The 59,801-nt window shown below is 38.0% G+C and overlaps 1 protein-coding gene, 1 long non-coding RNA gene and 5 other non-coding genes across 7 annotated transcripts; 3 read left to right on the top strand and 4 right to left on the bottom strand.

Moving 5' to 3' along the window:
- Window positions 1-16,182: 16,182 nt before the first annotated feature.
- On the top strand, window positions 16,183-34,859 carry LOC129776447 (uncharacterized). The gene is made up of 4 exons (XM_055782101.1): window positions 16,183-16,769; window positions 33,624-33,749; window positions 33,815-34,325; window positions 34,386-34,859. Exons 1-4 carry the CDS (start codon window positions 16,237-16,239, stop codon window positions 34,827-34,829), a joined length of 1,614 nt encoding a protein of 537 aa, XP_055638076.1. The 5' UTR covers window positions 16,183-16,236; the 3' UTR covers window positions 34,830-34,859.
- On the bottom strand, window positions 21,180-21,849 carry LOC129776448 (uncharacterized). The gene is made up of 3 exons (XR_008743107.1): window positions 21,773-21,849; window positions 21,478-21,716; window positions 21,180-21,424 (listed from the first exon to the last, which is right to left on the bottom strand). It is a non-coding gene; the product is annotated as an uncharacterized LOC129776448 (long non-coding RNA).
- Window positions 30,726-30,851, top strand: Trnal-caa (transfer RNA leucine (anticodon CAA)). The gene is made up of 2 exons: window positions 30,726-30,763; window positions 30,807-30,851. It is a non-coding gene; the product is annotated as a tRNA-Leu (tRNA).
- On the bottom strand, window positions 31,345-31,417 carry Trnak-uuu (transfer RNA lysine (anticodon UUU)). The gene has a single exon. It is a non-coding gene; the product is annotated as a tRNA-Lys (tRNA).
- Trnak-uuu (transfer RNA lysine (anticodon UUU)) lies at window positions 31,714-31,786 on the top strand. Its single transcript has one exon. It is a non-coding gene; the product is annotated as a tRNA-Lys (tRNA).
- Window positions 33,036-33,160, bottom strand: Trnal-caa (transfer RNA leucine (anticodon CAA)). The gene is made up of 2 exons: window positions 33,123-33,160; window positions 33,036-33,080 (listed from the first exon to the last, which is right to left on the bottom strand). It is a non-coding gene; the product is annotated as a tRNA-Leu (tRNA).
- An 18,956-nt stretch (window positions 34,860-53,815) lies between the features above and the next one.
- Window positions 53,816-53,887, bottom strand: Trnad-guc (transfer RNA aspartic acid (anticodon GUC)). The gene has a single exon. It is a non-coding gene; the product is annotated as a tRNA-Asp (tRNA).
- Window positions 53,888-59,801: the final 5,914 nt, after the last annotated feature.

Below are 59,801 nucleotides of genomic sequence, written 5' to 3'. Positions count from 1 at the left end.
AAAACTCGTGAAAATCGATTTTTTCTTTCCGATCTCTCCTATCTTTTTGATCCTAGAATATATTTTGTAAATTTGTTTTTCAGCAAACATTGATTTTGATCTCTCCCAACCACCTGACAAATTTCTTAACATTGGATCCCTTTCAAGGTTGTCAAATTAGTGGTCGTAAATTTAACAGAAGCCGATTTCTAAATTTGGTCATTACAAAACAAGTGGTCGTAAGTTATATTAACACCATCACATTCACATTTACACTCTGACAGTGAAAATTGTGACGAAATTGGATGGTGACAAGGGAGTTCAACGTTCTTTTCTAGAATTGGGACTACCACCAAGATTTCGACTAAATGGCAATACTAAATGCATGGTTGGATTTCATGAGATTATTGTTAGTGGAGTTCTAGATTAATATAAGCTGTTGAATTTTTGATAATAATTTTCAATTATTTTATTTTATTAAATAATTCCATGACAGTACAAGATGAATGTCCTACAAAATACTGTTTTTCTGAGCTTCCTAGTTTTTTGTGACCTTCATTCTGAGAATCAAGATCAAATTTCTTTGATGTTTGAATATACAATACAATTTTAAAGGAAAAGACAACAGTTATATTGAACAAGTAGATAAAAAGGAAGAATGCATTCGGTTTTTCAAAGATCGATTAAGCAAAGATCGTTTTATGGTACCGATTTAATCAGTGAATCGATTCTTAAGCCGTTTAGAAAATCGATCTTTTTCTAAAGATCGCCCAATCCTAGTCGCGAAGAGGGAAAAATGTTATTCAATTTATTATAGACCAACAGATTTTATCTCCAGCTGGACGAGTCTACATTACCCAGCAATGAAAAAAAAATAGTTATGTATGTGTTGTTATATGAAAATGAAAATATGTACCAAGAAATGGTTTTTGCTACATATAACAGTTCGGCTGAAAAGTTCATAAGGTTGACGTCTAGATGACGCCTTCTGCAAAAATGTACTTGACTATCACAAAGCACTATCTTTCAATGGATACGTGTCAAAGTTTGACAGCAATCGGTAGATTGGTTCGTGAGTTACAGCATTGAGAGTGAAGCAACTTTTGTTATTGTGGAACTCCTTAAAGTGTCACAAATCAATGAAAACGATGGCAAAATTGCATAAATTGGGCTTCGAATTGCTTCCGCATCCACCGTATTCTCCAGATTGGGTCCCCAGCGACTATTTTCTGTTTGCAGACCTGAAGAGAATGCTTGCTGGTAAGAAATTGAGGACCGATGATGAAGTAATTACCGAAACTGAGGCCTGTTTCGAGGAACAACCGAAAGAAAACTATAAAAATGGTATCGAAAAGTTGCAAGAACACTATAATCGCTGAATCGCCCTCGAAGGCAATTATGTTGAATAATAAAATTGCATCTTGCAAAAAAAATAGTTTTACTGTGTAACCTTATAAAATTTTTGTGTTTTGTGTTACAAAGGAACACATTCTTTGCAATGCATACAAATGAAACTAAAATTTCTGTATTACTCGAGAATTAATCAAGCAAATGGAACCAAATTTAGCATGTGGAAGTTTTAGGGTGCACTAAATGATTCTATGGTGATTGGATACTTCTCCCCCCTCTCTTAGTTGGGGCTGCCATACAAATAAAACACTAATTTCCACATTACTCGTGAATTCATCAAGCAAATGAAACCAAATTAGGCATCTGGAAGTTTTAGGGTGCAATAAATGTTTCTATGGCGGTTAAATACTCCACCCCCCTCTCAAAGGAGGGAGGGGTTTGCCATACAAATGAAACACTAATTTCTACATTACTCGAGAATTAATCAAGCAAATGAAACAAAAACAGACACTCCACCCCCCTCTCTAAGAGGGAGCTGCCATACAAATGAAAGACAAATTTCTTCATTACTCAAAAATTAATCAAGAAAATGATACCAAATTTGGCATGTGGAGGTTTTAGGGTGCAATAAATGTTTTCACGGTGGTTAGATACTCCTCCCCCTCATTTAGGGGGGGGTCTGCCATACAAATGAAACACAAATTTCTGCATTACACGAGAATTTATCAAGCAAATAAAACCACATTAGGCATATTGAGGTTTTGGGGTGCAATAAATGTTTCTATGACTCTTCACCCCCCTCTCTAAGGGGGGTCTGCCATACAATAATGGTGCAATAATGGTTTTTACGGTGGTAAGACACTCCACCCCCCTCTCTAAGGGGGAGCTGCCATACAAATAAAAGACAAATTTCTTCATTACTCGAAAATTAATCAAGAAAATGAAACCAAATTAGGCATATTGAGGTTTGAGGGTGCAATAAATGTTTCTATGATGGTTAGACTCTCCACCCCCCTCTGTAAGGGGGGGGGGGTCTGCCATAAAAATGAAACACAAATTTCTGCATAACTCGAGAATTAATAAAGCAAATGAAACCAAGTTTCGCATGTGGAGGTTTTAGGGTGCAATAAATGTTTTCACGGTGGTTAGATACTCCTCCCCATCACTTAGGGGGGGGGGGGGTTTGCCATACAAATGAAACACAAATTTCTGCATTACACGAGAATTTATCAAGCAAATGAAACCACATTAGGCATATTGAGGTTTCAGGGTGCAATCAATGTTTCTATGATTCTTGGCTCAAAATGCACCGGATAAAATTAGAAAACTTGAAACCCCATCTGATACAATTAAGGTATGATTTTGATGATTTGATGGAGTTGTTGAAATGTTTTCCTCCTATTAAACACGAGTGTTATAAAGCTTTAAGGACAAATCGACAAGATGGGAACTCAAATACAGCTGCCTTCACTCGCGATTATCTTGTCACGAAAAAATTTTAGTAATCATAACAATTACTCCAAGTATGTTCCATGTTATACTTTCTAAATGTCGTCAGATCAAATATGCGTTTGCAATAATACATTTTACATCGTATTTTTGAATTTGTAATTTCAACAGAATTTTCAAAAACAACTTATAATATTTTATAATCTTCTTCTTTCTAAACTTCTTGTTTTATGCAGTTAATCGATTTGGCAATTAAATCCAAATATATATTTTTCCAAAAATAATTACTCGAAAACTTTCAATTGAAAAGTACGATGCCTGAGAAGTTCTAGAGAATCGATAATACCTGTATCATAACACCGTTGGTTAAATTCTAAACCTAAGTTATATATGAGGTCCATGCCAATAAAATTTTAATTAATATGGATCGATCTAACTCGTTGGCTCATTTGCCAAAGGTTATGCTCTTATGACACAAATCACTATCAACTTCAGTTGAAATGCGCTGTTTGATACTTCTTATTCACTCAGAACACAACTGAAATGCAGCACCTTTCCAACAAATGCAATATCGAAATAATCTTTGAAATTGGCTAGTCATTTTTACTTATTTATTATTAAATTCATCCCTCATGCTTCTGCCTTTGATGTACCACGCTGTAGGGTCTTTTTTATTGCATTCTACTGGATACTGGATAGGTACAATTAACATTTAAATACCGTGCCGTAAAATGGAACTGAGCTGAGCGCGGGGATTCCTCAAGATGAAGTATGAATGTCTTGAGTGAAGGTATTTGCGCTACGCTGTTGTGATTTCGCATCGCGATTTTCGATCTGTTTACAGAATGAATTTGCAATTGAAGATAACACGTGGCTCACCGTCCCACCGAGAACATCGCACTAAAACGATTTCCAATGTTTACCCAAATACATCTCAACCACCCACTCACCCCCACCGACTCTCACCCGACGACGGACAACGGAAGGCATTCCGATTCCGACACAAACCACGTCATCGAATAGTGTTGTTACGTTGTGTCAACAGTGGAAAGCCAGATGCGCCATCCGGTGACGTTGTTTATGACACCGATGACGGTAACATGGCTTAATTCTTGTTTGTTTATCTGCAGTTGCTGCGGAATCCGGAGATCATTGTCCCTGCGGGACGCCTCCTATGTGTATGTAGTAGCTTCAACGTGAAACTAATTTGAGCTGTCATCTGTTAGTGCTGATTAAAATTCTAATAACGTGGCGAAGAGAGCTTCCATTGGCATCCATCGGCACGTTTCGGAGATTTCTTTGGCAAACGTACGTTGTTGAGAATGATGGCTGTTCATTCCGAATGTCGAGTTCTCTGTGCGACGGAAGTGTTTATTATCGTATCCAAATTGCGGGCCAAATAAACGGCAATAACATAAGATTATCGCATTTGGTGATTAGCCGCAATGCATTCCAAAGGAACAATTCAGAATGTCAAGCACCCCAAGTTCTCCAAACACGTAAATAAATCTTATCTAACGACGCATATTGCATTCCTGCTGAGTACATGGTGCTGTATTCGAGTTACACCCTTACATCACCTACCTGTCGATCTCAAGTGTCCCTCATGACACGGCACAAGTATACACATATAGTATACAATCCCCCGAGACCGGTACAAATTGGGCACAATAGCACCAAAATGTTATTATAAATATTTATACGAGCTGAATGGTGATGAATAATTGTTTATAACGCGGTTGTGAGAACGATTCACAAAATGCGCATCGGATGAATTCTAGTCAAAATCGTACGAAAAAATATCAGGTTCTAACAAGTACATGGGTCGTGTCCAAGACACGACCGCAAACCGTACAAACAATTTAAAAATTAATACTAAAACTCTTTGATGCAAGTATTTGATAGTAGGGACAAGGGCCGATGAATGGATGCTTTCACTTAGTGAGGAACGCGAACGTTTCGCGAAGCTATTTGAGTAGATTGTCATATTAATTCTAAGCAATCACATAAACTGTTGATTGCTCGCTGTCTAAAGCACTGAAACAGAAATGCTGAACTGGAAAAACTATATCTCCAACGTATAACGAAACATCGAAAGACGAAGAACAACAAACAGCGATTTCGAACTGACATATTGTGTGATGGCGGCAGAAAAATATCATCGAAACAAAGTTTCAACACAACTCTCAACGCTTAAAAATACCTGAGAACGTCACTTTCAACCCGGAAACAATAATTGAAATCACAAAAATCGAATGATCGGATGAGAAAAATGACAAATAAATCATTCATGATTAATCAGTCGGCTAGCTAGCGACCGGAAGGGTTTCCAAATGATTTTTCTCAAGGCCGAGTTGTTTAGTTTTTCAAATTCGACTTTTTCAAGGCTAGAGGCGAATGAACTGAGAAAACTTAAAGCACAAAAGCTCCTTTCAGTCAAATCTAAACATAAATATTTTGTAATGCACCGAAATTTCTAATATAGCTCTTTAGTCAAAAGGTTTAATAGCCCTGAAAAGGTCCGACACATCGCGACACTTCGCACCCCAAACGCAACGCTCTCATTTTAGAAATTTTAAGCTTACACCTCAGCAAAAATTCAAATATGATGTGACGCAACAATACAGAGTTTCATAAGGACGAAATTCTTTAAATGGATCGTCTGAGAGGAATCGCGTCGGACGGCGCGACGTATGTTTTTCCCCAGATCAATAGATTGAATCGTTTGTTTCAGGTAGAAAAACCTGAACTCACGATGCTACATGAAGAGCTGAAAGATTTTAATTAGATCATTCTCACTAATATCTGCGAGGAATCTTACGTTGTTTCAATGCCCTATGCTATTAAATATGAAGATCATTTAAAAAGCGACAAGAATTTTAGGTTGGAATAGCAGCAGAAGAAATTATCAAAACAATGGACAGCGAAGGGCAGATCATTTCAAAGGATATTTGTCGCAGGTTTTTTCGTGGAACTGATCAAACAAATAAGCAAAAGATTCGATTTTGATGATTCGACGCTCAAGTCTACAGCAATGTTAAATCCCAGAAACTAATCCGACGTGCCCCACGATTTTATTTTATTCTCATCAATGCCCTAGATTAATGCAGGAAGGGATGTGATAACTACTAACTGCTACTTACATAATTATTTTCTAACTTTTAGTACATTAAACCGTTTAACTCAAAAAGTTTTTTTTTTAATTTTTTTTAATTTATAGTTTTTAGTACATTATCTGTATTATCTGTTTAGTATACTTCTCTGCAATAAAACCATTCAACTTTTTTTTATTCTTTACCTAATTTTCTTCGTTAAATTTTGATGATGTACTCTATTCTATTAGTCAAATCTTTTCATTCGATGCCGATACTGAGGGGATTACAAAAAATACATTTTGAATTTATGTTGTTCATAATGTAGTGTATTCTCCAAGTCAATCCATTCAGTCATTTTTTACCGACTGCCAAATTGGATTTTTCAAGATAATGGAATACACATTGTTATAATCACAGCAGAGATAAAGGTTTGTACCAAATTTCATATCAATAAGTCAAAAGGAACGGGGCCAAATTTTTTATTAACGTGGGACAACCCTATTGACATATGTGCTCCCGTGGCCGAGTGGTTAGCGTCATAACTAACATGCCGGGTGTTCGGGTTCGATTCCCGTTCTGGTCGGGGGAATTTTTCGTCAAAGAAATTTCCTCCGACTTGCACTGTGATCACGCGTATTCTAGAGCTTGCCACTCAGAATGCATTCAAGGCGTGTTATTTGGCATAGAAATCTCAACTAAGTACTAATAAAAATGACGCAAGTAATACTACGTTGAGACGGCGAAGTTCCTCTAGGAACGTTAGTGCCATTGAAGAAGAAGAACCCTATTGACATACAAACAGATAAAATTGAATGAAACTTTAAAAAAAGTAACTGGCTATTTTGTTACAGCGGCCAACTTGGATTTGAATTTTTCCATAAATAGCTGTGATCTACTGGTCAAGCCCCTTAACTTTATACCCATTTTGATAGGGTTTGTTTTGAGAAAATATGTAATCCGCCATTTTGTGGCGGCGGCCATTTTGGATTTGCATTTTTTTATATAACTGTGTTCTACTAGTCAATCCTTTTTATTTGACACCCATATTGATGGGGTTTGGAAATGTATGTAACCCGCCATTTTGGATTTGCATCTACCCATGTTGATGGGGTGGGGTTTTGGAAAAACTCATATTGATGGAGTTTTGAGAAAATATGTAATCCGCCATTTTGTGGCGGCTGCCATCTTGGTTTTTTAAAATCATGAAATAGCAATCGTTTCGAGTCCTCGAACCGCAGTGCTTGTATCCGTTCTTCTATCAAAATGCATTTCATCCTATTCCCAGATGATCTTTTCAAGTCATCTTGGTGGTGCTGAATCATAACTTTGATGCTGTGGATTTTGGTTGAATTCTGGTGAGTTTTTGTTAACACGTTCGTCGCCCAACGCGACGTTTTAGAGTTTCTTGAAGAGCCCAACTTGCGATTAAATTATTAAATGAAGATCAATCTTAGTTTTTAGATAACTTTTACACGGTTAATGGTAATGGGTTTGTTTTCTGTTTGTTTGTTTGTTTTTTTTATTCAATTGTAATTGTATATTCGAACCGTTATAATTACTTGTATGTGTCATTTGAGTTGCTAGTGGAGCTGCTGTTAATGGTAATGGGGCGTATAAAACATTAGCTATACATTGTGCAACAAACCTCATCCGAAACAATTTTAACTCCTATTGAAACATATGAGTTAAAGTTAACTTTTCCATCAGAAATGCATTCTATACAATAGGATAACACGATCTTTTAGAGTTGGTGAATTAATCTCCTTACATTTTACTTTTATTTACATTACATATTATATACATCATACACTGCGTTTCACAACTATAGAACCATTCATTTTTCCTAAGTTTACAGGGATAAAGGGTGTGTCACATCAAATTGCATCACGGAAAAAACGCTGTAGAAATTCGCCCAGTAGTCCGATCCTTTTGAAAATTTTAGACAGTAAAATAAAAACTATTAAACAACTTTTGGCATTTTCTTTTTATTCATACTTCGAGCCCAAGCCCGTATGCTCGCACCTTCCTCTTTACCCCGTCCATAAGGTTCTGTACAACGTCAGGTTGTAGTTTTTTTTGAACAGAGATCCATTTTCTCTTGTAGTCCGCCTCCGATTTGACAACTTTTGGGTTCTTCCGGAGGGCCTGCTTCATAATCGCCCAATATTTTTCTATTGAGCGAAGCTCCGGCGCGTTGGCCGGGTTCATTTCCTTTGGCACGAAGGTGACCCCGTTGGCTTCGTACCACTCCAACACGTCCTTTGAATAGTGTCACGAAGCGAGATCCGGCCAGAAGATGGACGGGCCCTCGTGCTGCTTCAATAGTGGTAGTAAGCGCTTCTGTAGGCACTCCTTAAGGTAAACCTGCCCGTTTACCGTGCCGGTCATCACGAAGGGGGCGCTCCGCTTTCCGCAAGAGCAGATCGCTTGCCACACCATGTACTTTTTGGCAAACTTGGATAGTTTCTGCTTGCGAATTTCCTCCGGAACGCTGAATTTGTCCTCTGCGGAGAAGAACAACAGGCCCGGCAGCTGACGAAAGTCCGCTTTGACGTAGGTTTCGTCGTCCATTACCAGGCAATGCGGCTTCGTCAACATTTCGGTGTACAGCTTCCGGGCTCGCGTCTTTCCCACCATGTTTTGCCTTTCGTCGCGGTTAGGAGCCTTCTGAACCTTGTATGCACGCAGGCCCTCCCGCTGCTTGGTCCGCTGGACGAATGAACTTCACAAATTCAGCTTATTGGCGACATCCCGGACCGAACTTCTCGGATCACGTCTAAACTGCTTAACTACGCGCTTGTGATCTTTTTCACTGACGGAGCATCCATTTTTGCCGATCTTCACCTTCCGGTCGATGGTTAGGTTCTCGAAGTATCGTTTTAGTACTCTGACCGTGGATTGGACGATTCCCAGCATCTTACCGATGTCCCGATGTGACAACTCCGGATTCTCGAAATGAGTGCACAGGATTAATTCACGACGCTCTTTTTCGTTCGACGACATTTTTCCAAATTTATGAAAAATTGACAGTGAAGCATGGCCAACGTGATCTATACACTCTTATCTGGTTATAAGCGAAAGCTGAAGATATAATTCCTAAAAAATAAATTTCTACAGCGTTTTTTCCGTGATGCAATTTGATGTGACACACCCTTTATGTAAGAATTCGGCTGAATTGAAGTATATGGTGTAGGATATAATAACTATCTTCATTTATAAGACTGCCCATTCGAACTTTATTGTTGTGTCCAGGCGCGAAACATTCTAAAAACTAAAATTCCAGTGTTTCATAACCTTGGAACCAGATTCAAAAACTCTCACTCCTTCACAAAATTGACGTCAATTTCACATGAATTACAATAAGTTTCTAATTCGTAGGCCACCGTTAGTTCTCAATTAGTCCAAAGAACCCATTCGGGGAGGTTTCGACCAAGCAGCATCATGTTACAGTGTGTATGTTGTTCTACACAAACGATACCGCTCGTTTAGGCTCTTCAAATCACTCATACTGCTTGAAAGGTGCATCTACTATTCATACTACCACTCCAAGCTGACCAGTCCAGAATCTGAAGCCTCTATTCATTAAACCATGCCATGACCTTCCTGATTTCATGAATTGATGCCAAATTACCCAATTATCTCATTGTTTTTGATGCAAAAACAACAGTAAACGATTCTGCAGTGCATCGTTGCACTTCTAACTGTTCATTCGTGTTGATGGTGAGCTGTCTAAACCAGGCCAATTTTCCACAAACCATAAAAATCCCATCTCCAAAGCTGCGGTTCAAAAAACTAATGTGGAAGCTAGTTCCACGGTTTTCAGGAGAACCTCTCCGATAAAAAGAATTTAAACTTGAACAGAATTTCTTCATATTGGAAGGACTCACAGAACGTGTTATGTATTTTCTCAACTCGTAACCAGTTTGGTGGTTTGAACAATCGAAAAACAGGAAGTGGGTTATATCTATGGTATAACCGCAAGGGTGACGTAGGACTATCGTTGATTTAGAGATCATTTGTTTGAAGTTGAATCTAAATCCATCCTGATTGAATGAATAAATAAGTATTTGGGTGACTTCAAAAACGAGAGTGTTACGTTGGAGACTCAAGGTTTTATGCATCCAATATTGGATACAAAAAACCTTGTTCTGAAGAATAATCTTCAGAAGCTTTCCTGCTAACTGCACTTGATTGACAAATCACAAAACCAAATGTATGTGGTCGCAGTATTATATGGATAGAAAACATTAAAATAAACTCGCTTGAATGTAATTTTCAATTCCAAGGGGAACTGGCAGATTATTTTTCAGCAACGATCATTTTTTTCCAGGTTTCCTCTCGATAACCAGCAAACGAAAAGAGTGGCGCGCGTGTATGTGTGTGTGTGGCGGCTGCTTCTATGTCTTCCCGAGGAACCGTATTTCGATGCTGATACTCTATTGGTCACGAGAGTATCAGCATCGGCTTTTCTGCGCTCCCTCACAGTTAAAACAAACTGATTGCATTTCAGGTCAGATCAGGCCAGGTAATGAATCCCTCGTTCCCTCGCCGTTCAGCTCGTTCAGTAACGATGTTGTCTTGTCGATGTCCTCAGGCGTCGTGCACAAATTACGTAACGCTAAAAATCCGAATTTTGAACCACCTCCCCCCCCCCCCTTCGTAACGCAATTTCCTATCTCTAATAAACAGAAAGTAACGCAACATCTACCCCCTCCCCCCTTATCGCGTTACGTAATTTGTGCACGACGCCTCACGAAAAATGAATCGGTTTCACCACCAGAATATCATTTCAGTATGCTTTTCGTGTGTGATTGAATCGAGAGAAGGTGTGGTTTACGATGGCAATTTGGAAGGCAAACTAGAGGAGAATGAACTCTCTGAGTATGAAAATTTTCGGCGACTGAGCAATAATCGATTGAAAATTATATAATTTTCGCGATACGAAACATTTTCCGTTTTTCATGTTATGCATCCAATATTGGATACGAAAATATCCTACTGATGGGAAATAATAATCTTCAGAAGCTTTTCAGCTAATTACACTTGATTGAAAAATTACGAAATCAAATGTATTTGGTCGCTGTGTTCGCCATATAATTAGAAAACATTAAAATAAACTCTTTCGCATGGATGTATTCTTCAATTCCCAGGGAACTGGCAGATTATTTTTCAGCAACGATTAGATCTTTCCGGAATTTTCTCGATGCTGTATGGCATCCAAACGAAAATTCTCGTTTCAGTTTGGCCTGCAAAAAACTTTTCTAAACTCTAATCCATCAAATTTGGAGCCCTGAAAAGGGCCGATGATTATATGCTAAGCTAATATAGCACCCTCTCCTTGGATTCGATGGGCCAGCTGAATGTCCTTGGGTATGATGTGACGCGTTTTGCGTGGATAGCACACAAATTTGTATCTTCGAATAAGTCTCCTGCAGCGTCATAACCGCGGAACTTTGGAAGCGCAAGTCGGTTTTGAAGTCCTGAGCAATTCCACGATCCAAAAGCTGCAAAGGTAGCTTGCGGATCAGCAATTCGGTCGACTTCCGATAGCGATGAATTTCACGCAAAGTTCCCGGTCGATAGCGATGTGGCTTCTTCACCTATCCTGCGGCTGGTGCGCTTATCCGAGCTGCTTTCGTGTGCCTTACCACTGAAAGACTAACTATCTATCTGCTTGGTCCCAAACAAACGAGTCGTCACGGTGCGAGAGTAGAGTAAGAAATGAACGAAAGCAAAGGAAGCGTCATTTTATAAACCATAAAAGTATAGAATCTAAACCCCACCCTTATTATATTCGTTGCTTACCCTGAGAGAGAAACGAATAACATCGAAGTAAGTATACAGTAATGTATTTGAATCCGGACACTTTGCGTTACATTTAATACCATACCGCAGCCACAACATTTTCTGCATGTTGAATTAATGCGATTGATAAGTAACTATCAAGAAACTATCAGTAACTATATTAGCAACTATTAATCGCATAAATTCAACATGAAAAAAATGTTATGGCTGTGGTATGATATTGAATGTAATGCAAAGTGTCCGGATTCAAAAGCATTACTGTAAAAAAGAGTTAACTCGACTGAAATTTGTTCGGTTCGGCCTGCAAAAACGAAATTAAGAGCCCCCGCCTACTGCAGACTGACTTGTCGACCGATAGTTCGGTCGGCTTCTTAATCAGTACGGAGAAAAAAAGTCTGTAGTGTACAGCATAATGCATAGACGTAAGTATGAGCTTCCCCATCTCACATTCCAATAAGATTAATGGGTTTCCAAGTGGGCGCGCTACATACGGATACGAATGATTTCAATAACCTGTTTTCGAAGCTATCATTAAGCTATTGAAACAATTTTTCGACTCAATAAATAGCAATCATATAACTCTTGGACATTTTATCTTTTGTATGAAATGATTATCATACTGTTCCGTTGATCCGAAGCAGAATGAATCACGCTTAAAGAAGGAATGGATTTTTTCTTGGAATTTAGTCAGCAGAAATAATGCCCTTTCCCAACAATTAAAAAGGACAAACGGTAAACAGTTTCATCAAAGTGATTTCTTCGATATGGGGATATATTCACTACATCATGTCATATATTTCATGTTTTTCATTATAAAATACATATCCATGGCACCTATCGGTATCGAATTATCATCGACACCACGATTTTCGCTAAATGCTTCTTTCAGTTCGGCCTGTAAAAAACTTTTCTGAACTCTAATCCATCAAATTTGGAGCCCTGAAAAGTGCTGTTGATTATATGCTAAGCTAATATAGCACGCTCTCCTCGGATACGATGGGCCAGCTGGATGTCCTTGGGCATGATGTGACGCGTTTTGCATGGATAGCACGAAAATTGGTATCTTCTAATAAGCCTCCTGCAGCGTCATAACCGCGGAACTTTGGAAGCGCAAGTCGGTTTTGAAGTCCTGAGCAATTCCACGAACCAAATGCTGCAAAGGTAGCTTGCGGATCAGCAATTCGGTCGACTTCTGATAGCGACGAATTGCATGCGAAGTTCCCGGTCGATAGCGATGTGGCTTCTTCACGCTTCCTGCGGCTGATGCGCTTATCCGAGCTGCTTTTGTGGTGCCTTACCACCGAAAGACTAACGAGCTGTCTGCTTAGTCCCGATGAAACGAGTCCTCACGGTGCGAGAGTAGAGTAAGAAATGAACGAAAGCAAGGGAAGTGTCATTTTATAAAACATAAAAGAATCGAATGTAAACCCCACCCTCTTTATTGTATAAGCTTACTGTATACTCACGAATATAATAAGGGTGGGATTTAGATTCTATACTTTTATGGTTTATAAAATGACGCTTCCTTTGCTTTCGTTCATTTCTTACTCTACTCTCGCACCGTGAGGACTCGAGCTCGTTAGTCTTTCGCAGACAGCTCGTTAGTCTTTCGGTGGTAAGGCACATGAAAGCAGCTCGGATAAGCGCACCAGCAGCAGGATAGGTTAAGAAGCCACATCGCTATCGACCGGGAACTTTGCGTGAAATTCGTCGCTATCAGAAGTGGACCGAATTGCTGATCCGCAGCTACCTTTGCAGCATTTGGATCGTGGAATTGCTCAGGCCTTCAAAACCGACTTGCGCTTCCAAAGTTCCGCAGTTATGACGCTGCAGGAGGCTTATTCGAAGATACCAATTTGTGTGCTATCCATGCAAAACGCGTCACATCATGCCCAAGGACATCCAGCTGGCCCATCGTATCCGAGGAGAGCGTGTTAAATTAACTTAGCATATAATCAACGGCCCTTTTCAGGGCTCCCAATTTGATGGATTAGAGTTCAGAAAAGTTTTTTACAGGCCGAACTGAAAGGAGCATTTAGCGAAAATCGTGGTGTCGATGATAATTCGATACCGATAGGTGCCATGGATATGGATATCATAATGAAGAATATTAAATATATGACATGATGTAGTGAATATATCCGAAGAAATCACTTTGGCGAAACTGCATTATAAAATTATTTGTGTACGAATGCCGCAATCGATAGTCGACTCTATTTTGCGCTGGGTAATTTTCTCGGAGGACTCAATTCCTCCTTTGAGCATTAAGAAACTCTTTCTGGTAAAACGAAGTGGTATGAATCACATTATTTGAATGATAGAATGAAGAAGTTTTCTGCCAATTTCCTTAAACCTCCAAACATATCTTTCTCCCGTTTGTCGTTTTCGCGTTCGCTAATCTTTTCTCACAACACCCATTTCTCGTTTGAGAAATTGTTGAGTAAACATTGTTTGCCAGTGCGCGTAGAGCGGGAATTCCTAAAGATTCATTGCACCTCTAATAAATTGCAGAAAGACGTGGTCTTACGTTGATCGTACTTGATTGAAAAAATCCAAAACGAAATGTATTTGGTCGCAGCATTATATGAGTAGAAAGCAAATAATCGCTCGAAAATGACTTGATTTTCGCGATGATGTTTCACGTTTTTCATGTTATGCATCCAATATTGGATACGAAAGTTTTCCACTGATGGGAAAAAAAAGCTTTCCTATTAATTGCGATTGATTGAAAAATCACAAAACCAAATGTATTTGGTTGCAGTGTGATATGGATAGAAAACATTAAAATAAACTCTTTCGCATGAATATATTTTTCAATTCCCAGGGGAACTGGCAGATTATTTTTCAGCAACGATGATAGCAACGAGAATTCCGCGCGTGTATATGTGTGTGTGGCGGCCGATGTTTCAAGCGGAACCGTGGCATCACTCTCCTCCTGATGGATTCCCTTCTGGCCTTAGGTGCACATACAGGCTCTTGGTGACACCGTTCATGATAAACGAAAATAGCTTCACAACACAGCGACAACATGCTCCAATCGCTGTTCAATCATAACTGAGGGGGTTTACGAGCGGCGCTCGCTTATATACCGATTGGTGATTTCAATAGCCTGTTTTGAAAGCAATTTTAAGACTATTGAAACAATTTTTTGGATGAAAAAGTAACAAGTATATGACGCGTAGACCTTTTATCTTTCGAATGAAGTGTTTATCATATCATTTCGTTCAGTTGTTTAAGAGCTATTAACGCTCAAAATCTCGGTCTCCGGCGTAACGCTTTCATTTTCGAAACTTTGGTTTTACACCCCGGTATAGAAATGAAAGACGTAGTCCTACGTCAAAAATGAGATATCATAAAACGGCAATGCAACGCTTTAAATAGTTCATTTGAACATGCCGATGAAAAATTGCAGCCGAATCGATCGCGTAGATCCCGAGATCCTGTCAACACAAAAACCCACTAACAAAAGACATGCAGACCATGGTGTTGGGAGAATGTTTGTTGCAATCAAAATGCGATGCGATGCGATGCGATGCGATGCGATGCGATGCGATGCGATGCGATGCGATGCGATGCGATGCGATGCGATGCGATGCGATGCGATGCGATGCGATGCGATGCGATGCGATGCGATGCGATGCGATGCGATGCGATGCGATGCGATGCGATGCGATGCGATGCGATGCGATGCGATGCGATGCGATGCGATGTGATGCGATGCGATGCGATGCGATGCGATGCGGTGCGATGCGATGCGATTTGCAAAATTGCAAAATTACTAAATATAAAAGATGTGGTATAAGTTCTTAAAATGACTCTTTTTATTGTTGTCAATACGACGTATTTGCAATCCGAAAGCTATGCACATTTTATCCACAGATGGTAACATTAAACTTGCAAATGAGATATGTTCACCGCTGGTACCCGATACAAATTGAACGAAATTCCTCACTTTTGGCGTACGATAATAATGGCTCAACATTTCAACTCATTTCGCCAAGGTCACTGCGCATTACTCGAGTCGTGTCATCATTTATTTTTACTTACAGTTCACCCAGCATTGAATCGATTACTATCTCTTTGAATTAGTCAACAGTCGGAGTTTTGAAGTTTTTTGTTTCTTACCACGGTGCATTATACCGGCCGAAACAAGAAGCTGTTATCAGCTGCACAAGGGTGGGCGTTTCCGCTCATCCGACTGATAACGATAAGAAAAGATGTTCACAGCCGGTGTCAATCCGAACCATTCGCAGTCATTCCAAATTCCCCCCACATTCATCGAGCGAATGTAAATCACCCATTCTTGGACCTTTTATCACCTGTCTGTTAAACAATGGGGGCTCGCGTCACGCAACGGTGATATACGTGTACTGATAGCCTCCGGCAATGCTTCGCCGTTTCAGCGCAGCACTTCGCCATAAACAGAGCGGCCTGTCAACGCGCGCGTTTGGTGCTGTATGTATATAAACAAAAACCAATACATCAAACCATTCAAAGCCGACCGCAGCCGTCGAACGCCTTTTCTCGTTGACGAGCGACTTGGCGGCCAGTCTTCATCATGGCTTCGTACGATCGTGATCGACGCGTTTGGAGCGGTCCGCGGCAACCTTGCGTTTTCAACCCGGAGTGCAACTTCGGACAAATAGTTCTGAATCTGCTCGAGCGGTCGCCCGAGAAAGTGATCCAAATCGATGGTGACACCGGCCGGACAATGACCCGCGCCGAAATGCGACTGCGGATAGTGCGGGTGGCGCAAAATCTGCAGAAGCTCGGCTATGGCGTCGGTGATATCGCCTCGGTGGTGGCGGCGAACAGCGAAAACCTTGCGCCCCTCGTGCTTGGGCTGCAGGTGATAGGCGTCGGGTTTAACGCGCTCGCCCCTAGCTTCGACGAGGATGAAATGGCGCATATGATGCGTCAGACGCAGTCCAAGTTGGTGTTCTGTGACGCCGCTAACTACGACACGGTCAAGGCCGCGGCAGCCAAGGCCATTACAGAACAATTTCGGATATATGTGATGGAGGACGCCACCGATGAAGCCCTTGGAGTGACACAGCTGTTTCAGCCAACGGGCTCGGAGCAATCGTTCTAGTGAGTAGGCATGGGGCTAGACTAGTTTATTTAAAGCATGGGGCGCAATGTTTGGCGCTTACTTGGCAGTGATTGAGCAGGGTGCTAGTGAGTGACGATGCGAGATGCGAGAGGTAAACAAGGGAAAGTTGATCAACTTGACAACATGAAAACAGTGAATTGCTCATTGGTTTATTTCGCATGAATTTTCATTGCCCGATCTTCCAGGGTGTGTTAATTTTGGATCGATTTATCTAATGTGGAACACACTCTTGTGTCGTTTAAAAATGCAGTGACAGTGAGATGGATTGCAACATTAAATGATGAATAGATACACGATCGATTCGTTTTGTTCCGGGTAAGACAAGCATTAAGATGGATGAAACCGAAATTGTCTCCAATTACTTTTTTTTCTGTTGAGATACAACGAAGGTGGGATTGTGAATGGTCTTAACAGGATCCCCCATCGAAAACGAATTCGAACCAATTTATTTTAATTTAAGAAAAACTATTCTCATGCCACTGATGGGTCAATACATTCCCAACAGATCTCAATTTCGACAGCACAGCTGTCGAATGTGTCGCTATTAAATTCATCTAGCTTCGCTTATAACAGAAACATAAACTAATTTAGTTGTGATATACTCTCTACGCCCGTAGAATTGGTTATAATAATGTTATTCCTCAATAAGAACGTGTGTGGTCTTATTGAATCGTGTGAATGGAATAGTCTTCGATACATTCGTAGTCCAAGAGAGGAGGAAAGAAACTAATTTTCTAGTTCGGACAAGAAGTATATCGTAGTATATTTCTCAAGCTTCACAGTTATGTATCACTTCTAAATATTTTCAATAATAGCACTTTATCGAAGTGTTGCATACCAATAAAATCGGAAATTACCTAGTTTTTTTTATTTAAATTGCCAAAATTTGGGAATATTTTAATTTTTCTATACATTTGTTCTGTTCATTTCTGTACTTGTCTACCCGTGTTGTCAGTAACGAGCAACTGGTGCAGCCGGGATAGTAGAAACAACAAAAGTGAATAGCGAAAAGGGAATGTTTACGACTTAGCTCCACCCTTGCGCAATTATTTCGCTATCTCTAGGGTATGACAAAAACATCTTCGCCGAGGCAAATTGTCAGTCTCTTTCTATGCTCAACGCAGTGGACATGGCTGGTTTTGCGTCATCATTACTGTCTCCCCCAATGATGACATCTTCGTTTCGAGCTCTGAACAAATAAAACAAAGCATATTTTTACTATTCATATTTTTTTTTTTTAGAAAATAGCGGCAGTTTGAAAAAAGAAAATTATGATATTCGTGACAATTTCAATTTTCTGAAATAGTGAAAATAAAAAAAAATAATTTTGCGATGCAAAACGCTTCCTATTTTTGGAGGCTTCGACCGAGATATCGAGGAACCTTTTCTTATGAACGGTCATTTTTGCAATGTTTCATATTGCATCAGTGTGTGGTTCTGTGTGTGTGGTTTTGTTTGACACTTGTTTGTTACTAGTTGGTTTGCGTTGTACAAACGTATTCTAGTGGTGCAATTGCACTGATGCCATACTAAACAACATATAGCATGGTACTTGATACTATTGACATTGTGGTTGTTTTCGATCGTTGCCAAAGATCGTTAAGAGATGTGGAATAATGGTTTGTGTAGAACAAATATATTAATGCCTATAGCTTAGTGTCTGTCAAATGCGAAACGAATTGTGATATATGGCCATTTCTCGCGTAGGCAAGAATGATACATCAATCAATCATCTGTAACTGCTTCTACAAAACAAAGCAAACTATCGGCCCTTCTCATCTTCTCACCTAAATTTTATACAGAAGAGCAATTTAGAAGATAAAAGAACATACGATGTAGTAAATAAGCGAATAGATATGAATAATTACATAGTACCACGTCAACAATGTGGTCGTGTCTTGTACACAACGCCCCTTATTTTTCAACTCTTGTCAGATCAAGTTTGTCAGAAAACCTGTATTTAATTTATGGGTCCGATTCCCATTCATATTCCCATTCCCATTCACAGGGCGGTCCTAATAACATACAGTAGCGCGCCATTGAAAATGGTCATCTCGAATTATCAAACAGGACTTTTCTAAAAATGTTGATTCCCACGAAAAACTACCCTATACAAAATACAAGCTCAATCGGACTTCATTAACCAGTGTCGCACAGCCGTCAATGTTTGAGTTTTTTGAAACCCGGAAAATCACCCGAGGGGAAGGGGCATGAGGTCGCGGTCTTCAAAAAAATGGTTGATGCCAAATGTCTTAAAATTGCATGAAATATCAAGATTTACTGTTATCTCAAAAAACTTTTTTCGTCAAAAATATTTTCTGATGAAAAAATGATAATGCCAAAAAGCGAATTTTCGACGAAAAATAAATTTTCAAGATAACAGTAAATTTCGAATTTTCATACGATTCTAAGACATTTGACGTCGAAATTGTTTTTTTGGAAAACCCCGATTTCATGTACTCTCTCCCCTTGGGTAATGTCTCGGTTTTCAAAAAACTCACATTTTGACATTTACGCCACTAGAAAATAAAGTCCGATTGAGCAAATATTTCGGATAGCCTATTCTATCGTGCAAATCAACATTACGCAGGAATTCCAGTACGAAAAATCTTGATGTTTGTGGCACCCTAAACCATACGTTTTGCCTCGTATTCCGAAAAAATCAACCAAGTCCCAGAGAGTTGATTACTGAGCAATTCCAAATGAAATCGACAAATGGCAAAACATGAGTATTTTTGATTCGAATGAAAGTATGTATTCCGTTCGGGTTGGAGGAAATATGAGTATTCCACATCAATTGACTCACGTGTAACTTTTGAAAAGGGCGTATCGATTTTAGTAAGAGAAATCTTTGATAATTAATATTTCATAAACTATGAGTCGTATCGAAATCGTGTCTTAGAAAGAGTATTGATGTTAAAACGTGAAAAAATATAAATTGAGAAAAAAATAGTACTCTTTTTTTATTTACAAAAAAACTTCAATTTGCAATATCTAAAATATTAATTTTTTTGTTTTTTTTTAATTTTTCATATGAAATAGAAGTTATGCAGAAAATTTTGAAAATGAGTACAAGATAAAACTATTTTTGACCAACTTTGTGGAACATCGATTTTTTCTGAATTTTCGAAACCTAGAATTTTTATATGTTAACAATCATTTTAGTCGCAAATTATGAATCCTACTGTGATTCAAAACAACAAAGCTCTCTATCAATCTCCTTCTAAATGCAGCCATTCTCGAGATATTTAAAAAAATATTACTAATTTATAATAAAAAATATTACTTTCTAAAGACACTATTTCGGTACGACTCATAGTTCTTGAGATACCCAACCCAAACGGAATACAAGCTTTCATTCGAATAAAAAATACCATGTTTTTATAATCTGCATTTTTAAGACGGTTTCATCTGGAATTATACTATTGACAAAAAAATCGGGATGACAGTAGATCTCAAAGTTTCATACCCCGATTTCATCTACTTCCCCTTCCCCTATTGAAAAATTCTGAGAATTTACTCATAATCCTTGAATTGGCCAAACACAACAAAAAAAATTCATAATAAGAGTAACAATGTTCAGAATGAGGATTTTTGACAAATAATTTAATGGTAATTGTTACGACCCAGACAGGCAGACAAATTAACAACACACATTTTCTTTCATTCATAAACACTTTATTCAACACATCAATAAAAACTATAAAATACTTAATACTAAACACACTAGAAACACTCATCCTGAGTCCACACCTGGAAAACGAGAATAATTAGCACAGTTGTATAGTTGTATATTTATTGTCACTTACCTTTTATCGTCGTCCACGGATGTGCAGAACAATCACCTGAAAGGATATTTATTGATTGAACATAATTGTACAACACAGAATACTTACCACTAGCGGTGAACGACAACACAAAACAAACAATCACAGCAAACAAAAACATAACAAACAAATTGTCAAACGATTGGAACGGATGGAAACGAACCCGCTATACAAAGTGTAATTGTTTATGGCGAATATTCTAGACGCAACCCATACAACAATTGCGCTATACAAATGACTGTCGGACCAATGGTATAAATAGGGCAAGAAATGTTCAGAACACCCACATTCCGTTTTGCCTGCCAAGATCGGGTCGATGAAATGTCAACAATCGACCTCAAATGCTGCCACCTTGCAATCGAGTTATCGACCTTTCATATGCATTCATCGAATAACTTGACGCCACTTTTTCGCCAACATGTGCAAGGCGTCGACCTGCTTGCAGAGCTGCTTTCAGCACTGCTCGCCTCTTGTTTGTATTGGTTTGTTATTGAAATGAAATAAGAAAAAAATACATAATTATTTTTCATCATTTTATTACAGATAAAAATAAGCCATTCTGCTCAGCTATTTAGTTTTGCAACTCATTTGCAAATATGTATAAATATTTTAGGTGGAGATGGTTTGCTTATGGCAAATCTCAAAATCTGAACGAGGACAAGACTCCAATAGCTTTTCATATTTCCGTTCCCCCCGGCGATCCCATTCTTCAATGGCTTGGGGGTCACCAGCATTAGAATCCTGCACTGGAGGATACTCGTTGCGTTTTTTCTTCGTTTTAGTATTGGTGTCGATGTCTCCAGGGTCTGAAAAGACAAATTCATTACGGCATTATTCTCATAAAAAAAATGGAACTTACATAATTGCTGATAACGATTAAAGTCTTGGATCTCATCCTCTCATCCTCATAAAGTTTTTCGAAACACCATCGATGGTCAGGTCCTGTTGTTGCTGTTCTTCGGCACGGTCACCAGGGCTTGGATGATACTGCTGCAGAAATTGTTGATGCTGTTGGCTGCTATCACAGTGGCAATCCACACTGTGGTGATGGCGGAAATAATCTCGCTCACAGGAACCAAAATAGCCTTGTGTTTATAGCTGAAACAAAATAAAATAATTAGTAAATGAAAAATAGAAATAGAATCCCAACTCACCAGTTGTATGATTCGATTGTTTTGTTATGAGATGACAGTTTGGCGGAGAAAAAAAACAGTGATGCCGATTTGTTTTGTAAATCATTCCGTATTTTCGATCAACGAAGTTGATCGTTCTATGTTAGGTCGATAATTTGTTCGTCGACTGGATTGTGGGCAGGTAGAGAAGAATGAACTGCAAAGTTTGAAGCCTCTTAAAAACAAAGAAATTCCAAATTCAGAACAGAGTCAGTTGCAAATAAACCACCGATCAGTATAGATCAAGCGTCTTGACTATATTCGATCTCATCATTCAACGGGTAGCCAGTCTACCTCATCTCAACACTCTGAAACTCCGCTTAGAACCTATCTGGGCGGAGACAGTAATAATAGTCAGAAAAAAAACAAAAAAAAACATGATCAGAACAAGAAAATTGTCGAGACTAGAAATTTTACAAATGTAACAATGTAAAATCTAACGAAAGAAAGATGAAGCATTAAAAAAGATTTTGATTTGCGGCTGTTATCTACAGAAAAACAATAGCTACGAGCTGAATATTGTGTCGGTGCGGGAATCACAATTCTTCTTAGTGGTTTCGATAACTCATGTGTCATTATTATTTGACACATTCCTATGCTTTATTTATTTTGTTTTATCGAGGCTACATGTTTTAGAATTTCTTTTCGACTGTTTCTTTGTTTTTTTGCTAAGATCAAAGTCTCATTTACCACCATTCGCTATAGACTGCACGCGTAGTATATCTCGATAACTAGACAATTGAGACGATAACTATTGACTATTATATACGATTTGTAGTCTATCAAAAAATCTGGCATACTCGGCAATTGTTTCATCTCGAATACGTGGTGAGCGAGATAACGACCGTAATTCAATCATTCATGTAAATAGATTCTATTTCTGTTCTTTTGGAAGGTTTGTCCGCAAACTTCCTTCTTTTGAATAACTTTTTTTTTTGGATTATAAACCTGTTCATTCAATTGTGTTTCGTTGTCAAAAGATGTGCTCATCTCATCTGAATGCTCATCTGAATTATTGTGTATGTCTAATTTCTCTTAAGCATTGACATCAAATGAACAAAATGTGACATCAACATTTCTGGATAATTGCAAGACCCATTACCTTTGTGGTATATCATATCATATTTTCAAACTACATGTTTCTAGTTTTGAAATATAATACGTGTATAATTAAAACATTATGTGTATTCGCAATGATTATATGAAAGCCGGGAGAAAAAAAAACTTTATTCTGATTTTCTATAATTAATATAAAATTTCATAAATCTACCAATATATTAGGTTGGGGAAAAAGTAATTCATTATTTTGCGCGAAACTCAAAACATTTTTGGTATGCTTCGAATTGTCCGATTTGGGTCAAATATGCACCGTTTTGTTGTAAAGTTTGTTGCCATTCTGAAGATAGTTTCATAATGCCTCTCTCATAGGAGTCTTGGTCCTAAATGGCGAAAAACTCAAGCAATAGATTTTTACAAATTGTTTGGGACACGACATAACTACTGTATGTCACCCTGCATTATATACTGCATATGCCGATGTGTAGTAAGAGATTGCACACAGCTCCGCAGTGAGAGTCTAACAGTCAAACTGGTAAGACAAGTGATAGGATTCCAGACAGTGAATGGCGTAATGGGGGATTTCCTGATGGAGTTTGATGTCACACATTTGGCGACCGTGGTAGGTATTGCTGCTGATAATTTGCAGCATTTAAATTAACCACATATATTGGATATTCAGGAAGAAAGGAAATCCTCCATTGCGGAGGACAGCATAGAAAAAGGCAAAAAAAATGTGTGCATGAGAAAAGCCCACAAAGCGTGTTGAGAGGACCGCATAAAACAATTGCCTTACATTTCTGTGAATGCGCGTTGAGAGTACCGCATAACAAAGATTAGAGAGATGTGTGCTTGAGAAGAACACAAAGCGTGTTGGGAGAACCGCAAAGATAAAAAATTTGGCCTAAATTTTGTAAATGCGCGTTGAGAGAACCGCATAACAAAAGGTTAGAAAAATTTGTGCGCAAGCATAGCCCACAAAGCGCGTTGTGAGAACCGCATACCAAAGTATTGGAAAAAGAACTGTGTGCATGAGAGGAGTCCAACGTAAACACATAGCGAGTTGAGAGTACCGCTGAAGTGATGTATTATCTGCAGCCGAAAGAAAAGAACAGCAAGCACGGAGTTATTAGACGATCCATTTGGTTCATTTATTAGTATTTGTATAACGTAATGTACATGAGGGCATGTTGCACATTATAAGAAGGAATATGGAACTGATACAAACGAACTATGGCCGTATGTAATGGTGTTGAATAAAATATACATATACGTATGACGGTTGCCTTATAACAGTTTGTGTAATGGTTTAATGATACAAGTATAATGTGTGAATTATTTTCTGCGAGCCACCATTACACAGTGTCCATGAACAGGAATAGGTGGAGCAGATGGAAAAGTTTGCGAGTGTTGGGTGCGTGATAGCACGCGCTGCCATAGCTACTTTTCATATCGTGACGTCTATTATTATTTTTCTTGTTAGCTCATGGTTAAGTTAATTCGGCGTAATATCATATTGAACAGTAGGAAGTAGACACTCATTGAGAAACAAACGATTTATTTTCTATTACTCGAACGCCACATTCGAACGAAAAAATCAACATGTGGAAAAGTATGCCCAAAACCAGTGGAAAGCTTTGAACACAGTGTGGGCAGAATGACCATCATTTTCAATAAATCGCGTAAAGAGCCGAAACAAGCATTGACAAGAGCCGCTGAATGGGCTCTACGCCTTAGCCCGTACAACTATGACATTGAGTACATTGTGAAGTCAACAAAATTTGAGCACATGAGAGCAGTATAGGATTCTATTTTTGACAGGGAGGGTTTCCCAAGGGCGATGAAGTCAGATTACGAACTGCCATTCAATGACGAAGATTACGTTAAATATTGCTCGGAGCGTGGCATTCAAACCATATTCTCGACACCTTTCTAGCTCCAGCAGAATGGGCTGGTAGAAAGCTTTATGAAAGTTGTAAACAAAGCCATGTATACTGCATTTCCAACAGAAACAAGCTACCAGAAAGAATTGCATGTTGCAGTCTTATAACGCGGCAGATCACAGTGTAACCAAAATATCTCCGGAAGAAGTGTTAAATGGTCGCAAAATTAAGCGTTGGTTGTCACTTTTAAGTTATGGTAAATCGGAACACGATGAACGGCTACTGGATGCAAGAGATCGTGAGACTAAACTCCTCCTCAAACAACGAGAGGATATTCGCCGTGGTGCAAAGGCGAGTAAGGTTAAACCGGGAGACATAGTTATCGTTGAACTCCCTTTCCGATATAGAGGTGAATGTAGGTTCAGCGCGATGCGTTTTACTGTGATGCATGAACGAAACGGCAGCTTGATCCTTTGTAATTCTGGGGGGTCATCATGTGAGGCGTCATGCTACGCAGACCAAGAAGGTCCAGGTCCAGAATTATCTAATCCCATAGGTTCGGCCAGGGATGGTTTCCTTGAGCGACAAAATTTTTCATCAGGGCGGAAACTATCGGTTTGTGTCGTCAGCATAAATTTTCAATGCAGACTTTGATTTCTCCTAATGATTTTACTTTGTAATGTATAATGTATAGCTTTTTTTCAAATTGTTTTATTTTCTCTAGAGAAAAAGGGGGATGTGTGGGACACGACATAACTACTGTATGTCACCCTGCATTATATACTGCATATGTCGATGTGTAGTAAGAGATTGCACACAGCTCCGCAGTGAGAGTCTAACAGTCAAACTGGTAAGACAAGTGATAGGATTCCAGACAGTGAATGGCGTAATGGGGGATTTCCTGATGGAGTTTGATGTCACACACAAATTACTCTTAATACCAATTTCTTATCACTCTAGAAGTGTTGCGATACGAGATAAAGGTGGTGATCGCTTGGTGCCAGGTCCGGACTATATGGTGGATGCATTAAAACATCCTAATCAATCTCTCGGAGTTGTGTAGCCTTGCGTTATCCTGATGGAACATAACTTCTCCTCTGGTTCTGAACATTTCTGGTTTCTGGTAAATTTTTTTTTTTTAATAAAAAAATTAAAAAAAAGTAATTACATTGCAGGACATTTTCCATGTGACCTCCCCTTTTTACCATACGCGTTTTAAACGGTGAACAAAATTCTTCATGCTAAACTCTAACATTACGACTTCGATGCTGTCGAAAATCCAAGTAATTTCTTCTATAAGTTCCTCCAAATGTTGTGACTTATTAATATCTTATTAATATTATTATTATTAATATCGCAACGGTCCTTCACGAACCCCCAGAAGAAGGAATAGATGACGAGAAATGTTGAAATTCTTACCATAGGAGGACAAGGTTCCATTAAGGCTTCGGTTGCTTGTGTTCTACGATTTCACTAAAAATACACGTTCTTGAAAATTGTACATCTTGACACTAAAAACCATCCGATCAGACTCAACGAGTAGCCGAATATTATCGTACCGAAGTGGGGAATGCAGTGTTACCGTCGACGAAGCGAAAAAAAAATTTATAAGGAGCTATTCATTTTCTTTGCGTGAGCGTTTAATCTGAAAGACCCTGTATTATAGAATAACATGTAGAAGGTGTTCTCATTAACAGAAAACCAAAATTCAAAATGGAACTATACAAATCAATCACCTGTCCATATTACCCCCACTGTCTATATAGAATATTTCTACTGTCCCACTGTGGAATAGAATATTTCTACGATTCCATTCCTGCTACTATTGCTAGTACTATGAATAGCGAAGTTCCTTGATTACTTGAAACATACATTCGAAAGAAGACAACAATAAATTTAAACCATCATTCATCACTCATGAACAGTAAAGCTTCCGCTGATGATCCGCATGTCTTTCAACATCGCCGATTTCTGATTGTATTCAGTTAAGATTTTTTTTTCTTAAATTTTCTAACTATCTGCGTCTATGCCTGAAATGCTCCTCCGTCGGTAACGCGAAATGAAATCCAAATGACGGGCCGAAAATAAACTGTATGATGCAACATTGGAAAATATTACCGAATATAGGCGTAACTGGAAAAAAAAGTTTCGAATGTGATTAAATAGCCATATCGTGAACATTTAGACATGAAGAAAATGAAAACTTTTGATGTGTAGATGTAAAAAAAAAACTGAAAAAAATGTGTGGAAAAATTAAGCACAATAAACGAGCTTCCAATAACGTCCATCTTCGTCTCGCGGATGATTGCTCTGAGCTATCACAAAACCTTATGGCGGGTTTACATTAGGGAGATATATAGCTATAGATGGATTTATTCACGTGAAAATAGGTGTAAACGGGTGAGAATAAATATGATACACTTATTCGAGGTATACATAACTTGAAAAAATTAGGCATATGTAAACGCTTATGAATTTCTCACTGGTGAGAAATCACTAAAGTTAGATGCAGTTCTACTTTAGGTGAATAAATTCACCGAAAATTTGAATATATTCATTATAAAAGTTCACGCTAGTGTAAACGGTTGATGCGGTTTCTATAAATCTCATCATATTTCTTCACATGAATATATTACTAGTCTAAACCCACCCTTATGCCTATTTTCGGAGCTGCCATCTACATGGTGACCAAAATGGGATGGCAACTCTGATCGTGTTAGAAAGTCCAAAGTTTAAATGTCGTTTCAAGTCAAGAACAGACAAATACTATACCCAATTGTTGTGTTTGATTGAATACACTTTTTCGAAATGAACATCAGCCGCACTCAAAAGTACGTAGCGTAAACATAAACGCATGTTTCATTTGGAAGTTGTTTAGCTAGTCACATTTCTCCCATGAATGATTAGTAAGGTCGTAGCAAAACAACTCAAATTAAGGCAGTATTCTAGTCTAGAAATTTGATATAAATAAAAAAAAAATCCTTCATATTTCTGTGGTTTAGCCATTCAAGAATATACCCTAGAAAGGACTTATCAAAAATCCTATTACAGTCAACTCTCCCTAACTCGATATCCAAGGGACCTTCGAGTTAGGGAGGTATCGAGATACAGAACTTTTTTTCATATTTTTTTTATGCCACAAATTGCAAATATATGATGTTAGGGTAAGTGTCCCAATATTAGGGCTTAAAACATATGACCCAATTAGGAATAAACCAATTATGGTACATGGGGTTTACTATAATTGGTACCATTGCGTATACAGGATATTACTATAATTGATTTGTTTTTGTGCATTAGTACATTTACCCTATATGTACTAATGCGCATGTACTACTATACATTCTTTTCTCAAATTTTAATATAAATTTAAAATACATAGGATGTTTGTTTAGTAGGCCAATTTTATTGTAAAATGGAATTGGAAATGGAAAAGGAACTAGGTTAACAAAGAAAATATTAATTATGTATGTAATTCAAACTAAATTGTAACGATCACGCAGGAACTGTTCAATCGCAAAGAAATGTTCAAATAGTTTCACGGGAACATTTTCAGTTGATTGCAATATTTCGGACATATTCTTTAGGTTCGATTTAACGTTCGAAGGTGTAATTTCAAAACAATCAGCTGAAACTTCCTGAACCTCCTCTAACTCCATAGGACTACTATTTTCAACGTTTTTTTCAGCTTCTTCAACACTTTCCAGTATATCGGTATCAGTTATTAGATCACAGCAAATCACGTTTTTATCCATTTCGCAATATTCATCAAATGACGATGAACAATCGAATGGTACTGCACTGTCGACAGCAGCAAGCTCACGACGCATTAATTCTGCCAGCGGAATATCATCATAATCATTTATGGAAAATCCGTCTTTCCTGAAGCAATGTTGAACAGTCTCAGATTTAACCTTGTTTATCCAAGAGCGTGAAAGTAATTCAATTGCATTCAATACCGATATATCCGAAGGGTCCTAGAGTATATTTGAATACAGTATGAGTGCTGAATAACATGAATGTAAAAAGGAAAAAAATACCGTTGTATCCTCCATTTCTAGCAGTCTTCGTTTTACTAATTCATGGCGATAGTACTGTTTCAGGTTCTTGATTATGCCCAAGTCCAGCGGCTGAACTACTGAAGTAGAGTTTGCAAATTTATCGATTTAAGCTTTGGTTGGAGAGATTTTGGGTGCGCTGTACAATTATCAACGAACATGACCACCTTTGAGGAGAAAGAGATATAAGTATGATACATTCCCATTACACATAATTCCCGAATCAATACCTTTCTATTTTCTTTGGAAAATCTTTCGTCAAGTTGCATAATCCATTTGTCAAAAAGAATAGAGGTCATCCAGGCCTTGGTGTTACTCTCGTATATCACTGGTAATGATTTCTTCTTTTTGAAACACCGTGGGTTTTTACTCTTTCCAATGACCAGCAATGGTAGTTTATCGCTTCCGTCCATGTTGGTTGCACACATGACTGTCAGACGTTGTTTCGAATATTTTCCTCCGTGGCAAGTTTCTGATCGAAATGCAAATGTTTTGTCTGGCAAACATTTGTAGAAAAGAAAAGTTCGTCTGCATTGTAGATATCACGTGCATCATACTCGGCGATTATACTGGGTAGGGTTTGCGAAATCCAGTTGTCCGTTACACTGAGATCTACACTGGCACTCTCGCCACATAGCTTCCGAAATGTCATCTTTTGCCGTTTTAAAAATTTACTTAGCCATCCAGAACTTCCTTTAAAATTGGGAATTCCCAGTTTCTGGGCAAATTCGCAAGCACACAAATTTCCATTGACCGTTCCAGCTTCTCGTTCCCAACCAACCTTATATGCTTTTTGTCCACATTCAATTTTTCCATCCGATACCATTTTTCCTTTTGCTTGAATAGTGTTGACACCGTACTTTGTGCAATACTGAAATCTTTTGCAACTTCAGACACCTTTCGCCCATACTTTTCGACCTGCTCGATGATGCTCAAACGTTGCGCTATGGTTAGCGTTTTAATCGTTCGCTTGAAAGGTTTTCCCTCGTTTTCCATACTTGAAAAAAAAAATCCTTGATAATACGAACACTTCGTCTTCACTTTCAAGAGCAATTGAAATGACAGCTAGAAACGCACAAAAACAAGTATGCGAAAATCAATCGAGTTAGCGAGGTAAAAATCCATGGAAAAATGAAACAAAGCCCATCGAGTAAGAGAGGCATCGAGTAAGGGAGGTATCGAGTTAGGGAGAGAAGAATGCATGTAAAATCAAAGGTGCCATGAAATTCATCGAGTTAGGGAAAATATCGAGTTACAGAACATCGAGTAAGGGAGAGTTGACTGTATTAACCGAGTTAGAGCCATTTTAGTGATGCAGTATCTAACCTGCTACGGCCATTACAATGAACTTGAAACACGTTTTTCTCAAACCAGTTTTTCAAACTGGCGTACACGATATCTCAAGTTCTACTGAACCGATTCGTGTAGAATTTATATGGATGGAATCTGCAAGCATCTCTCTATCCCATGAATCACTAAAAATTAATATTTTTTAAATATTACTATTTTTAAAAAATCGAGAAACGTAAGAAAAAACGTTTTGAACCGCATTTTGTTTTTCAAACGGTCGCCATTTTGTCAAAAAAGTTGTTTCAGATAACCAGAAGGGCTGGAATCGTGTACGCCATGGTATAACATTATTTTCAACCCTCTCACTTCATTAGCTCTCAACTATTCTAGTTATGAATATTTTTTCTCCGTTCAGGTTTTGTTTTATTGTCAAAAGATAGATGAACAAATAATGATATAATGGATAGTAAATATATTCTTTATTTTATTATTACGGAGCTCGAGGAAACGTCCGAAATTCGTGTCTCTACACTAGAATACCCCCTTAAGTAAATCATTTAACAACTTTATATGTAAACTAATTACTTTTTATTTTATCTTTGCACAAATCTGTATATGATTTGGTGCGGTTATTCTAAACAGCAACTTGTCAGGATGGCCGAGCGGTCTAAGGCGCCAGACTCAAGAGCAATCTTCCCGCACGCAGTGTGGGTTCAGTTCCCGGGAGCATTCTGGTCCTCTCTGAGGGCGTGGGTTCGAATCCCACTTCTGACAGCAATATTTTTTGTACAATTTTCAGCACGTGAAGACTTTCTAGATCCAACGATAGTTTATCTTATTTTTGCATATTGATATACAGGTCGGACTCGATTATATATAGTCGACCAATTTTTTTCAACAATTATTTTCAAATCCTATACATAATCGAATCTCCACAAAACATTTTTTTCATTAATGTATGAATGTCAAACATTTATAGAAAAATAGCTTTTTTGTGATTCGATTATGTATTGGATTCGAAAATTGACGTTGAAAGTGAAATTGCGATTATATATTATATATCGAGTCCGACCTGTATTCGTTTTTTAGTCTATTATTTATACGTTTTACAACGTTATTGCTTAGATTACTAAAAGGATCCCAAACTCTTCGGGGTATTTTGAGTTGCGTAGTGGCGTAATATATCGTTGAAAAAACAAAAGTTTTCTGAAAAACAATAATTATTGTACACTTATACGTTATACTTATACACTTAAAAAATAACCACCGCCCGAATAGGGACTTGAACCCTAGACCGTTGGATTAAAAGTCCAACGCTCTACCGACTGAGCTATCCGGGCTCTGTAAAACGTATCCTACTTTATCAACCGTATTTTCATGTCATGAATTCAATCCTGATTTATATAAAAATAACCACATAATTTTTTTTTGTTGAATAAAAATTCCAACATTGTAAAAAGCTTCAGTAACATGTAAAAATTTGAATATTTGTTGTATATTGAATAAAAATTGAATTAAATAACCCCTAATAAAATAACAAACCAATACAAACTAATAAAAAAAATTAGGAATAAATTATGAAACAACATTGTTTACAAAAAAAAGTATGAGTAGTTATTCATAGAATTTCATACAAGCCCGGATAGCTCAGTCGGTAGAGCGTTGGACTTTTAATCCAACGGTCTAGGGTTCAAGTCCCTATTCGGGCGATGTGGATTATTTTTGTACATCATTCATAGCAGTTATATCTATCTTTATATATGATTCTATTCGCACATATAACTCACCACACAAGAAAATTGAGTTGTCTTTATATCGTCGTGTTCGTCTCCACCCAAATTAGTATGAAAGTATATTATATTGGAGAATATTCAAGAGAAGTAGAATACAGTAGAACCCCGATTATCCGCGGTGTACAAGACCTTACAAATGGATAGTTTAATGATTTCTATATTAATAAAACATAGTTTTCGCGTTGAAATATGTTTTTTCTCTCGTGTTTGCAGTTCATTTTTAGTCCTTTATCGCGTTATTCGCGAATTTTGTTATGCGCGGTGGCCTAGCCAGACTATTTCGCGAATAATCGGAGTTCTACTGTATTCCGGAAAGAACGATCACGCATGTGTTCTACAGTGAGAAGTTTGTCCAATTCGTCACTTCTCTGATTGGAATTCCCGTTAATGATGATTGAGCTTTATGGTAAAGCAAAAATAATAATGTATTTTCAGGTGTAGTTCCACCTGTCACGTTTTCAAATAAAAATTGTGAATCAAAATCAATTTTTCTGTATCGAATATGTATTCTATGTAAGAGAAAATACTCTTGAAATCATTAAACGGTTTTTTTTTCAATAGATGAAAATTGTAGTGTTTCTTATTTCCATTATAAAGTGGAAAAATGGACCAAACAGATTGATTGTGGTCAACGGAAACGAAATATTTATCGGTGAAATCCTGCTTGCTTGTAGATTATTTTAGTCGACCAGTGAACATTCCATAAAGATCAAAATTGTGTAATTAACCGTGAGATGAATAAAAGGTGGTGAATTCAAAATGCGTTTAATTCATTCACTAATTGATGTTCGTGAGGTGTAGTCTTCTGTTATTGATCGTGAATGTACGAAAACTTTGGTCGGGATGAAGGTTCGCCTGATCTGCTGGTAATATATACAAATACAGATAACATACACTTCTATTCTCTTCGTTGATCTGTATTAATTCTTCATGTACAGGGTGGTGCATAAGTCACGCAACCGATCTGCACAAAACAAATCGTATAAAAAAAAATATCTCACGATACAAAATCTTTATTCTCGAGTTAAAAACTATATAAAGTCGACAACTGAACCGCTTAGGAATAGTTGCAGCGCGATCGTTACTTTTTTATCCTTCAGAGAACGTGACTTATGATGCGCTACCCTGTACATATCCAACACCTTTTTGATGTGATAAAATATTCTGTCAGAAGTGGGATTCGAACCCACGCCCTCAGAGAGGACCAGAACGCTCCGGGAACTGAACCCACACTATGTGTGGAAAGATTGCTCTTGAGTCTGGCGCCTTAGACCGCTCGGCCATCCTGACATATAGATATGAACGCAGATGTGCGTGCTTTTGTGGTCTACTGTAAGTTTATTATTCGTTTTACAAAACAAAGCTAAGAACTCTACACTTTTATTTGAAAATTTATATATCTCGAGTATAAAATATAAATCGACTGTTTATTGTCAGTATCATAACATGAGCAATACATGAGAAGAAATTCATCGAAAGGCTCTGGCTCTGGCTCTGGCTCTGGCTATGGCTCTGGCTCTGGCTCTGGCTCTGGCTCTGGCTCTGGCTCTGGCTCTGGCTCTGGCTCTGGCTCTGGCACTGGCTCTGGCTCTGGCTCTGGCTCTGGCTCTGGCTCTGGCTCTGGCTCTGGCTCTGGCTCTGGCTCTGGCTCTGGCTCTGGCTCTGGCTTTTCGCATCATCAGTGATTGGAAAATAGAACATTGGAATACTATCTAGAGATCTACCAATTTCAACACTAATATCCTCTTTGCAGCCCCAGATACTTGAGAGATTCGTACCAGCTAATAGCAAACATCACATGTTCGTCGGGCACCACCGGACTTCCGAAGGGTGTCTGTTACTCGCACGCTCAGACAATCGCCGGTTTTTGTAAAGTAGCGTAAGATAGGCCAAGTCACGCAATCAAAAACCCTCATCCTCACATCCCAACTTATCTGCCCACAGAAATCTCGATGACGGAATCTGCCTTAGTTTCAGCACCCTCTACTGGGGTACTGGAGTCTACCTGCTCAACATGGCCGTCATGAACAATTCGACCCGTCTCGTCACCCGCCAGCCGTTCTCGGTGAATCTGTTCTTCGAGCTGATCCGGATGTACCCAATCAAATTCCTGTACACTCCGGCGTCGCACGCCGCAGCCATCGCAGGTGACCCGCGGGTCAAACAAACCGATATGAGCAGTATTAAAATTTGGGCCCTCGGGGCATCGAGTGTGTCCGAGAGTATCCGGGACGCGGTAGATGACCTACTCAAACTCACCGGCGGGCGGTCTTACAATTTCTACGGCACCTCGGAGAGCGGTTTTCTGGCGGCAGATTTTTTCCGTAGGAAACCGAACGCAGTGGGGAAAGTTGGAACGAATATGCAGGTGCGCATACTGGACGAAGCTGGGGAACCTCTAGGAGTCGGCGAGCAGGGTGAGGTGGTCGTCAAGTCGGTTGGGATTCCATTTTTGGTGAGATGCTATGTTTATCTCTTATGTTTTTTTCCAATACTGTGTTAATTATCTCTACAGGGCTACTACAAAAACGAACAAGCGACACGGGAAGCACTCGACAAGGAAGGCTGGTTTCTGACGGGCGACATTGGGTACTTCGACGAGGAGGGGTATCTCTATTTGGTGGATCGGAAAAAAGACATCCTCAAGTATATGGGCAATCAGGTGTCACCCTCGGAGGTGGAAGCGGTCATTGCACTTATGGAGGGAGTATTGCACGTTTGCGTAACCGGAGTACCTAATGATGACCAAACATCGGATCTCGTGACGGCAGTGATACAGAGAAATCCTCTGTTCGAACTGACTAAAGCGCAGGTGATAAATCACGTCGCCGGTCGACTTAGTGAACCGAAGCATTTGCGAGGTGGCGTGTTTTTCATCGATGAGTTTCCAATGACATCCAACGGGAAGATACTTCGAAGAAAAGTGCGGCAAATGCTTCTGGATGGGGTTATTCAATAATGAGATAATAAAAATGAATTAAAAAACTTATCCTTGTGTTGATTTTTTTATTCATTTCATAGAAGTGTTTTTCCTTACTCCGCTTTGCTGTCTTCTATAATCCATAGAAAGTGACCAGAGGTTTTTATCCAGCCAGTCTATTTTATCCCAGCTCGTGATCTGTCGAGAATTTGTGCTATTCCATCTTTCCTTCCAAGCTTATTTTCAAGACATATGATTTCGCTTCAATCGGTTTCAGTGGAAGTGTTGGTGAACCATTCATGAATTCACACGAGCATCTTCGATTATCTTTCTTTCTTTCTATCTCTGATCGGAGTTGACAGCTGTCAGCTCCAGTATTTTGGCCCAGTGTCACAGACTATATGGCAGGTGTATGACACGATTATCGCTATCTCACTCTACCTACCGTCACCGCCTATCTCACTATCCCTCTGCTGTAAAAGTTCATCATCGACATCACGATATGTCAGATGGTGGTAAATTGGTAATTCGCGATGATGTCGACGTCTGGTGGCGAGTTAGAGCCATAATTTGGGTCCAAAAATCGTTAGTGTGATCTCTACCAGATTAGAAGACACGGAGCCGGTTTTCAAATTATAAAATTTGAATGAAAATTTCCACATTATGTTATTTAATTATTAGAAACACGTATTTCTGACTTTCATTCATCCATATGGTCATACAATTCCAACATTGTTGCTGATTTTTTTCTCTATAATATAAAGTTGTCTTCATAACCAATTTTCGTATGAGACTTTTTCCCCACCTGCAAACAAAAATGTTTTTAATTCAAACAGAATACTAATTTGATAGGGAAAAGCTAATTTTCATTAATAATTTTAATTTTGAAAACGTTCACTCCGACTGAAAATCAGCTGTTCTTTGGCGCTCCCCTAAACTAGTACACGAAGCTCACTGCCGTTAACGCGGATCGCTGTTTTGAAGAAAACAAATACTTCTGACGTGTGAGATGTTGGCATCAAAAACATGGCGGGTGCCATACGGCTGCTATATGGCCAATCTTCGATTATCACAAATTCGGAAAGACACACAACAAAATCAACCAGGAAAAGAATGACACTTGAAAGCTCTAATTAAATATGTCAATGCTACACTGCGTTTCATGACTATAGAACCACTTCATTTTTCTGAGTTTCCAGGGATATGTAAGAATTCGGTTGAATTGTAATATATAGTGTAGAATACAATGACTATCTTCATTTATAAGACTGGCCGTTTGAACGTCATTGTTGTGTTCAAGCGCGAAACATTAAAAAAAAACTGCAATTCCAGTGTGTCATAACTATAGAACCAGATAGAATAACTCTCACTCCTACATAAAATTACCGTCAATTTCTCATGAATTACAATATGTCTCTAATTCATAGGTCAGCTTTAGTTCTCAATCAGTTTAAATAACCCATTCGGGGTGGTTCCGACCAAGCTGCACCATGTTGTATGTATCTCGTTCTACGCAAAGGATACTCCCCGTTTAAGCTCTTCAAATCACTCATAATGCTTGTAAGCTGCATTTGCTATTCGTACGATCACTCCTCATAAGTTCTTGATAGGATTTTGATCCGGTAAACAAGCTTACCAGTCCAGAATCTGAAGCCCCTATTCATTAAACTATACCATGACTTTCCGGATTTTATAAATTGATGCCGAGTTACCTTCACCAGGATTTAACAACTCATAGTGGATCACACCCTTTTGCTCCCACCAAATATAGAGCATTGCTTTGGCACCGTGGATAATCGGTTACGGCGTTGATGTTCCTGATTGGTCGGGTTTTGCATACGATCTTTCGCGTTTTGAATTGTCGTAGTTAATCCATTTTTTGTTTCCTGTAACGATTCGATGCAGTAAAGACTCACCTTTGTGTCGTTCAAGAATCATTTCGGACATGCAAAATCTTCGTTCGACATCGCTTGCTTTCAAGTAATTTTGTTTTTGTTTCCAGATGTATCCTGCGGCTTGAGGTTGTTTAGTAATAGCTGCAATTGCGGAGCACTAACAAGACGCAGACTCCAACACCTTTGGTCTGTGTCGCCGATCAGGACTATAAATTTCAGATTATTCCTGATTGGCATCTATCTCGCTGTAGCTTTCAGTCTACTTCTTCATCAATAAGCAGTAGATAAGTTTGAAACATAGTACAAAAAATGGAGCATCTATATATATAAACATGGAGTGATGTCTTTCTGTCTTTCTGTCTTTCTGTCTTTCTGTCTTTCTGTCTTTCTGTCTTTCTGTCTTTCTGTCTTTCTGTCTTTCTGTCTTTCTGTCTTTCTGTCTTTCTGTCTTTCTGTCTTTCTGTCTTTCTGTCTTTCTGTCTTTCTGTCTTTCTGTCTTTCTGTCTTTCTGTCTTTCTGTCTTTCTGTCTTTCTGTCTTTCTGTCTTTCTGTCTTTCTGTCTTTCTGTCTTTCTGTCTTTCTGTCTTTCTGTCTTTCTGTCTTTCTGTCTTTCTGTCTTTCTGTCTTTCTGTCTTTCTGTCTTTCTGTCTTTCTGTCTTTCTGTCTTTCTGTCTTTCTGTCTTTCTGTCTTTCTGTCTTTCTGTCTTTCTGTCTTTCTGTCTTTCTGTCTTTCTGTCTTTCTGTCTTTCTGTCTTTCTGTCTTTCTGTCTTTCTGTCTTTCTGTCTTTCTGTCTTTCTGTCTTTCTGTCTTTCTGTCTTTCTATCTTTCTGTCTTTCTGTCTTTCTGTCTTTCTGTCTTTCTGTCTTTCTGTCTTTCTGTCTTTCTGTCTTTCTGTCTTTCTGTCTTTCTGTCTTTCTGTCTTTCTGTCTTTCTGTCTTTCTGTCTTTCTGTCTTTCTGTCTTTCTGTCTTTCTGTCTTTCTGTCTTTCTGTCTTTCTGTCTTTCTGTCTTTCTGTCTTTCTGTCTTTCTGTCTTTCTGTCTTTCTGTCTTTCTGTCTTTCTGTCTTTCTGTCTTTCTGTCTTTCTGTCTTTCTGTCTTTCTGTCTTTCTGTCTTTCTGTCTTTCTATCTTTCTGTCTTTCTGTCTTTCTATCTTTCTGTCTTTCTGTCTTTCTGTCTTTCTGTCTTTCTGTCTTTCTGTCTTTCTGTCTTTCTGTCTTTCTGATTCTTATGGAATCAGAAACTAATAAACCGATCGTCATGAAAATTGGTATATAGGGGTTTTTGGGGCCGGGAAAGGTTTTCGTGACAGTTTGAGACCCCTCCCCCCTTTCTAACGAAATTTGGTATGTGGAGGTTTTAGGCTGCAATAAATGATTTTATGGTGGTTAGATACCCCTCCCTCTTTCTTAGGGGGGGGGGGGGTCGGTCCGAAGCAAATGAAACCAAGTTAGGCATATAGAGGTTTGAGAGTGCAATAAATAATTCTATGGTGGTTAGACACTCCACCCCCCTCTTTAAGGTGGGGCTGCCATACAAATGAAACACAAATTTATGCATTACTCGAGAATTAATCAAGCAAATAGGACCAAATTTGACATGTAACGTAACGGAGAAACATGTTATTTGCAATTGGTTGAAAAATTTTGAACGAGAATTGTGTCCGAAAATAATTTGATATTATAATGTCGAGTTTTGATAGAAGTACTAGGAATTTTATAGTAAAAGGTAATTTTGAAGGGTAGATTAGAATATCAATCAATGAATAATTGTGCAATTGGACCCATGGACAGCGCTTAGTAAGAAAACGTGGATGTGGTAACGAAAAATAAACTTTGGGCGGGACGAAATTTGCCGGGTCAGCTAGTATCACAATAAAAAGCAAGTTTTAAATTTCGAAAAACGAGAACGTTATGTTAGGGGTGCCATGTTTTAGGCGTTAATAACTCTTTGTCGGCTGAACGGTATGATATGATAAACACTTTATTCACATAATCACTTTATTCGAAAGATAAGAAATGTACCCTAAAACTTGTTTCCATAGCCCAAAAAGTGCTTTAAAATTAATCTGTTGAGATAACAAAAATCTAATCTATGTAGGTATCTACAAAAAAAACGAAAGTACATCTCAGTCTTGATTGGTTAGCGGTTGATGCAAGTCGTCGGCTGGCAGCGAAAGCACAATAAAAATTGTGATCGCCCTGGCCAACCTCAGATTTTATATTGCTACCGTGTTGGACCGACGTGCAAAATTTTTCGTCTCAGGATCTCAGCATTCTCAAAATTTGCATTAGAAACGCATTGTGCAGAGCTTACGCAATGTCCAGAAGAAGACATGAATACTGAGTTCGCTACGTACATAGGTGATGAGGACACAAATCTCGTTCTCGTTCTCGGGAGATCAAGAATGAATCCTGTATCGATCGTCTCCATTAGCTTCTACAAAGACACGCCCATCGGACCGTTTCAGAACCACGAAAAGTTTTCCTTTTTTTTTTCTAAAATAATATCCTAAGCAACAAAAAAATCGAATTTATTTTTATTTTATTTTTTCAAACTCTCTCGACCTTTAGCTAGCTGGATGATACCGTTTTGACTCAAATTCCAAACACTTTAATTTTAAATGTGAAATGTAAATTTACAAAACTTTATTGTTATAAATAATTGAATAAAGGAAACTCTGACATTCTTTGGATATACAATTTCTTATAACATTATTTACAGGTATCGATACCACCTATAATTCATAATAATACGTATTTGCAAAAAAGTGACCTTCAAAACCATTAGTGAAATGTTTTTGTTAGCAGATTCTGTAAAGAAACAAGCATCGTTTTTTTTCAGATTTTGTAGTTGTTTTCCCTGTTTGGTTTGCTGTTTTCAGATGAAGCACTAGGAAAGGTAAGAATCCATTATAAATGGATGAACAAGTCATCATTGACTAAATAATACTTCGAGCACTAAATTAGCATTAACACGTTGAGCCCCGAATGTTTCTTGTTACACTTTCCATTCATCCCGCATCAAATAAGTTTGCACAAAATCAGAGTTGGTCCCAGCTCCCAAAGATACTTATTGTATAAATAGAAAATAATAGTCAGAAATTTGACTAGAAAGTATTCACATTTTTTGAAAAATCCGAAAACAAACCATATTTTTTTTTTATTTTCTTATTTTCTAACTGTCAGTCCCAGTTAGTTAGCGCTTTCCTACCAAAAAACTCAACATCGGCCTCTAAAGACCGACGCAGGGCTCAATGTGTTAAAATAGTGTTCGACGCATGATTAAAAATCCAAACAGTAGATGTTGAAAAACACAGTCCTGTTCTGGGACAACAATAAAGAAGGACCTAACACTATCTATCTATCTATATACCGTTCTGAATCATATTTCGGACGCTTAAGGCATATGATGCAGAAAACAGATCCAAGCTTTATGCACAGGTATTATTTGGTTGATATTTTCAATAAACTAGTTCAATATGCTTTTAAGTTTTTCACTTTGGTACCTATTTGGTTGAAAACATAAAAAACATCGAAAAAAAAGCTTTTCAAATGAAGCGAATAAGAATCAAACTTCGGACACTAAATCAAATTTCGGACAGATTGAATTCAATCTTTCGATACTTTATTCTGTAGTCCTAAATCGGACAATTCCTTTCTCGAGTTTTGCTCCTATCAACACATTCGGCGATCCATTTTTATTTATATAGTCTTCTATAGACGATAAAGAAGTGCGTTTTATCACATCAAAATCCATTTCCACTTTCGACCGAAGATCAATTTCGTTACCGCAAACATCAAATGGACCTACAACGCTTGTCAATATGTAATTGTACAACACATGCGAAATGAATTTTTCAAATTTTCCCATTTTCCAAAAGTTTTCAATTGTCATGTTTGGTTGAAATATGTGCATTATTGTTATGGGACCCCATCTCCTTTCCAGAAGAGGAAGGGATGCCATACCATCATAGAAACATCCTCGTACACAAAAACCCTCACATCCTCAATTTGGCTCCATTTGCTTGGTTATTTCTCTAGTTATACAGAAATTTGTCTTTCATTTGTATGACAGCTCCCTCTTAGAGAGAGGGGGAGTGTCTAACCACCGTAAAATCATTTATTGCACACTAAAACTTTCACGTGCCTAATTAGGTTTCATTTGCTAGATTAATTTTCGAGTAATGCAGAAATATTTGTTTTATAATATTTGTATGGCAGCCCCCTAAGAGAGGGGGGAGTAGTATCTAACCACAATAGAATCATTTAATGCACCCTAAAACCTCCACATGGCAAATTTAGCTTCATTTACTTGATTAACATTTATTGCACCCTAAAACCTCCACATGCCAAACTTTGTTACATTTGCTTGATTAATTCTCGAGTAATAAGATGATGAAGACCCACCTCATACCCCTACAAAGGTTTGAACAGGTCGATTTATCTTATAGATAGTATGTATGTTTGCATGAAATTTAAGAGACCAGCATTATAAAGCAAAAACAAAAACGAACTGACTCTGTTGCAGGCATGAATTTCTATTAATCGAACATTATAAATTGGCGAAAACCGTAAAAAAACAATGTTTCTATAACAATGTATGACAAAATCATAGCCTCAACTTCAGATCCAAAGCTTTCACAAGGCCTGTCAAGAAAATTTCCAACCCGGGAAGATCCTTGCCTGATTGGGAATTTAACCCAATATCTAAAAGTGTCAACTAAGAACATATTAGACATCTGCCACTATTCAGAAATACTCGATATCACCATCTTATGATAAGATAGTTTACGACAATTCTGAATGAGCTATCCCCATTCCAGTTTCCACTTCAGACCCCATATAAAATTTCATTGTGTATCAGTATTCTGCCAGTGTTCACTATTAACATAGTCCAGACCTACCAAACGCGCGCGAGGCTCAAACTTTCGTAGACAACGCTCGTTATTATTTTTTACAATATACATTAACAACAAAGAAGAAAAAACCATCATCATCATCAGTACGAACATGGTAGTTGTAGTTGTAAATGAATTTTGTAAATGTCAATCTCTTACAAACAGTTATTGCGATCGTTCAAAGTTTTACACAGGGAAGCGTATCAAGTCTACATCAATGGTATCCAGAATGGGATAAAGGAAAATCCGAAATCAACAACGGAATTCCGGAGGTTATAACCTATGGTAACCGATCTTCGACTTGCGGACAGGAGACAGTCGAGCTCTTTGCGGAATACTTCAAGAGCGTTTATCAGGACTACAACCCAAGTACAGTCAACAATTCGATCTTCATGACCGCTGACTTGTTGGAGTTATCGCATCGGGAAGTGAAACAAGGCTTGTCGGATCTAGACTCGGGTAAGTCAGCAGGACCAGACAGACTCCCCGCAAAATATTGAAAGGAATTCAAGGATGAACTTGTTGAACCCCTGACTACCTTATTCAATTCTTCACTTTCGTCCGGTTACTTCCCGCCGTTGTGGAAAATTTCCCATATTACTCCAATCCATAAGAAGGGCCCTCGCTCGGATGCTGAAAACTACCGGGGCGTTGCAATCCAGTCGGCGATGCCAAAATTATTCGAGCGGCTTGTTTATTCCCACCTTTACGAACGTATTGCCGACCGTGTTTCACCAACACAGCATGGTTTCTTGAAAGGAAAGTCAGTTGTCACGAACCTATGCGAGTTTTGCTCTACCGTCACGGACAGTATATCCAAAGGGTATCAGGTGGACTGTATTTATACAGATATGAGCAAGGCTTTCGATGTGGTAGGGATAAACAGCATAATGCGCGCAGTGGCTGATTTCGGCATTCACGGTAAAATGTTTGAATGGATTAGGACGTATCTGGAGAGCAGAACGCAATATGTGAAAGTACACAATAATTCATCTAGGGCATTTGGTGTCCACTCAGGAGTTCCACAAGGAAGTCATTTGGGGCCTATCCTGTTTGTCATGGTCATGAATAATCTTCCATCATTCTTGACCAACGCAGTAGTGCTTATTTACGCGGATGATGTAAAGATTTTCCAGCCAGCGAAACACATCGCTGACTGTCATCTGCTTCAGCAGGATTTGGGCAATTTTGAGAGGTTCGTCGAGAACAATGGATTGAGCGTAAACCCCAACAAATGCTCCGTTATGACCTTTACGAGGAGAGTTCAGCCAATAAGCTTCGACTATAGACTGGGAGGTTCGAATCTACAACAAGTAGAGAATGTTCGTGACTTAGGCGTGACGATGGATCGATCTCTTTCGTTCAATTGCCACATAGAGCGTATTGTCAAAGAAGCGCTGAAACTATTTGCACTCACTCGTCGATTCGGGCAGGACTTTACCGATCCGCACGCAATCCTGAAAATTTACACCTGCCTTGTACGATCCAAACTCGATTTTGCGAGTGTGGTGTGGCGACCGCAGTACGATCTACATATTCAAAGACTTGAAAATGTTCAAAAGAAGTTCTTGAAATTTGCGCTAAGAAATCTGGGATGGAGAGAAGAATCCCGGCCACCATATAAAGATCTCTGCTGTTTGGTAGATCTGGATACCATTAGCAGCAGGCACAAAATTACAGACGTAACTTTTTTTTGCAACGTACTGAACGGACGGATCAAAAGCCCGTGTCTCTACGACAGGATTCGTTTTAACACCAGCCCCGTTTCTCTTCGTCGACGGAGGATGTTTGACCCACCCCTGAGGAACAGAAATTACACCCAGCATGAACCGACAGCCAGATTTATGCGTGAGTTCAACGTGCTGCAAAATGTTGTTTCTGTAAATATGACATCAGAAGAAATTCGAAGAAGATTAAGATTATATTTTAGAGACCAACTGAATGTATAAGTTCTAAGTTTGTATGTTTTATGTTTTCTGTATTCACGTTTAATTTTAAGAAGGCTAACGGGCTTACAGCCTATAGTCCAAATAAACAAATTAAATTATAAACATAAATAAGTTATTAAGCAAAAATTTTATGGAAACCTGTTTACAAAACAGATTTTACGTGTGAAATACACATTTTCTTAAACTCTGCCATTGTTGCCGCACGTTTTATTTCTCTGGGCATCGAATTGAAAAAAATTTATACCTTTATACAACAACGAATTCTGTAACCTACTAAACATAAAGTTTGGTGTTCTTGCATCATTCGCGTTTCTAGTATTGTATCTAAGAACATCACTTCCTCTTTCAATTCGATCACACAAATATCGATGCAGCATACCGTTTAAAATTGTAAAGATGAACACCATTGTCAAATAATAAATTCTTTGCTTCACAGATAGCCACTGTAGCGCGTCCAACATCAAACTAGAGGAAGTGTATCTACTACATCTTAAAATCAAACGCATTACCTTATTTTGCAAACACTGCAATCTCGTTAATTGTGTATTGTTTGCAAGGAATAGGATCGACGAGCAAAAATCTATATGCGGTGAAATCAAAGATTTGTACAAATTAATTTTACTGCTTACTGTCAGCTTTTTCATCAAACGACACAAAACGCCATACTTCTTGGCAATCTTCTTGATGACATTGTTAATGTGAGACTTAAAAGTTAAATTGTCATCAATGATAACTCCTAAGTATTTTATATCTTTCACGCGTTCTAATGTCTCACCGTCTATTCCGAAATTAACATCAATACTGGAGTTTGCTGCAGAAATGAGCATGTATTTTGTTTTGCATTGCAACATTTAACTTTAATTGCTTAAATTTGAGCCATTTAGCCAGAGAATGCGAATCTTCGTCTATGTGCTCCGCGGTTTCTTTTATCTCCTTAGCTGCGATGAAGAGGACAGTATCATCCGCGAACAAATTAATGTCGCAATATCGTAAAACCCGTCGCATATCATTTATATATAAAATGAACAAAATGGGCCCTAAAACACTTCCCTGTGGCACCCCGAGTGAGTTACCAATCGGATCGGATAGGATCGGAAACAGAATCGTTGAAACGAGTCTTTTGAGTGCTGTCGCACAAATAGCTTTCAAACCATTTGTACGCCATTCCTACAATTCCAATGCGCTTTAATGTTTGTAACAACAAGGGCCTAGAAATTGTTTCAAAAGCGCGTTTAAGATCCAGAAATACCGCAAATAGAGTCTCTTTCGCCTCGATGTTCTCTTTCCATTTTGCTAACACCAGGTTCAGTGCGGTTTCACAAGAGTGTCCCTCTCGATATCCCAACTGTTCTGGTATTAGCAAATTGTTGTTATCTAGAAAATGAATCAGCTGACCTTTCACAACAAGTTCTAACAGTTTTTCTAATGTGTGCAACATGTTAATAGGGCGGTACTCTTCGGCTTTATCCGTCCCATTAACTTTGGGGATTGGAATCACAAGGAATTCCTTCCAAACCTTTGGCACGTGCCCAGTTCGTAGAGATTCATTTATCAGGTCAAGCCGATCGTGTCCAATGACATGAAAACAATCTTGAATCACTTTTGCGTTGGCATTATCAGTACCAGCCGATTTTTTCAATGAAAAACAAATACCTTTCAAATCCGCAAAAGTGATAGGTGAAAAACAATCTAATGCAGAAATTTGTTTTTCATTTGTATGGCAGCTCCTCCTTAGAGAGGAGGGTGGAGTGTCTAAACACCGTAAAACATTTATTACACCCTAAAACATCCATATGCTTAATTTGGTTTCATTTGCTTGCTCTAATTAAAGTAATGTAGAAATTTGTGTTTCATTTGTATGGCAGCCACCCCTTAGAGAGGCGGGAGGAGTCTCGAACTATCATAAGAACCTTCCCCGACCCCAAAAACCTCTACATACCAATATTCATGTCGATCGGTTCAGTAGTTTCCGTAGTTTCAGACAGACAGACAGGCAGACAGACAGAAATCCATTTTTCTATATATAGAAGAAGATAAGCCGGTTTCAGAGATACATACCTAGTACTACAGACAGTTAGTTTCTTAAGTTCCAATATGTTAATGAAATGAAATAAATAAATATGAAAGAACCATCAACAAATGAACTATAATTATAAGAAAAGTCTCTACAACTCAGCTTCCAAAGGCGAAAAACGGTACTGATCTGGTGTTTCAAATCTTGCTAATCCATTCAGATAATCTATATAAAAGCAGTTAACAGATTTCACCTGAAAAACCAAAAAATACTTCCACAGTTTTTGTTAACATCGAAACGTGCCCCTTGTGACTCACATTTTCGCGCACCAATCGCGTGTTTGACTTCTCTTGAATCTATTTTCCCTCCTCCGCTCCCAGCGTACTGCTCGGGCACATTTTCAATGAATTAAGCCATCATTAATTCCTGATTGAGCCCGTTTTCGCAAACAAATTATCGGACAAAATCCCTCCGCAGCGATCGATCTGCTCTCGCGAGAGATCATCAAAGTGCCGTTCCAACAAATTAAACCCTCCCCCGCGCTGGTGATGTCGCTCTCGAAGCAAGTCAACCGATTGCTCTAAAGTCACATAAAGCACAACCATCCGATAAAGTTTCGAAGATTAGCTGGGCCAAATCCTGACCTAAAAGAGGGTGATAATGTGAATAATAATAAGCCAGTTAGGGCTGCGGAAAATCGTTTCGAAAGCTGGTGGGAAGGGGACCAAGGGATCGCGCGGCCACGACGAAAGTGCCAACAGGAGACAGATTTGTTCACGCCTTACGACTCGCTCCTCACCATCGGTGGAGCTTGTAGAAGCCAGGAAAAAAACACATCATCGACTTGGTTGTGCAGGGAATCATTAAGATTACTTGAGGCAACGCTTTCCGTTATTAGCATGTTTATAACAAGATATACAATTTATTTCCAACGGTTTGAAAGGGAAATTATCCTTGGCGAGTTTGGGATTTCGGTTCGGCTCGAGGTTTCCCCCCCTATTTCGGGCTCTCTTTCCCCATGGGGATTTGCAGCTGAAATTGGCCGTGATAAGTTCGGCGCGGTCTCTCTCTCTCTCTCTCTCTCTCTCTCTCTCTCCGGGTGGCTGTCAGCAGCGGGAAAGGATATTTGCTCGCGCCCAATTCTGTCGTGAAGAAAAATGACAAACGAAAATAATGGGCTTTTCAACGAGCACCGAAACCGGGGCAAAGGCGTGGAAAGCGCCAAGAAAACGACTGTTGGAGTTGGTATAAAAATTAAATCTTATGGTTATTTGCTGCTTTGATAAGAAAGGCATAAAATTTTATTCAGTCTGTTAAGCATTTTATAATGGAAATTTATACCAATCGCTGCATAGGGATGGAGCTTTTTTTCCGTCTTCTGGTGCTCCGTTCGATAATGGTTCGAGATGCGTATGGCACGGGACGGATTAGTCAATAATTGTTCGTGAGCATTGATTTTTATCCCCGGAAGAATGCGACCGTTTATCGGGCCGAGAACCAGAACCGGTGTTCGGTGATTTGCCGCAAGACAAAGTTTTTTCGCTCCCTAAATCGCAGCGATGTCTTTCTCCGTGATGAAACTGTGCGGAAAAGACAAAAAGCTCATCAAATCCCAAAATCCCGGTGCAAACAAACAAAGTAATAAACGAACGAGGACGCGTTGGTGTGACCGAGAGAAGCCGTTTTTAGTTTTCGTGGCTTTCCGCAGGAGGGAGAAAACAGAATTGTTGGAAATTTGATCTTGCCAATTCGATTGGCTACGGTGGCTGGGTGGAAAATTTGTTCGAACTCGTAATCGCCCCCTTCGTTCATGTTCGGCGGAAAGGGAAGGCGAGTGGAAAAGAGAATCCCAACTGTTCGAATTCGTGGCACAAATACTCCTTAGCGGATTTAGGACAAAGGATTGAACTAAATCTGGCACATCTTGAATGAGAGGCACGAAGCAGGAGCGAGAAAAAAAAACATACAAAGACTCAACAAATGTTCGCTTTCTGTGGGGAGGAAACTATTTTCCGAAATAGACATAAAATTTTCCTATCCATGTAGCAAAGTTGTGAAGTTTTATGACACATCCGGCGGCAGCGTGAGCAGCCTGCGGCGGGGAGATCCTAAGGGCTAAACTCTTGCAGAAAGTCCTTTCCTCCTCCCTTTTGCCAGGGATTGTTGGTTTACTTCTTGTTTTCGAGGATTTACTTGGCTTTGTTCTCGGCTCCATCGCTCACCCACCGCCAGAAAGTCGGGAAGAATTTGGAAAATGTTGACATCTCCTGGCAGTTTTAGTTCACATCCGCACTTTTCTCCTGGCCGGAGTGTATCTCTGTCGTTGAGATTCCTGCCAGCTCGCATGCAGTCACGAACTGTTAACTTCGGGAATGATTAGAAAAGTTTGATGGACTAAGAGCATGCTGCTAGTGTGTTACAGAAATATTTAAAGCACAGTAACCGTCATCGGACGTGTTCAAGATAGCAATCGCATTGTTTATTCCTGAGTACAGAATACGTCAATAGAAAAAAGTCTAAAATTAATTCCTTCTTGGTTTTAAGATATTTTGTCATTCTTTTTTTTTTTGACGTAAAACTACGTCTTTCATTAAGGTTGCCAAATCAGAAAACAGGTCAAGTTTTTATAAAATAAAGTTAACGTTAATAAATATTTTTGCCGCGAACAGATTTTGACGATTTACATACCAAGAGAATCGAAAATTCCCTAAGATTTGTTTTTCATGCTATATATTACAATCCTCCGATTTAAATTGATGAAAACTGAAAAGCATTTCCATTTTCCCATGCATTGTTTCTGCTCATTTGTGAGTTTCCCTACCCATGCCATCAATAACGAGCAACTTATCGGCGATCAACGAAGGGGAATGATTTAAAGTCTCCGTGAACAAAGACAAGAGGGAGAAGAAGAGCGAAGGGGAATATTTGCCTAGAGCATAAATATTGGATCTCGCTGAGGCAAACTTTCAATCTCGTTTTTTACTCGAAGCAATGAACATCGTTTGTTTGGTTTGCGTCATCATATGTCTTCGTTTTGAATTGAGTTGTGGACGTGACCAAATTACTCACTCTCTGATGTATCTGGCATTGCAATCATTACATTGATTGGTGGTGTAAATTAAACAGCCGCGCACATATTCAAACTTTTGACGTAGAACTACGTCTTTCAATAAGGGTGCCAAATCACAAAACAGGTCACGTTATACGTTAATAACTATTTTTGCCACGAAAGGATTTTGGCGATTTACATACCAAACGAATTCCCTAAGATTTGTTTGATATGCTATACATTACAATCCCATAATCTGTATATGGTTTAAATTGATGAAAATTGGAAACATTTCCATTTCTTCATACATTTGTGTGCTTTCCCCAACAGAGCTGTCAATAACGAGCAACTTATCGACGAGAGATCGAATGCTTTTCTCAAGGCAATGGTGGAGGAGTAATATAATGGATAAAGTAAAGTTTTCCAATGGCCTTTTTGAAGGTTAGAGACGAAGAACTGAAGAAGTTTAAAATCTCACTCGCTGATGTCTCTGGCATTGCAATCATTGCATCAAACTGACACCATTGCATTAAGGTTTTGAGCTACACAATTGTGAGGGGAATCATCAAGTCAGGCTATCGTCAGCTCACCAAGAAAATAAATGTTCTAGAATTTGGTCAGTGATTTGGTTTCGCATAACGATAGGAAAACTCTCTCCCAAAAGGATGACAGCTAAGCTAATCTAGACTGGCAATATTAACAGAAAGAGCTTCTGTTGAGAAGAGCGCAAGTCGGAGATAAGTGAGTGTATATTTGGTTGCTTCAAGCCATCGATATATGGATATTTGTGTGCGTACGTGTGTGCTTCATAACCCGTACGTAAAAATAGTGCATCTTCGCTACGCTGAAACCCCATTTGTATCTGCTCCCGTGTGCATTGGCCCTGTAACGATGCAACATTCGCCTTATTTTTTATGTTATGTATTGTTTGGTGTTGCAAATTATGCTGTCGCAATGATAAATATAAACAAGGAGGGAAGATAGCGGAACGGAAATAGTTACGCTAGGTATTAGTAATGAACCGTTGCTGAGGAAAATATTCAGCCTTTTTCCAAGCAGTTAACATTGTTTGTTTTCTGAGATCAATGCCTTGAACTGACGCTATGGTGAAGCAGGTGTTAAGGTTGTGCACCAAAAAGTTATTTGGGGAATACCAAGTGTTGCAATAAGTTATATTAAGTAATTAATTTATTTGGGTTCGCGTACCAGTCGCAAAACTGCTTTCAACTAAGATTGTATTTGCACTAATCTTGATCATAATGAAGCAGTGTTAATCTTTTCGGGGTTGTTGAGATTAACAGATAGAGTTTATTTCGTTTACTAAGGAACCAAGAAAGTAAATGTCGTTCTGAAATGTAGTATGTGTTTTGGTTTCACTTGCCAGTAGCAAAACTTTCTCCACTAAGTATGACAGCTGCGCTTATCTCGAGCATGTACTGTTCTGCGAGCATGAATCATCAAACAATTCTATGATTCAAACAATTTGATTGTACAATAAAAAACATTTCAGGGCGACAGTTTGGTAGAATGGTTATTCAAAAATTTTCGTAGCATTATGAAATAATATCCGCAGCTATAAACAAGCGACTTGAATTAAACTACAGCGTAGTTCTGCGTCAACAATGCGGTCGTGTCTTGAACACAACCTCCTATTTTTTTTTTTATTCGAAGCAGTAAACTTCGCTTGTTTTCCGTCATTGAAGGGCTTCGTTGGTGCCTTTCACATTGCATCAATGCATCGAACTAACGCTATGGCGGAGCAGACGATAAGGTTGTGCGCCACATAATTATTTGAGGGACATCAAGCTAAACCATAACGAATGTCGTGCTGGAGTGTTGTGAGTTGTTTGGGATCGCGTGCTAATCGCAAAACTGCCTTCAACAAGGATGGTATTTGCGTAAATCTCCCTGATCACAATGAAGCAATACAACTCTTTTCGAGGTTATTGAGATGACCAGACAGAATTTATTTCGTTTATTTAGTCACCAAGAAAGTAAATGTCGTTCTAGAAATTTTTATGTGATTGGGTTTCGCTTGGCAGTAGCAAAACTTTCTCCACTAAGGATAACAGCTGCGCTTATCTCGAGCATTCTAAAATAATATCCGAAGTTATTAACAAGCGACTTGAACAGAACAACAGCGTAGTTCTACGCCAACAATGTGATCTTGTCTTGGGCACAAACGTTAATCATCTTTTTCTTTTTGAATAGGTAGGGTAGGGCGGGGCTAGTTGGTCATAGGGGAAATTGCGTCCAAAAAATTAGCGATCTATGGATGAAAAATAGCGATTTGCTGATGCAATAAAATAAGCAAATTAGAAAAACATTTTATTAAGTAGGCTTAAAAATACGAACATGATACCGATTTTTCCAAAAATTATTCACATTTGCGCATTATAAAATAAGTTCTGAAAATGGTTAATAATCATGGAAAAAATCGGTTCTAACGTAAAACAAAAGTTTATTGTATGTACTAGTTTGCAATGTTAATGTACACTGATTTTAAAATTATTTTTATTGAATTTTCATGAATATTGAGGGCCTAGTTGGTCACACAAATTGCTCGTTTGAGAGCAACGCACATACAATTTTCAGGTATGCCGCGTTTCATTACGCAAGCTATAAATTAATATAGAAAGTATATGTTTTACTGCTAAACCTTGTGTATTTGAAACGAGACAACCTGTCCTGAGACAACTAACCACCGCACAAACCACAAATTTTACAGCAAAAAATATAAATATGACAATTATATGGCAAATTGTCATATTTATATTTTTTGCTGTAAAATTTTCATTAAATATAATAAACGCTACCATTGAATATCAGAACTCACAATAATGCATCGAGTAATGTAGCATACCTGGGGGTTATTTCAATATACTTTTAGGTGAACGGTACAAATGTCATCAAAACAAATGCAAGCAAGAAACCGGCTGTGCGCCGCAGGGATTCCAGGCGATTTTTTTCAAATGTCTTCACATGGTACGAGAAAATGTCTTGAGATGTCTTCACCATAATATCGGAGTAAAATTCTTCAAACAAAAACGGAACTGTGATAACTCTATTTGTTTATTTCAGCTTTGAAGTTTTGGTTGTAACTCAAACCGTAGCCGTAAAACTAATTGTTGAAAAGGTACGTAACCGGGAAACCTTCGATTTGTGAAGTAATCGTTTGAAAGATCTAGGTTAATCTATTGTATACTATAGGCCCAAAATTATAGAAATGCAATTTCACAATCATTCGAATTTTCGAGCGCAAATGAACTCATATCTCCTCCAGGTTGAATGTAGGGCTTGAAGTATTGGCTAGAATTAGACTTGGGTTTGCTCAGCTGCTAGAGCTCGGAAACGATCGCAGTTGCAGGTCGTGGTCGGCAATCTGATAAAGCGGGATTCCCCTTGTAAATTCTTGGCTAATACTAACATAGGTATTGGGTTCAATTCCCGATCATACTGAAATCTTTTCACGTATTTCATAATGTCTTCAAAATGTGTTCACAAAATCAAATGTCTTCAAACCTGGCATCTCTGGTGCGCCGCAAAGTGGAAGAGAGATTAAATGGGTGGAAAAGATTGCCTGACAATTTCCAATAACGATAAGAATTTGAAATTTTCATTAAATTCTTTTTTTTTAAATTGACTACATAATATTAGTTAACTGTTTTTGTTTTGATTTAATTAATTAATTTATTATGAAGAAAACTTCTTATGGAAAAACTTTTATTATTTGCTCAAAAAAGCGTGCCCATTATTGACCAAATTACCCCGTTTGTGGGGTTAGTTGGTCAATTTTTTCTGAAATATAAAGACATTAAATAAAAGAAAAATGTCAAATAAATGATTCTCTGGTTATTTTAAATTGAAAGGGTAATAGGTAAGCTTCATTGTGGTACTTGAAATTCTAACGCAAAACTTCGTACCACAAAGTTATAGCCAAATTTATTCGAAAATGACCAATTAGCCCCGCCCTACCCGACTTGTTAATCATTAGTTTTAAGCATCGCCCAACATCATTTACAGTATTCCATTGCAATCTATTTTGTTAAAATGATGATGATGGTCCCGCCTCCTTCCCCTACAGAGGTTTGAGCAAGACGAGTTATCTAAAAGATAATTTATTTTTTTTCAACATTGAAATCAGTTTAGCAAACATGAAAAACGAACTGATTTTATTTACAGATGTAAGTTCAAAAAATTGCAATGTCCAAAAAAGCCAATACTCAGTCATGTCCGCCACAGAGCCGATATGGTCCCGACGAGGCCCTTGCAGCCAAGTGGTCCACCAGAGCACAAGTCCAACCGCCAGTCTTGTTTTAGATTGACTGTGAATACCCTCATTCAGAGAAATCGATAAAATTTCCTTTACGAAAAATTCCTAGACCGGCACTTTCAAAAACTTTCAATTTAATATCCTTTATATCTGTGTCTCGCGCGCGACGCTCAAACTTTTGTAGACTACTTTTATTTTTTTTTTAAACTAATACAACTATAAGAACGACAAAATAAAAATAAAAATAGTCCATCATCACCAAGATCATGACAGACATAATAGAGATCAATACAAATTTAAAAAAAGATGATTTAAAAAAAATTAAATGATCTACATAATATAAAAAAAAACTTCGTCAGATTCATTGAAAATATTGAAAACAAACTGCAAAAAAATTGTCCACATTAAATTATCCGTTCGTATAAAACTTCGTCAGTAAAGATCTTCGTCATAAAAATATAAACAAAAACTCGTTCAGCTGTTAAGAGAACACAGAACAAGTGATCAATAGTTGGCAACATGCCTGAGAACCGAGCCGATGGCCGAGCTTTGATCATTTGAAATCTTTCATTTATTCTTCACATGTCCAATTTTCATTTTGTATCCTGTTTACATGCTGAAAATTTATCAAACAAAATACCGAAAACACCGGGAGATTTTCACGTCTAGAAGATACGTCGAAGCTCAATGACATAACGCGTGTGTCCAACAGCTGCGTATATGAAAACGACGAATAGTTACTAATATTAGAATGAAACGAAACTTTCTTTATCACTTTCCAATTGTTTAAAAATATATTAGGCTGTTTAATTTTTTACTGGAGGCAGAAGAACAGTTATTTTCTCCATTTTTCCATCTTTAGGGGTGTTGTGTTGAGAAATGTGAATATCTTGATAATTGTTTTGTTTTTTTTGAGTATATATAAGATAATAAAAAATATACACATCTCCCCGACGGGGAATTGAACCCCGGTCTCCCGCGTGACAGGCGGGGATACTGACCACTATACTATCGAGGAATGGATGTGCATTATACTAGAAAAACTGAATGTATGATTATAAAATGTTAAGTTACATGATTTTAAAATTAAGTTAAACGGCCCATGACGTTCAATATTATGGCGCAATATTTCGGTTTGTGCAATATAGGGTAAATGATATTGGTTTGTCCGATTTAGGGTGTTTTTATACAACTAGTAAATGTAAATCGATTTTTCTTCATGAAAATCACATATAATCGATACGAGTAGGGTTTGTTGAAAAGCCCCAAGTCTCTTGTTGCTAATACTACCATAAGGCGTTGAAAATATTGAAATTTTTATGTTTTTTAACGATTTTCCTCAAAGAGGAATTATGACCATGGTTTGACACCCTCTGATCATGGTTTGTCCAAAAAATGACCATCTCTAGTAGATATTGCATTTATCATTGCTTGAGTTTACTGTCATCATATTGATCCATTCATAATCTAGGCTTACTTCAGAATATTGCATTCTCTTGGGTATTTGAAAAGTGTTCTCCTCAACACACTCAGCACAGAGAAACTTTATTTCTGCTATGCGCGAAAGACACAATAAACAAACTGCAGCGCGCCAAGCGGTTGCCATAGAAATCGTGTGGACAAAACAACATTATTGAATTAGACAACTCATGATCAGAATTGAGTTCATCAAAATGCGTTAATTTAATGGTTTAGCTATGTAAATCTGATACAAATGGTGTGCAAGAATGATGTTTACAATATTTGTAAGTGTTATAAACCAGAAAAGGTCTGAATACGTGCGAAATAATCATCTGGTGATCGATTAAAAGGGGCGCATTGACACCAATAGATGGTGTATTTTATAATCCTTTAAAACATGTAATTCCATAAAAATATACTATAAAAATACTTCATGAAGAAGACAATTTTATTTATATGTTTTGAAACATTCGAATACCTTATTTGACGAAGGTGTGCTGAATTAGAGCATTCAAAAAAGTGGGCAAACCATAATATTTTTTTTTAGACTGAACAAACCAAAATTTTTTACTTTAATTGATAATCTAGGGGCAATATTGAAGGGGACTTTGGTTCCCCAAAGATTAGTTTTTTCTTTAGTAACCTAAAAATCTTTTTTTTTCTTTTTTTCCCGTTAGGTTATCGAGTTGTATTTCAAATCCTGTATAAAAGCAGATTCGTAGTATTCTATTAATAATTCATCTATTGTTTTGTATCAAAACAGAAAATATAAAATCAAACAATCGTCTTAAATTTACAAACAGTCTCTATAGCATTAATATTCCAAATTATTTTGTGACTTTAGTGACCCCACTCCGCCCTTCACGTTATAAAATAGACTCCGTACTGCGACTCCGTAGTATTCTACTAAATTGCCTGGAAAGTTGTGTCGTTTTTATGTCGAAAAATTGAACAGATTCCTCATGATAGATTAAGAACGTACTACTAACTTACTAAAGTCGGACTCGATTTTATACATTTCAAATAATAATAATAATAATTTTTGTATTTCAAACATGACTTATTACAAAAAAAAAAAAGTAATACTTCAGCGTTGTGGTAAAAGTGAAATGGCTATTATGGAGTGATGTAAAAATCTTGATTTTCAAGATTATAATTGAAGGCTTATCTTTTTTTCCATTATATTACAGCGAAATTAAAAAAAAATGTAGTGGTTGGATATTTGAGAACAAATTCTAGAGCAGCAAGGGAGCTTCTTTCGGTTGATAGATGACTAAATTTATTGTGCATTTTCAAAATGAAATCTCTATATATATAAACTCGAAAAGTGCGGATCCGATTGAGCTCAAACTATGATACAATATTCAAAACAACCAAACACATCTAGGATTGTTGTTACAACATAAAAAAAAACGAAAAATTAAACTCAACCATGCAACCACAATGTGCCACAGCAAAGCATGGCAGGGTACAGCTAGGTAATAATAAAACCTTAAAAACAGCTAACTTTGAAATTTTTTACTTCACAAATGTTATTTGAATCCACTAATTCAGATATTTTGCAACCGTATCTTGTGTTAAATTTCTGCGTCTTTCAAATGGAAGAATTGTCCTATGTAGTGTACTTCTTGAAATAAAGCCAGTTTAAAGCAAAGGCCGAAAAATATAAATAAAAGTTCAATAACTCTGTTATTTATACATCAGCAAGCCGTAGAATAAAGGTGACGTATAATTTTCATCATAACGATTATTACAGATTTTCTTTGTCATTTTTTTTTTTTTGTGTAAGCCATTTCAGTGTTAAGAAGTTTATTTCCGGAAGAAATAGTGAAGAAATTTGAGCCAATTGTCAAGCGAATGGAATTCCCTGAACGGAATATACAAATTTTCCATTTAGAAGTATTTTTCGGTGTGTGAAGCTTTCCGCTGCATTGAACCTTGGAACAGGATTTCTGAAGATCTCTTACCACTGGACAATGTAAAACAGCTAAGTTTTTGTGTTGTGTTATTTTATTATTATTACTATTATTATAATTTTTTCTTTAAATCTTTTTTTTATAATATGTATATATTTTCTTTTTGTATATACAAATATAATTGGTTCATTTTCTGTGAGTGTAAGGCATTTTATACTCTTTCTGTTCTCAATTTCGTTACGCAAATTTTTCTAAATGGAGGGAAACGAGCACTCCGATGTTGATATGAGCGTCGTAGATTCTCCTAGTAACGGTTTTTCTGAAGTTCGTCAGTTAAAGAAAAGAAAAAAACCAATTACAGTCAAATTCGACACCCATCCTAACGAACAATTCGACACAACCAACAAATTATCCTGTTTCACTCAGTTCGGTTCAAAATCCAATTAACTCTCCTCAACATCCAATCATTGAGAATTTTTCTCCCAAGAATCATTCTCGAATTCGACAATACCAGAACGTTTCGGGGTCATCGAAAAAACGTTGGGTGGTATTCTTCCGTCCCAAAGGAAAACCTTTAAGAGTGACTCAAATTTGTAAAGACCTGAAGTCTAAGTATTCAAGTTCAATTCAAATAACAAAAGTGAATAAAGACAAACTTCGTGTTGTGTTCTCGGATTGCAAATACGCTAACGCGGTTGTTAATAGTTCTTTGTTCACTGATGAATATCGAGTTTATATTCCGGCACACAACGTTGAAATCGATGGTGTGGTTTCGGAAAAGCCTCTCCAACTAGAAGATTTCGAAAAAGCATTCCATCTGCATGACATAAAACTTCCTCATGTGAAAAATTTTGGAGGTGAGATCCCTGAATTCATTTATTATTGATGGCAACGTAACGAAATATTTCCCGTCTGGCTCTTTTAGAATCTCCTTTGAGGGCACAGCTCTTCCAAATTATGTGCTCATTGATAAACTTCGTCTTCCAGTTCGATTCTTTACTCCCAAAATAATGACATGTGTAAACGTGAAGAAGGAACTTACGCCATTCAGTGGCGTCGACTTTCGGATTTGGTAAATTAATAAACACAAACGCTTATTCGTACAAGCGTCGCCTCTCTACTGTATACTGTCAACTGACATCTGTATTCAAAGAAAAGACTCTCGGGGCTTAAATACTAGTTTACAAAAATAGGCTTAAACTCTACACAGAATATTTACAAATTATGCTGGGCGGAGCATCGCACCAGCAGTTAGAGTGGGCTGTGATGGCCTTGGTCAGACGCGTTCTTCGGAGAGAGAGAGAAAGCACTTCTTTGTGGGTCAAAGTAAATAGGAAAAGAAAGTGCTGAAACATGTGTGCCGGATGCGCGCCACATGTTTGGTTAAATTTCTGCTGCTAGCTAAACTCGCAGCGGGGCGGAAGGAAGACAAACTCGCCGCTGCCCTTGGTGCGCGTCGAGTTATACAATCATAAATAGTAAACGAAATAGTATAAGTGATGAGTTGGGTTTAAGCGTGATCATATTACACCTTTCCCCTTTCGGAGAATGACGTAACATTGAGAAGTCATTCAAGTTAAATTAGGTGGAAAGATTCGTCTGACCTTACAATTTTAGTGTTTATTCAATGTTTGTGATATGTACATTTTTCGTGTATTCAGGTAAAAATTAAGTTTGTTTATAAAGATTATCCTTATAATATGATTATACGGGTTGTCTTCGTTGGGTGTTCTATTTGCTTATAAATATATTTATTTTTTATATTTGTTTAATATATACATTTTACATTTGATAATAACTGTCGGAAGGATTAACTGCTAACTAGGTATCCCTTTCCCCTTAGGGTAGGGTTGCTCATATGGTATTATTCTGTTTTTATGTACAGTCTGGACTTTATTGGTTTGATCATCTCTTATTGTTACGTTAGGGTGTTTAATGTCAATTATTATATATGGTCCTACGTATACTTTGTCTAATTTGGATCTGTTTTCGTTTGATAGAAATACTAGATCATTAATGGCTACTTTTGATGGTCTAGCCATGGTTTTCTGTGTCTCATTTCTGGCTTTTCTTACCTTATCAATTATTTCCCTAGCGGTATTTGATGCTATTTGTAGTTTATATTTAAGTTCTTTGTAATATAAATCCATGTTGTAAATTGGTTCTACATATGTGCTTGTTGTGAGGTTTTGTGGTAATTTAGCATTCGTTCCAAAAACTAACTCGAATGGAGTGTATGAGAAATCTGTGTGTGGTGTTGTGTTGTAGCAGAATGTGTAGTAAGGCAACCATTCATCCCAGTCACTCTGTGCTTGGTTGACGAATTGCCTTACGTACTCGTTAAGACAACGATGGTTCCTTTCCAGGCTTCCTATTGATTGAGGGTGATATGGAGTGGAAAAATTTTGTTTAAACTTCAGTAATGAAGCTATGTTTTCGAATAACTCGTTCTTATATTCAGTTCCTTGGTCTGTTTGGATGAGTTTTGGAATTCCATAGACCAGAATTAAGTTTTCTATGAAGGCTTTGGCTATGGTGGATGCTTGTTTGTCTATTGTGGGTTTAATAATGATGTATTTTGTTAAGTTGCATTGAATGGTCAGTGCGTATCGGTTTCCATTATTGGATCTGTTAAATGGTCCAATTGTGTCAATCGATACGCAGTCGAATGCTTTTTGGGGTGTTTTAATTTCGACGAAATTTTCGTTTGTTCGTATTGTGTGTTTATTTTGCTGGCATTTTATGCACTTCTTGATGTAGCTACTGATATCTTTTTTCATGCCACTCCAAGAATAGAGTCTGCTTAACTTTTTGTATAGTCTGGTGACTCCTGTATGTCCACCAGTGGGTGTATCGTGATTGTTTTTTATAATTTCGAACCTTTCGTTTTGGCTTTCTATCACACGCTTGGGTGTGTAGAGCACTATTTGCAAGTCTTTGAGCGTGTCATTACAAATCTTCTTAAAGGTTTGCACGCTGCATATTTGGAAAATTACGCTTGATAACGCTAGAGCTATCATGCTAATTTTCAAGTTTTTGGCCATATTTTCAACTTTCTTTACTAGTTTTCCCAGGGATTCTTTTGTGTTGCTTGCATTTTCAATTATTGTCGACGACTTTTCTTCGGTTCTTTTTTTATTCATTATTGCGCATTTCAAATTTTTGTTTCCGCTAGCGTTTGTTTCTTTATTCATTTCTAATGCGCGTCCGCATAGAAGTTTAGGTAGGTTTTGCCATTCTCGGGGTTCAATAGCCTCGTACGCTCTGAGCTGATCAGACTCAGTATCGTCGGGGTTTGAATTATTGTCTGTAATTTCTGTGTCGTTATTCGTTTCGTTTAGTTTTCTAGTCATTGCTCTGGTTTGTATACCCAGGACTTTTATAGTTTTAAGTGCCTCGGAATTAATTGCTATTCGTGATAGCGCATCTGCAGTCACATTTAGCTTACCTTGAACGTATTTTACATCAAAATGGAATTCTTCAAGATCCAACCTCATTCTTGTGAGTTTTGATGAGGGATCTTTCATTGAAAATAAATATACTAACGGTCTGTGA

Source organism: Toxorhynchites rutilus, chromosome 3 (assembly GCF_029784135.1).
Source record: "Toxorhynchites rutilus septentrionalis strain SRP chromosome 3, ASM2978413v1, whole genome shotgun sequence".
NCBI classification, from domain to species: domain Eukaryota; kingdom Metazoa; phylum Arthropoda; class Insecta; order Diptera; family Culicidae; genus Toxorhynchites; species Toxorhynchites rutilus.
Note: the sequence above shows the minus strand (reverse complement) of the source record. Positions and strands in the feature narration are given on the sequence as shown.

What these genes read in the sequence shown, in the direction of transcription:
- LOC129776447 (XM_055782101.1), top strand. Translation starts at nt 16,237, where the DNA reads ATGGCTTCGTACGATCGTGATCGACGCGTTTGGAGCGGTCCGCGGCAA. An exon ending in GCCGGTTTTTGTAAAGTAGC is followed by an intron (nt 33,750 to 33,814) that starts GTAAGATAGGCC and finishes ATCTGCCCACAG; the next exon opens with AAATCTCGATGACGGAATCT. An exon ending in CGGTTGGGATTCCATTTTTG is followed by an intron (nt 34,326 to 34,385) that starts GTGAGATGCTAT and finishes TTATCTCTACAG; the next exon opens with GGCTACTACAAAAACGAACA.